At 40.4% G+C, this 72,089-nt stretch overlaps 1 protein-coding gene and 1 long non-coding RNA gene across 2 annotated transcripts in view; one reads left to right on the top strand and one right to left on the bottom strand.

Annotated features, from left to right (window-relative positions):
* Positions 1-4,334, top strand: part of LOC147631580 (uncharacterized) — a 19,636-nt gene extending 15,302 nt beyond the window's left edge. The window contains exons 2-4 of the mRNA XM_086808097.1: positions 3,452-3,574; positions 3,784-3,903; positions 4,051-4,334. Coding sequence (XP_086664223.1) covers positions 3,452-3,574; positions 3,784-3,903; positions 4,051-4,115 — 308 coding nt within the window. The 3' untranslated portion in view covers positions 4,116-4,334. The remainder of the gene's footprint in view (positions 1-3,451; positions 3,575-3,783; positions 3,904-4,050) is intronic.
* Positions 4,335-35,141: 30,807 nt separating this feature from the next.
* On the bottom strand, positions 35,142-35,808 carry LOC147631579 (uncharacterized). Its single transcript, XR_015267254.1, has 2 exons — positions 35,338-35,808; positions 35,142-35,237 (listed from the first exon to the last, which is right to left on the bottom strand). It is a non-coding gene; the product is annotated as an uncharacterized LOC147631579 (long non-coding RNA).
* Between the last annotated feature and the right edge of the window lie 36,281 nt (positions 35,809-72,089).

The raw sequence follows: 72,089 nt of genomic DNA, 5'->3' as shown, positions 1-72,089 counted from the left end.
TCTCCTTATCACGAATGGTAATCTCATAACGAGAGAAGATCACCTACGTACCCTGAGCTGTAAGAGCACTCACTGACAAAGGTTAAATGCCAAATTTGGAATGTATAGAATGTTAGAGAAGTACCTCTTGTCCTCGGAGAAGCGGAAGATGGGGATGGTGTCATGCCCATGCACTGGCACGGAAGAAGAATCACCCAAAGTGATCAGAAGAAGAACTCTTGGAGAACCACCTTGGGGAGAGCAAGAACCTTGTTATCATCTTTTCCTTCCCTCTACATCATCACTTGTGGAGAGCCATCTTGGAGAATTTTCCTTGTGGAGAATGAGGAGCTTCGTTGCCATTATCATCATCTTCCTCTCCACCTCTTTGTGCCACCCTGCTCCGCTTCATAGCCACCGCCACCGGCTGAGCTGCCTGCCGTTACCGCCACCGCCACCGCCACCGGCTGAGTCGCCTGCCGCCACCGCCACCTCCACTAGTTGAGCCACTAGCGGTGCCACCACCCCAGAGCCGCCTTTTGCCGGTGATTTGAGCCGCATGTTCGCCGGTGTTTTTCGCCCTGTTTGCTCCTCCATTGTCGCTTGTTGGCTCTCGCGCCTGCCACCTCTAGTAGCACCTTTTCAGCTGCCCTGTTTGGAGGGCTGTCACCCTATGAAGAAACACCACCTTCTTTCTTTTGGTGAAAGGAGCTTGGACTTGAAGCTTGGGCATGGAACTTGGATATGGAGCTTAGGCATGGAACTTGGATATGGAGCTTGGACTTGAAGCTTGGACATGAAAGCTTGAACTTGGACTTGGGCATGGAACTTGGACATGAACATAAACATGGAACTTGGACATGGATCTGGACTTGGACTTGATTTTGACCTGGTTTTGGTTCTGGACTTGGATTTGATTTGGATCTGGACTTGGATCTGGATTTGGACTTGGATTTTGACTTGGATATGGACTTGAACTTGGATTTGGATATTGGATATTGGATCTCATACTAGTCCGGTGAGAGATACTTGTGGGTCATCCCCGTGGTGTGCTTGACATAAAAAATCTCGTGTCTAGACATTGACATCGACATCGACATCGACATCGACATGGATATCCTACATCGTCATATCTGTTTGTTTTGTATTCATTGATTATATTGATCTTGGCCAGTGTGCCCGTGGATTGTTCCTGAATAAAGTCCTGAAAGGGGGCGGGACTTGTTCCCCGCTCAGTGTGGTGTACTATGCAAGATCCCCATTCCCTTTTCTCTCTCCCCTCTCTCTTTTTATATCTTTATCTCTTGGACATGTGGTTGAGTTTGTCACTGCACGCCCTGCTGGGCTCACAACATTGCTTGATCGTCCTGATGGCCTAGGTTGTGCTTGGATTTGGCTGCGCTACTGTGACTTCTCACGGGAGATTGATGAAATGTGACACGTAGGAGATTATTCCAGGTGCTTCCCATTCATCGAGTGAGAGTAGTTAGTTGCTCAAGGAAGCAGTAGAATATTGACCCTCCCCCTAATATATTGACCCATGGGTCTTGGTGGTTATGTTTGTATGGTGGATGTCCTATGAGATCTTCATTGGGATTTTGTGGGAATGGATTGATGCAGCCAATCTAGTGAAGAGTCAACCCTTTTTCAGCTACACTGTCTGTAATGTGAGGCTCCTCTTACTCGGGCAGATTGAGAGGACTCCTACAGTTAGGCCTCATTGGGATAGTTATGACGTTACATTGATTCAAAAGAGATTTTGGCACTCATACAGGAGGAGCTAGATCTCTCACTACTTTGGTTACTCTTACATGGTGGCCTCCCCATTAATTTGTAGAGGGCTATTTTTGGTGTAGACCCCTCTTGTCCTAGATGCCCGGTAGCTTGTGAGACAATGCAACAACATTGCATATGGGGGTGTAGAGTTGCTCGGAGGATTTGGGGCTCTGTATCTTTGCTTATGAGCAGATTGAGGCTATGCTACTCGGGGTGCTATTGCTTGTGGCTCACGCATTCTGGTCCACATATTTTTTGAGGGTAGGGATTTGGACACCACCATAATGATGCATGCTACTTGATATTCCTCATACATAGTATAGACCTCTGCAGAGGATTGATATCATTGCGTGTATCACAGCTTGGCAGATTTCAGATATACGACACTTAGTGCATTTGTACTATATGGGGAGATATTATTCACTCTTATGGCCACATGGGCTCGTGTACAGGGACCATCGAGATCTGCACAAGCAAAGCGCACTGTTTTCATGAGGGAGTGGGATCAAGGGATCTTTTTCTCATCGACCCCCACGCGACTCTCTTGGCACCTTTGTGCCCCAGATTGGTTTATATCACCATACATTTTTGGGATGAGGATTTTTTGTTCCAGCTTCTAGACATGACATTGTATGTTCTTTTCATACTTACGAGAAGTCTCTTTTTTGTAAAAAAAAAAGAAGTGCTGCCTGATACTCTGATGCCAATCTAACATGCTAACGATGTGGAAGTGTAATTAATGATGATTAATGATTAATGCTAAGCTATAAAGGTTAACGCTAAATCACATGTGCAATGATGACACAGAGAGGTAGAGAGAAGCATAAAAGAGAGATTCTTTACCTCACCGATGGACACTTGTTATGAAGATTTGATGGAGTGATTTATGAAGATTTGATGGAGATAATCATGGAGTGGAAAGTGGATCTAGAGATGCTCTTTGAAAGCTTTAAATTGATGTGTCATCAAGCTCATTTGTGAGTGAGATTTCATGAGGTTGCTGCTATATTAGATCCTTATTTTGAAGTTTTGAGAGGGTTTTGGGAGTAACACCAGTCAAGCTCGTGTTGACCAGCCTTTGGCTTGGTTTGACGGACTATGGAAGAGGGTTCTATCAATGGGTAACCATCAAGGTCGTAGACAGTCCACAATCACAAAAAAGCAGATGCGAACTCAGAAGATCTGTCTGTATGCCACATCAGGTTATTTTATGAACAGAAGTGGTATTCTCTGTCCACTGCATGTGGGTGAGTTGTTAAGTGATTGAATTCTTGAGCGGGTTCAATCACCACTTGCCAAAGCCAATGGACATTTGGTCATATTTTGCCTAAGGGCAGGGTCCGGACTCTCCCTGCTCATTGTGGGTCGAACTTGGAGAGGAGCAACATTGTTGCTGTGTGCTGGGGAATACCTTGATACCAAACTATGCCCCTCTTGGTCTTATTGAGGTGCTGCTCTATCATGCAGACAATTGTGTTGAGGTTTTTGTATCATAGACTTGCTTGGGCTATTTTCTTGTCGGAATTTTAGAGTATTTGACATTTTTTGCTGTTCTTTATTTGGGTGTTCTAGAACTTTGCATCAAAGTAGTTTTTTTTGGGTGTGTTGGGGGGGGGGGTGTGATTGTTTCAGCTTTTTTAGACAGAAAGGCTCACATTTGGTGATTTAATGGAGTGGAGTTAAAATCTTGTACTAGGTTCTGCAAAAACGTTGAAGAAACCAAAGCCGTGGAAACACACTGAGTCAATTACTCAAGCACAATTAAAGCAGATGCGGGATGAGTTTTGGGACACAGCTCCCCATTATGGAGGAAATAAAGGTAAGTGTATGGTGTCCACCTTTAATCCATCCTTTGGCAGCTGAGGACTTCATTGAAAACTCCTCCAGCAAATCACCTTTGCAATCTACCCCCTGGAACTTTTATGATGTTTGTTGGCTGAATCGAGGCTTTATTTTAAGGTGTCCTTATGATTTGTGGTGTAGTGCTAAAATGGTGGTGATGCTATTACCTTGTGTGCTTTGTTTTAGAAATCTGGGATGCGCTTCATGCAGCTGCGGAAGCAGAATTGAGTCTCGCTCAGGCTATTATAGATAGTGCAGGCATCATAGTCACCTCCGAAGACATGTCCATATGCTATGATGAAAGAGGTATAAATAGGAACTCACACGATCAGAAGCAGGAACTCACACACTCAGAAGCAATCCTGCTTCCTCTTTCACACCAAAAAAGTTTCATGTCCCTCTTCCTTAACTGGCTCTCTGAGTAAGCAATTAACCCTTACCTCATTTTTGCAGGCGCCAAGTATGATATACCGAAATATGTGTTCAGTGAGCCTGTCAATATCATCAAAGATGATTGATTGTTGGCATGGTAAAAGAGTTTATACACAATGGACTATTGAAATCAAACATGTCTGGTGCTTCTTGCAAGATCGAATGGTTTAGGTGGTGAATCTAATATTAGCAGAAAGATTCTACCATATTGTATCATTCTTTTCCATACAGATTACTTTAGCCCATTTTATATGGTTGAGCTGGAAGTTGAAAGCCAAAGTTGTAATATAGGGGGGTTTCTGTTCTGCAGCTTGCTGGTTTTTGGTTTAAGAATTGTTGCCTCCAAACGCATCAGTTAAAGAGTTGTTTTGATGCAGAAGCTGTAAGCACGTACCGTGTCATAAACCCGTATCTCACCGTTTGCTGAGTATTATCTCTGGCTATTTTGAGTGCTAATCTGAACTCAGTGCAACTTTCTTTATAGAAGGCAGTCCTGAGTTCATATCCTAGTACTGACGAGTTTGCTTTTAAAGGTTACTGGAGGTCCAGTAGGGGTCGTAGACCTTTATCCTAAAGTCTAGAGTCTGAATTAATCAAGCACTAATAGAACTATAGATGGAACCAGCAACACATCCCCACCCCTACCCCCTCCCTTCCTCCCCTTTCTTTTTTTGGTTCCTTGTAATGCAAGACAGTGTGAGGACTTGGGTTTAGGTTCAGTCAAAGCTTGGTTTGGACAGTAATCTTGGGATCTGAACGCGTTATTTGGTAGGTGGTTGAGTAAGAGTCGAAATTGTTAGAGCTCGAGTTGCTAACTCTAGTTAGAGTTTGTGTTGCTAATGAACCCTAGGTGTATTTCTCTTGTGCATGCGTAATTTTCTGTGGTGAAGCTTTTCTATTAATTATTAGTTTGGTTTATACTACCTTTCCGTCTTTTAAAAAAATAAAATAAAAAATTGTTGGATTCTTTTCAAATACAAGACATTGTGAGGAGTTGGTAATCAAAGCTTGGTTTGGTCAATAATATATTATTGGGATCTAACCGTGGGAAGTTTTTATGTTTTAATAATTTGTAAAATTTTGATTTTTTGTAAATATATATTTTGGAATACGCATTTATTAATGGTTGCAGTAGCATGATCGGTTCGTAAAAAAAGGAATGTAGAACTCGAGTTGCTATAGCCCTTAGCTAGGCGTATACGACGCCTGCATGTGTACTTTTTTGTTGTGAAGCTTTCTTGTTAATTATTAAAAAGCTCAACTATTGAATAGAGCAGCCCTCCTTTTTTTTGTTCCTTTCTAATGCAGGACATTATGAGGAGTTGGTTTTAGGTTCAATCAAAGCTCTATAATCGTGGGATCTACGTTGGGGAATTTTTTGTGTTTTAATATCTTGATTTTTTCAGAAACTTTTGAATACTCGTTATTAATGGTGGCAATAATAAATACTTTAAAATAGGAATTTACTAATGTTGGAAATAGCATAGTCGGTTCATAAAAAAAGAAGGTTGATGTTACGTGGAAAGTGGTTGAGTTAAGAGTTGTAATTGTTCTTATTAACATGGTTTCACTATAAGTCCTATAAGTCCGAGGTTGTTCTACCATAAGGCTTTTTGCCATCTTACTCGCTTGAACGGGCACCTTTTAATAGGTCACCAAGGACAGTCCCAAGGGTAACTTGAAGGCTAGCCTCCGCTAGTTCCTCAAGTTGGTGGACACCTACACTTACTTCTACAAAGAGACCTGGTTTGGATACCACGGAGAGACATGGTTTGGTGTGCAATTTGCCAGTGAAACCATACAAGCACGAGTATCCATTGCTAAGGCCTAGACAATAATAGTTTTGCGTTGATTACCAGTGCTTGCGCAAGAGCCATGACAACTCTTGTTGGTACCAAACGAAACCTAGTTGGGTGGAATCCAATATCTCGACAGATTCTCCCCGCATGCCAAGGCAAGCATTAGCCTTGCCAGCTCCACTAGCCACTCCTCAACCGGTAAAAGCTCCAATGTTTGCTTACCAAATCCCTTTATGGAGACATGTATACAACCACAATTGCTATATTCACCTCCTGTATTACCACCTCAATCAGTTCCTCCAAGAAGCGCACCAATATAACAAAACTTGGTGACTCTACTTGGAGAAACAAAAAGAGAGCTGAACAACAAGAGTTGCAATATGATCTCTATGGGTATCTTGATAGGCTCTAGTCATAGACTATGCCTCTTTGTTTGAATCCATGGTATAACAAAGTGCGAGGGACATCAACAATATGGTTCGTAGGATATCAATGCATTCGATGCTTAGCCATGGTGCAACAAAGTGCAAGGGACCTCAACAATGTGGTATATAGGCCATGGATGCAAAGACCCACATTGTATTGTAGAGTATTGTAGAGTGTCCTCACAAAGACCTGCACTAAATCCTCCGAGTGCTCCAAGCACTCGGTCAAACAATGCAACGAATGCCGCCATGGTCCAAGAGAAGGGTTCTACGTGCCTGGGTAACCGTTCTATCTTTACAACACTTGCATGTTTGGTAGCTGACACGACAGATATTCGCCAGTGATTCTATAGCTGGACTACACCTACTTAGTCCAACCGAGTTATGGCATACTTTATCTTGCCAGCTTACCTACTTAGCATGTTCACATTATGGAATGCTTGTACATAGTACTCTAGTACTTATGTTGGTTTTCACTTATCTTTTGTAGACCTCTTTTGAGAGTAACGAGTAGAAGAAGATTTCAGCCTTCCATCTCTGTGTGTGTCTTCTCCATTGTTGTGAATGTGTGTGTGCTGCAAGAGCTCAATCTCTAATTGAATTGCCACGGCCATTCCACTCATTCCATTTTGCCACGGTCGTTCCAAATTTTGTTCCAGATGCCATGGTCGTACTAACCCCCACATGAAGTGCCACGGCCGCTCCATCATCAGCTCCAACTACCACGCCCATTCCACCCTCAACACCAATTGGTACAGCCATTCCAAACCGATGCCATGTCCCTATCAAAGGAAGACCTATCTGGTACGCTCATTTCCTGGGAATGCCATGCTTGTACCATTCAGGATGCCACAGCTGTGTCGTTTGGGAAAACTATATATATGGGCTCCACCCCCTCATTTCCTCACTTTTCACTTTCAGCATGCCCAAACTATTTTGCAATTTTTTTTCTCAAGCCTTCACTTACTCACCACCCTCCCTCACAATGGCTGAATCATCCGACTCCTCACTCGAAACCCTCAAGCACCCCACTCTTAGGAAGAAGCGGCAGGGGGGCATTAGGAGCTATCTTGTGATTCTATCTATGGTGCAAGGCTTATTCTCAAGGGAAAAAACAGCTTGGTGGTCCACACAGAAAATGAATTTAGTCGCCAGAAGATAATGACAAAACTTTTTCAATGTATAGACCATGGCCAACCCTTCTCTTTCTGTGGTTGTGTAATTTTGTTCTGCTTTGTTTAATTGGTGAGACTCGCAGAGCTAATAGGAAAGTCCCTATTAGGTTCTCTGGGTGTTGAGACCTTACACAACTGATTGCAAAAGCTGCAGCATCTATGTGGACATGAAATATTATATCCCAATTGGGGGACCTCAAAATGGGAGCACTTGCTAGTGCTCTCTTGAGAGTATCATATGCTTGTTGGCATTCCTCTGTCCATTCAAAAATAGCCAAGAGTCTATAAAGAGGATGAGCTATGTCGACATATATGAAGATGAAACGTTGGTAGTAACCAACATGCCCTATGAATCGCTGGATTCCTTTGAAGTTGGTACTTGAGAATGAGTTGCATTTTGCTGTCATTTGTGGAAATGCCATGTTTTGATAGGGGGTGGTAACTCGAGAATGAGTTGCATTTTGCTGTCATCCTGTGAAATGCCATGTCAAACCCAAAACTGGCATTTCAAAGGATTAAGAGAGATTTTGTAGAGTTTGCATCTCTATAGCACTTTTGTCAAACACCATAGATGTGCTGTACATTTAGAGTTGACATATAGGTCGTCCAAAAAGACTTCAAGGAATTTTCGTAGATACTCCTTTTAGGCTGTGCACATCAAGCGCATTGGAAGGTTCCTCGGGCATTGGTAAACTAAACGGCATGAGGTGGTATGCATGTGTCCCATCCTGTGGCAAAATCCATTTTATGCTGATCCTTTGGGTCGATCAGTACTTGGTTGTAGCCTAAAAATCCATCAAGGAAGCTATAGGCCTCCTTTCTTGCTTGACACTCCAGCACATGCTCTGTGAAGGGTAATGGATAGTGATACCGTATTGTGGGGCTGCATTGAACTTTTTAAGGTCCACGCACACTCTAAATTTTTTGTTTTTCTTGGGTACTATCATGATGGGTGATACCCATTCGGTGTGCTCTATTTCATAGATAATTCGACATCTATAAGTCGATCAATCTCTTCATAGAGAACCATCTTGGAGTATTTAGGATTCATAGGATATGCTCTTTGCTTTATTGGCCTTGCCCCTTCCACCATGGGGATGGTATCTTTGAGCACTTGAGGAGGTACACCTTTCATATCAGTGTACTTCGAAGCAAAGCAGCCTTGGAATTTGGTGAGTAGGTCAGTGTAAGGTCTTGCTTTTCTTCTCTCGGGAGGTCTTTCTCTATAGAGATGGGTTTAGGATCTTCACCTGGACTTACACAGTAGGTTGATCTCCTTAACATCGGCCTGACTATCATAAGATGTTCCAAGCTTTCCATCATGGGATCTTTTAGCCTTTTCATAGTATACAAAGTAGTCGCCAATCTTGTAGCCTTTGAAGTGTTTGGAAACTTGTTTGGTCTCCTCGCCTTAAGTGCTTTCCTTGTCCATTCTTTTTTTGGCTTCTCGCTCAACTTGCGCCAGCTTTTTATTTCAAGTTCTACAAGCTAAGCGAGAGAGTTTTTGGGGTTCTAATTGTTGTGAGTTGGCAACTCGTCCCCTTTAGTGCTTGCCTTGCTAACCGAAATGGGGAACTCATCAAGCTCTTTTTGCCAGACTTGGTAGAAGTCTGAATGTACATAGCCTCTACATACCTTAGCCAGTGTTCTTCAAATTCTATTGGGAAGATGTAAGCCTCTTCTCCCTTAAAACCACTAGTTCTAGGGGTCTTATGGGTATATTTCCCTCGTAAAAGGCCTTACCTCTTCTATGCTCATGGGTTTGTTTCCCGTGGTTTCACGCATGTATGCGGCACTCATGTAGAGAGATGTAATCTCTTGCTTGTCCGTTTGTGGCAAATCTTGTTCCAGTTTGTTTTGGAAGTATATCCATGGTTGTAAGAATGTGCATCCAGTTCTCAGAGTCTCCCAAATCTAGGAGAGGTGTGAATTCTATACTATCCCTTTCATTTTCCAATGTCTTGTTACATGTGTGGCACAGGTGCACTGCCATAGATCTAGCAGTAGTCACTGAACCTATGCTAAGGGTCCACGACTCATTGGATAGATCTTCCAAGTGCGTAGGTTCACCTTTAGCATTCGATCCTTTTTTCAAATGTAAATGTGATCTGTATCCCAATCATGGATCATTTTGGTCTCTCTCATGAAGGGCCATCCTAGGATGCAATCGCACCATAGGAAACTGGTTCTTAGCCAAAGTTCATCACGATGAAGATGTGTCGTAAACTTGTTCTGAGAATTTAATTTTCAAATCCTACAGAAGACCCATTGGCTTCACGGTTGCTTCATCAGCAGAAGCTAGTTTCACAATCAATGTAGTGTCATCCATAAGAAGTTTATCCCATTTCTCCTAGAATTGCTTGTGATGATGCTCACTCCTGCAACACCATCTAGGATGGCAGTGACTTGAAGCTCATCGAAAGCTAGGGAAAGTGCTGCATTAAGTTCATCTCCTTCAAAATATTTCCCTAACTTATTCACCCATATCGTGGGTACACCTGTGTGGTTCCATTTGGTTCTATAAATCCTTCGCCATTTGACATGTATAGACTCCCTCGTTCCATCTGGTTCTATAAATCCTTCGCCATTTGACTTGTATAGACTCCCTCGTTCCATCTGGTTCTATAAATCCTTCGCCATTTGACTTGTATAGACTCCCTCGTTCCAATTTCTCCTCCATTCGAAATCCAAGTGTCCCCTCCATCCAATATTTCAAATCCTTCCATAGACTTGGGCTACCCTGAAGCAAGGTGCTAATGGGAATCTGGATCTGTGAGTGAAGGTAAAAAGGAAGAAACACTAGAAATGTCTCTTGGAAACAGGGGTGGACTCATGAATGCGCTGATGATCCTTGTTCGTGCTTAGGCTTCTCAGAGTGTATGGTATAGGGACGTGAACATCAGTGCCAAATTTCCTTGGGCGGTCATCCCTTAGATTTGTAATTGGATCCACCTGAGGCGGAACTGTTATTGGCTCTGATTCAACATCTTGAGGGAGATCCCCACCACAGAGTACATGATGATTAAGTGCTCTATTTGGGTCATGATTTCATCAATCGGTTTCATGTTAAACATCCAAGGACTTCCTACAATGTGAACTACCTTAGGTTCCTCCTCCATTTGAGCTTGGAATTCTTTGACTTAGGCTGCCTTAAGCCTACTCTTCTCCTCGATCGGGTTCATGTATTGAACCAGCTTTTTAGGCATATGATCAGAATCTTTCTACTCTCTTATCTGAGAGGGAAAGATGGTAACAAGGTCTTCTCCTCATCGGATGAGGAATATGACACATTCATAGATGTCCCTCATTAGTGGATCCACTTTGTATAGTGGCGCGGTTGTCTCCCTTGCCAATCTTTGTGGCCCTTTTCTTCCATGTGCATGTGGTCACTCGTGCTGGCTTGGAAACTCTCTAGAAGATAAGACCCTTGATTGTCCCTAGGTTCCTTGTTTTGGTGGAGCAAATGCTTCAGCGAGACAGCGACGGACAAGAGAAATAACTCTCCTCCTACTTTGCATTCGCGACTGGGTTGAGAGGCACTATGTGGATGAAGACATCCCGCACACTCAACAAGTTAATGTTGGTGCTTTGGTTTGACTTCATTCCCTTTTTTGAATGTACTAGTTCTCAATGGGAAATCCTTATACATGTGGTCTATTCCACAACTTGTGTATAAGGGAGTCAAGGCAAAGGTACTTGCCATCCCTTTCTTGAGCAGACACTTAACTATTCGATGAGGGTAGTGATAGGTGGTTGTTTAGACACACTATTTAAGTCCCACCCTCCGGTGTTTCTGGCTAGGTATACAGGGTACATGTTATCACCCCCCATCACATTAAGACTTAGGATTTATCGGGGGAGGCTACTTGGTTCAAGTGGCTCAAAAATAAATTTTTTAGTCGCCTCCTCCTCTTCACCTTCCTCGAAAATTTCTATTAGGGTCAACTGGTGAACTGGGGTCACTCGGAGGTTGTTGTTGGTGGAAGAACTGGTGGTGGCAAGGGTACCTTGGATACCCTAAGAATACCTTGTTGGGGTCCACTTCATGGCTACGTTGAGGTACATTGTGATGTGCGCTGGTAAGGCCAGTGGTGGTTTCCTCTAGGATTAGGCAATAAGGCTTGTGGTATAGGCTTGCTCTTTGGTGGTACCAGTTGGATGTTTTGTGGTTTCTCCATCTCTGGCAGCAAGCGTAGTAGAGAGTTGGTCTAGGTCTCAAATGAGGACATTCCATACTAGTGTGGTTTGCTCAGCAAATCAGGCACCACACTAGTTCTCTCTTTGGCTAAAGACGAGGTTAGCTAGCCTGGTCACAGCATTGACCTATTCTCCATTGTTGGGTCATTTTTTGCATCAACACAGCTGCTAACTACTCTACATGTTCCTTTAGGTTTTGTGCATGTGGTTTTAAAAGAATCTTCAAAGTACCTTTGTGCAATTCTCGAGACAACGAGTTTTCTTGAAATTGTCTTAAAGTCCATGGCACTTCTATAGCATTGCTCAAAGGAGATGTGTCCCAAAGCATATAGGGAGTTATGCAAGGCCACATCTTCAAGTACTTCTAGGAATCAACCGATTAGCCTTTTCAGACAACTTGTCCCTATCATTATAGTGAGAATGAAGATATCTTACGTGGTTGATGTAGTCCCAGATGGATTCTTCTTCCTTTTGCCTCACGTTATGCAACTATTCAATAGGACTCCATCGAGTCCCCCTTGTCTTGAATACCCTACTTTGAAGGCATCTTTCAAGGCATCAAAGGTAGCCTTGTCTTCTGCTTTCAGCGAAACCACTAGCCCGCTTTACCATCAAGTGTGAGGTAAAAGGCACTCACCTTAACATGATCTTCTACATGGACGAATGCTTCACAGATCTAGTTAAACATCTCCAAACGAGGAATCCAATCCCCTAATCCATAAAATTTGGTAATAAGCTTAGAGATATGGACTGATTTGTTCCTCTCCAATCTTGGCATTGGCGTCGGTGGCTACATGGGTGGTACAATCCCGAAAGCTACCCCTCTCCCTATTTCCATTACTAACCTCAACATTTCAGGGGTCAACCTTACCGCCGTGCAGTGTTGGATCTGGTACAGGTGGAGGTACGATAGGTGGGAAAGTAAAACCCAGAGGGTAATATCCCCTCTGTGGATCATGTCTCAGCCGTGGTGCCAGTGTGTGCTCCATGTAGGAATCCATATAGTATCTGGGATATACGCCTCAAGGTGCGTAATTACTATACATGGGTGTTGTGTGTTGGTTGGGGTGCTTTTGAGTGGAGTCTCTCTTCTTGGTATGAAGTTTTCGAGCCTGGGTTAGTCAGTTCTCGACCTAGTCCTGGTATTGGTTTAGGTTCTTGAAATAAATATGTTGACACGGTAGTTGGTGTAGCTCCCCAAACTATTAGATTAGGTTGGACTAGGTTATCTAGACCCAGCCCCACCTCCAATCTTGGGTCTATGAGGGGTGTGATGGTTCTCTATGGTTTTGGCAATCCATGCTTGTCTCCTAGGGATGAGGTTCTTTTGGTTACATAAAGTTCCTTAGTCTTGAGGCAAGGCTCCTTTGTGAATGTGTAGGGGGATCCTGGCGCTTGCTCTCAAGACAATGGTCTATCCATGCAGTGGTGGATGCTCAATCTACCAGCCTTGATGTCAGGGGTGGTTTGTCCCTGTGCGCAAGTGCTCTGCACTCGCACTAGTGCTATCAAACCAATGGGTCAAATCTAGCAAGAGATTACGTGTGTAGGAGGATTCAATATCGTCAAATAATGAATTTTTTGCACCAATATCCCTAAGCGTAGGTGCATGAATGTGTTGCATGAAGGTGTAGAATCACAATCTAGAATAGGGAGATTTTTTCCCTCTAGAAGTTAGAGTATGGAGTAGGACCGTTCGTTCTCAGAAGAACGGTGGTTTATCTGTGGAGGTACATGCGTGGCTTAGCAAGAGCAATGATTTTTTATCTTCATAAGTGCACAAGTATGGTCATGAACTTGGTTCAGGAATGGACGTTCACTCGGGGAGGAACGGATGTTCGTTAAGCAATTGGGTACGCACATAGGTTGATTGGGGAACACACGTTCCCTTGGGGAGGAACACGTATTTATGAGTCGGATAAGTTGAAGAACATATGTTCTCTCTAAGACGAACAAATGTTCAATTTTGAAAAGACTGTGACCGTGGGGGTAGTAGGGAAAATGGGCGTTCACTCATAGAGGAACGATCGAGGACTTAGTTCAGGAATCGTTCACTTGGGGAGGAATAGACGTTCATCTATGTGAAGGTATGGATGTTCACTTATAGACTGATATTCTAGTGTCTTAATAGCATCGAAACGACATATTTGTAACAACCGTCATCAAAGATTCTCCTGACATAATTAGCTGCACAATTGTCATGCCCTTTCAATGCCCATTACACCCATTTATGGAGTACATTTGAAAATATTCTAAATTAGGAAGTGAACAAGCATGGCTTAGAAGAGTACAACCATGCCTCTATGAAGGAAAGTGCATTCATTTCTCAAAAAAGCAACCCAAGAGTGATGTTGTTGGGGGAATATGATCACTTATTCCCTCAACAACCTACTAAGAATCAATGGTTATGCACACAGAGCATACACAAGATAAATACGGATCTAACACAGAGACAAACACAGCAAACAGATTGGTGAAAACTATTGGACTGACCGCTTAATAAATAGTGCAAGAGCACGATAACTTAATAGATAACTCTAACGACCATAACATATGAAGTGTAAATGAATTCACAAAGACTTAACAGGAAGACGAATGTACAAGAGAAAGAGAGAACAAAAAGAACAATCTTGCTTATATCAAACAAAAAAGGAAAATGATACAATCAACAGCCAGCCTTTACAATGCTCAGGATTCATCCTTTTACACTCCCTGCTTGCAGTCTTCGTCAGTACCGTGATAAGATGCATCGGCTGGGCATTAAGGAAGCGTCATTTCCTACAATAAAGTAGGCGGGCCGCCCTGAGAGTTAACAATGTTGACATGCGGTTGTCCAGCTGGTTGATAGCGCTGGCCCGCAGCTCCAGCTTTTAGCCTCTGGGTGAGTTTTAATCACAGCTAGTGGAGGCGTTATTGAAGTGCCCTCTAGTTTGGCGCTTTTAGTGGCCGGATCCTGAATGCTGTGGTAGTAGGCACATCTTGGTTCTTTATGTGGAAGAGTGGATTCGAAAGGCGAAGGATGACAAATGCCTTCCACAAGATGAATTCTGGGTATTGAGTCTCAAAAGAAAAATTCCGGTGTAGTACTCACTTCTTCCTAGCGTGCTTGCCTTTTCCTTGATGTGAGTGAGGATCTCAACGGTGCCATGCTTGTTGGTTTTCTACTACTCTTTGTAGGGAATTATCATGGTGATTAGCCAGTCATGTAGGTGATCATAGTTCTTTTGGAGAGCCATGGAATAATCCTTCAGCACCTCCAACAGTTGCAGCCTTTCTATGTTGATAGGTGTCTGCGAATTTAGTGTTACCAATTTCTGTCGATGTATCGCCTCTTTTGCTTCTTTTTCCACTTTCCTAACTTCACCACTTACTTTAGAGTGCAAAATGATGCTATAAGGTGAGGATGGCTCTGCCTCTTCTAGTGATATCCTAGCTACATCGGGTAGCAGCATAGAGATGGGAGGTACAGGAGTTGCCCATGATCCTTGAATACGAGCCCTTGTGTTTGGTCGTTCCTCCATGTTACTACTACTCTGAGTTACTTCGAAAAACCATGCTGTCTTCTTGCAACTGGTCTTCCTGCTGTCATTATTGTTGTATCTCCATCTTCCAGAATGATGGCTTCTTTGCCCTCTTCTTCCAAAGTAATTATCTTTGTCATCAGAGCTCTGACTGCCTTGCTGGATGTTGGCATATCCAGGAGTGAGCTTTTGGAACTCATTCTTTAATCTCCAGTCGTGCGAAGAAGGCAGTTCTCTTTTTGCGTGTGCTTGGATTTTGCCTTTATTTTGTAAGGGTCTTTGCTGCCACCACCAGATGACTGGCCTTCATTGTAGAAACTCCTAGGGTTGTCTAGGGTTAGGAGTTGGCCATTGGGCAGATATATAGTATTCTTCATGGTTGTGTGCAGAGCATGTGGAAGGCGAGAGGAGAGAATGTAGAAAGTCATTGTAGGCAAAGGGTTATGGCTTGGAGCGAGAAGGGGTGCTGCATGCAAACATACAGATACACCAAGATTAGTTGGATCTTGCGGTGATTTAAAAAGAGTTACAGTGTAGCACAACAGTTGAAAATTCTTGATGAGACTGCGTCATGTCGCTCTACACTTGAGGTGAATCTTTCATGATTATTTGGAGAGGGGCGATGTCATGATGATGGATGCTCAGGTAGTGGATTGGTGGTGTTGTCGCCTTAATGAAGGGATTCGGAAGCATCGGTGCATGGTAGGGTCACACAGGCGACCGTTGTGGCTGGCTTCTGAAAACTTTCACCGCCCTGTTGTTGAGTGTACTGAGAAGGAAGGTGCCGTCATAGAATTTTTTGACTATCCAAAATGGTCCTGTGTCCATCGGAGCTTTAGTTTTTCGGGATGTGGACCCATGCGAGACTGAAATAATAAGACTGGATCTTCTTCCTTGAACATGCGGAACTGGCGGTGGACCTATTTCTTCCTTCTTTTCCGGGGATGACTGTGGTGACAAAAAAACTCTTGAAGCGTGCTTCATCTAGCGCAAGAAGCTGACCCAGGCGATGGTGCAGAGACTCTTCCGGGCCTAACTTTTTTGCAATGGCAATGTAAAGACTTGGTACTAGGTATTCCATTGGGTACGACTACCTCTGTGCCATACACCAGTTTAAATGGGGTCATTTCGATCGAAATCTTGTAGGCTGTGCGGAATGCCCATAAAGCTGAATATAGCTTTTCATCCCAGTCATTGGCGATTTTGATTGACCAACTTTGTGAGGATTTGCTTGATGATTTTGCTGGTTGACTCAGCTTGACCATTGACTTGCAGATATCACATTGTGGAGCGTTTATGAATGATGAGATGTTGGGTGGCCAGCTCTTTGATGACATCATTAACTTAAGATAGTTAGAATGTTAGTAGCATCAGAAGGTAGATTTCTCCCCCTTGACTTGGTCAAGGTACAGTTCTATAATAATAAATTATTTGATGAATCTATTATAATATAAGTAAACATAGTCACAAAGAGTGTACAAAAGAAAGAGAGAGTCAATATCTTAATATTATCCTTCTCCTCTCTCTTATCTATGTGGAAAAGAGAGAAAGCTCTTAGATGGCCCTTTTTGGTAAAAAATTTACCTAATTGTATTAGTTCTAATCAAACTCATGTGTAATTAGCCATTTATTTAGATTAATCATCATTATTATCATTTACCCATGTTGCTAGTCGTGCACTCCATATCTTATGATCCACAATAGCCACTCCATTGTGCATCAACATTACTCCCACAATAGCCACTTCATTGTGCATCAATGCTACTCCCACAATAGCCATTTTGTCTGGAACATCTTCACCAGGTTTTGCCATGCAACTGCTGGAGTGTTGGCATCCTATATGAGAACCCTGTCATAGTGTCTCTCACACTGATTGAAAGCCAATACAAGAATTTCCTTGCACCTTGGTTCCAGTCTTTGAATGCCTTTATCTTTGTTGGAGTAGTGTTCTCTTTAGGAAATTCCAAAGGCTCCTCATTGTCTCTTTCAATATAGTCCTAAAATTCTTTTTCCATAAGGAAATTGGTCATTGTCAACTTCCACGCATGGAAGTTATTCTTGTCAAGTTCTCACTAACAATTTGGTTTTCTATTGTGTGACATCTTGCTTGCAACAGCTAGAAATCTATAAACATATAATTTTTGTGTGCAACCTGCAAACATAGCAATATCTATTGTAACTCCAGTAATAAACAATAATTTTACACAATATGTATGTCACAACATGTGCATTGCAATAACCAGAGTTCATCAGACAGAGATAGTTCTAAACTTGAACTTTCCAAAATTGCCTGAAAACACTTTGCAATGGCAAATTTGAGGCCGAAACGCAACCAAAACAAAAATCTGGTTGTAAAATTACAGTTTATAGTACTACGCACAATACAAGTACCCCTACACCTATGAAGATAGCTCCTCAATCATATCAGAGACATGTAGCTCCCAGAGCTACCCACGGGATGTTGTATCAAAATAAGAAGGGAAGATATGATGATGCTCTTAGTCGTGTATCGATTCATTTGCCTTCGTAGCTTCTTTTGCTTATCACTCAACTCCTTAGCCTGAACTAGGCTCTGGTATCGTGAAAGATTGGGGGAGGAGAGATAAGTGTCGGCGTGTATTGAGTTTGACATCTCAATATATAGTCTATTATTGTCCCAATCAGGTGACGTGGTCGATTTGATTCGATCTATTTGGACCAATCATAGGGCAATTGACAAAGGTGGAGCCTATAATATTTTCTTAGTCTGGTAATGTGGTTGATTTGATTCGATCCATCTAGACTAGTCATCGGGTGGCTAACTAGGGTTAACCTACAATATGACCAACATTGGGTGTAACTATGTATATATGGATTTGGTAGCCTCCTCTATCATATTGAGATCATAAAGTTGAGATATATTGTGTTGTGCACTCTTAGTAGTGCATGATATCCTCGGTTTTTGAGTCTACCTACATTGCTATATCAAATCTCCTTGGAGTGCACACATATGGCAAATGCCATCAATTTCTAATCTAGTTTGCAAATAGTAATTCAATGTTATTCTCCATCTTTCTTATTAAGATAAAAGGTTTTTTTTTGTTTGTGTGAGAGAATAAGTCATATTTTCTTACATGGTATTAGAGCATAGGCTTTAAACAAAGCTTTAAGGCAGATCACTCCAGAAAAAATGACTAGGAGTATAGGTCCAATGTTTGCATTGTAAGGTGACATATTGAGGAGAAGTGTTAAAAATCAATGTGCTAGAGTGTGCAAAAAACAACATTTGTGTGTAGTAAGGGGTAGCACGTACCTTAGTCATTTGATATAGTTGTGTAGCAAGGGGGGAGCATGTACCTTAGTCTTTTGATATAGTTGAGTAGCAAGGGGGGAGCATGTACCTTAGTCTTTTGATATAGTTGAGTTTCAAGGTTAAAATGGCAAGTAACAAGGTAGCAAGTAAGTGCAAGAAGCCTCTAAATTGTGCCTTGCCTACTTCAAGTGGGCAGGAGGGCACAAAAGCTCTCGCAAGAGAAAAATAAAGCTAGCAAGTCCAAACACAGGAGTGAGAGAGCAAGTTAGCTTTAAAAATCCTGCAAAAGTGCATGAAGGCATGCAAAGAATGAGAAAGAGAAAGAGCGAGCGTGGGAAAACAATGATCACAAAATTTCTTAAAACAACATAGGGTTGGGATACTCCTCAAGTTTCTTTAAAAGTTTTCATTAATGAATGGGCTTCTCTTCTTTGGGGGAAGAGAAGGTTTGAGCGGGAGATCACTCACTATTGCCACAAGGGAGGCAGATTTGGAGCTCTCATCTGAACAAAAATGCCATGGTCCAACTCTCCCGCATAAAGATAATGCGCTTTGCCTATGCGGAACTAGAGGACTCCTGAATACGAGCCCAAGTAGCCATGAGAGTATGGATGAAATCACCCCATATAGTACTAATGCACTGAGACACAAAGATCTACACCCTCAATAGTCTCCGTGCATCTAGCTCTCCAAATCTGCCATGCTGTAATACTAGCAACAATCTCCCAACAATCAGTGTCAATCCTCTGTCTGGGGGGTGTATAATCAGAGTGGAGACATCCTACAACAAACCATGCTCGGCAATACCTCTACGAATGAAAAAAGCAGAGTCTATACCATTGCCCTCATAAAAAAGCTGCGGACCAGAATGGGAGAGCCAAGCAACTACCCCCCAAGTCACATGCATGGCTCAGCCACTCAATTGTTGGGCTGCAGAACCCCAAATCTGCTATGCAGTGCTGCATCCCCATAAACAATGCTGTATAGTCTCAGAATCTACCACACATCTTGGGTAGGTAGGTGCTACACCAAAAATTGATCTCCACTGATTGGTGGGAAAACCACCATGTACAAATAACCAAAAGAAACGAGAGATCTGACTCCTTCTATATATGAATACCAAAGCCTATGCCAATATCGCAAAACCATGAAAAACTTGAACTGGCCTGCCATGAAAAACTTTCACATCAAAACGCTTTCATGGGCGTGAGAAACTCTAGTTAATCATGGCTATGAAAACTTGTACTTGATATGTATCGTGAAGAAAGAGATAAAGAGAGGTGAGTTATTTTACATGTGCACTTCTGGTTAAAAGTAGTTATCCATGTGCTTTCAAATAGTTGTCGATGTCCGATTGTAGTGTTCTCTGATGATCCACATCGACACCCATGTGTTGAGGCATGTTGCTGTTGATGCCACATTATGCTAGTACAAGTAGAATGCATGCAATTGTTGATGTCCAATTGTAGCAATCTCCCGAGTCACATCGACACCCGTGTGTTGAGACGTATTGTTGCCACATTCTGCATAGTAGAACTAAAATGCATGTAATGTTAGTAAAATACAAGAAAGCTTCGGACCACTTAGGGATTGATTATTTACAACAATGAGCATTAAAACTAAATGGGAAGCCCTTAACACCAAATCATATGAGCTATATGTCCCTATAACTAATCTAAAAAAAGTACAAATGCAGAGCTTGCTAGCTGCCTATAGTATGCATGGCTTGGCCTGATGCAAGATCATGCCAATGGTATTAAGGTAACTTTGTGATGATGCCACCCATTTAATTACAACAGTGGTTGTTAAAACCACTTCACATATTAACATGGTTTCACCAGCCTATCCTAATGTAAGGTGCCTATACCGTAAGGCGTTTTGCCATCTTACACACTTAAATCGACACCTATCTTTTGTAAGGTGGTGCTAGACTTTATAAAGCAGCCTTACCACCATAAGCTTAATTCCAAAGAGAAAAGTCACTAACTTTGTGTACATACTTGCCTTTGACTAGAACTAGTGGCCGGGAACTATTTTTAAGTTTTGTCTAGCCTAGTGTGAAATCTAGTCACGTGTATATGAGTCATTTTTTACGCTGAGTAATACACATTCGTTCACTTGTGAGCTCTCCTTCTCCTCCTAACCCTCTTTCTTGTGTTCTATTGTATCTTGTTTGCTTGCTAATGGATGTTTGCAAGATAAGTTTGTTTGTACACTTATGTAATGAAGGGGGCTTGGTTTTGAACACAAGGGAAGCCCATGGGCATGGATATGGCCGGGCAAGTATGGGGGCTCAATATTAATAAGTATGAAAAGGTGGACAAGTATATAAGTGAACAAATTGTAATTAGGGACATCTAATCATTTTGATTAATCAAATCGTACTTTCTTGGAGCTCCAAGCTTCCATGGCTATGGTGATACTCCCTTGAGTGCATGTGGTACTCCATTATGAGTGTATGTGGTACTCCATTATGAGTGCATTCTCATTGGTACTCCATTATGAGTGCATTCTTTTTCTCTCTCTCCCCATCATTATAGTAGCAAAGCTTTGTCTTTGATCCATTTCCATCTTAGATTCAAGAAAATTTGGGAGTTTCTTGGAATTCTTGATTTTCTTGAAATTTTTTTTGACTTTCTTGATTTGCTTGATTTCTTGATCAAGAAATGGAGATTGTGGGATGGTGGAAATTTCCTTCATTTATGATTTGTTCCAAGTTTTTGGGGGCTATTGGTCAGTGTGGACCAAAATTTGGGGTCGTCGCTCCAAAATTTGAATGGCATGACCAAATTTGGAGGAAATTTGTTGCTAATCATGATTAATTTTCTTAATCAAATTGTTATGCTTTTCCCTTCTCCTCCTCATGTTTGATCTTGGAGAGAATAGGGCTTCAATCCATAGTCATTGGGTAGAATTGGTTTAGGGCTTTGCACGAGCATCTCAAGATCGTCCCAGGGAACCCGCCACAATTAGTGCATCACGACCGTTTTCGCTCGAGAAATTCAGGTTCGATTCGCGCTGTTCTTTTCTTCATTTCACGCGGTTTCAGCTCAGCTTAGAACAGGGGAAAAGCTCAAGCATGGCTGAAATACTTCAATAACCTTGGCGATGGAAACGATTTACAGTAGCTTGCCAAAGGGCATTCTTTCATCGTTTGGCTGTGCGTTGTTGGTCGTCCTTGCAAATAATTTGACTGTGCGCGTTTTTGGAAGCCTAAGGTTGCATTTTAAACTCTTTTAATGCCATTTCTAAGAAGCGATTGACTGTGTGTGTGTGTTTGGCTGTGTTTAAGCTCTTTTAATGCCATTGCTAAGAGGCGCTTGACTGTATGCGGTGAGCTACGTTTAAGCTCCTTAACGCCATTGCTAAGAGGGGCTTGACTGTATGCGTTTTAAGCTCCTTTAATGCCATTGCTACGATAAGAAGCATTTTGGCTATGTGCGTTTGAATACCATTGACATACAATGATGATGGTATGCCCATGAAATTTGGAGGTCTTTGCATGGTCAGTTTGTCTACCATTGAAGGATTTGGAGATGCATGAGTGTGATCCCCATGACTATGGTACAATTGGGGGCTATAATTTTTAAAAATTTTCTTGGCTTTCTTATGTGCCTTTGTTTGGCATTAAGCAAGCATTGCATCTTATGTTGCCATTTATCCATTGAAGCTTCTATTTTCCATTTGGATGATTGTCTTGCTCATTAATGATGGCCATGGAGGAGTGAAGGCAAAGGGCTGAAGTGCTATCCATAAAAACAATGAGTTGTGGCTCCATATTAGTGCCAAAGCTTGGCCTAAAGCAAGCACATGCATGTGCCTACATGAGTCAATGATTGCATTGATCTTGAGAACCCTTACTTGAAGCTAATCCTTGCAAATCATATGCCTTGTGATTCACATGATGTTGGATGCTATTTGAATGTTGTTTTGATGTGATTTGGTGTATCGGAGCTACTTTGGATGATTGAAGGAAAGCATGAGTACATGCTCATTGTAATGGATAATATGAAAATAGCATGAGTCATGCTAAAGACATTGTAAGTGCTCCTACCTTGTCTTTTGAAGTTACATCCACATACACCTCACTTGTACTCTCACTTTAATTCCTAGCATCTAGTATGCTTGTGAGGGTACCTTGGGCATTGGAGGAGGGGCCCGGGGGGAGCATGGCATGAACTCTTCTTGTCGTGAGTGCTGTTGGAAAAGCGGCAAGGAGGGGGATTAGGTACATTGGATGTGAAGACTTGATTCCGACTAGGTACGAGGGTGGGAAGGCTTGGTCGGGAGATCGGCAAGCATAAAGCGCTCCTTCAACATACAACATAAGGCTATGGAAGCCAAATGTTACTTGATTGAGCATGCCATGGACCACTTGGTAATGATCAAAGCATAAGAGTTGCATGGACAAGTATATGTTTTTGGTGGTGACTACTTGGGACATTATGCCATGATTGGACATTGGGCAAATGCTAGTGGATTATGACTGAGATTTGGTCCGTATTGCGAAGATTATGGCCAAATTTTTGTGATTTTCCTACACTCTGCGCAGTGAATACAAAAGTGCAATTCAGTCCCAAACCACTCAAGATCTCTTAAGAGCATTGGAAAGCCTTAAAAGGATATCTTAAGGTAAATCTAACAAGCCGTCAAGTGGTTGATTTGGACACTATTTTAGGGTGCAAAGGGACTAGTTTGGTCATACTAAAAAACCCTAATTCAGTCAAAAACAGTGTGGACTTAATTCAAGGTGTTTACATAGCTTAAGAGCACTACCTAAGAGCTTCCAAATGAGCCACCCAAGCTTCCAATTCTGTTACCGTTTGGGTGGTCAACCTCACATAGTTGACTTTCAGAAAGTCAAAACAGAGAGATATAGGGGTGGTCAAAGTGGTGATTCAGGGTGATAGGAGTGTTCCTCTCATCAAAACGAACGCGGCAAACTAAAGAACTCCCAATTTGGTTGCTGTTTGCTATACTAACCACTTAGTAGCATGGAAAACCGTGGAAGGCCATTAAAAGCTTAAGTACAAGTGCCCGTGGAAGAGAACCAAGTTTAAGATGATGCCAATGAGGTGGTTCGTGGACATGGTACATGTGGGGGATACTCCATTGGGTGAGGATCCACATGGTCAAAATGTGGCACCACATTCCATTGTTGAACATGGGCAAAACTCAAGGGCAATGCAACAAGTAAGGGTACCTCTACATGACATTAGTGGGCTAATAGTGAATGAAGGAATACCGGTGCACACTAGTGGATATGATCAAATCTCATTAGGGAACATCACTTTGGATATGTTAAGGATTGCTCTCACTGATGCAATTAAGGATGCACAAAGAGATGCCTAAAAGTAGGTGCTCTACATTAGTAATGAGATTGTGTGTCAAGGCAATGAGAATGCCAAGTTGATGCATCAAATGGTGAACAAGATGGATGAAAGGTTTGCAACACTTGAAGACCAGATTAGGGGTAGGACATGTTTGACCATGTACCAAATCCACATGGAAATCTTGGTGGTATGCAAGGAAAGTCAAATATGCCTTCAAGAGACCATCAAAGTGGGCATGTTTCGGGCTCTAGGCTTGGAAAGCAGTCCATAGTTTTGGATCCCATGGAGGGCTCTTCAAGAGGTGTGTACAATGTGTGGGAGATGGGATATACCACACAAAACCCATGGACGTTCTACATTGGAGTCACCAAGGGTCAAATATGTGAAGGACAAGATTACACTTCCCAAGTTCAAAGGGGTGAACACAACCACTGAAGAATTGGAGGAATGGATTAGCAAGTGGAGATGTACTTTGCATTGTATCCCTGTGAAGAGGAAGACAAAGTATAATTTTTCGTGTTGCATTTGGAAGATTATGCCCATTCATGGTGTTGGTTTACTCAACATGAGGGTATGCATTTTGACACGGGAGGCATTCAAGGATGCCATGTTTCAAAACTTCACATCTCCATTGGAACGAGCTCAATTGGTGGGACAATAGTATGATTTGGAGCAAAAGGGAAGTTCCATCATGGAGTATAGTTACCAATTTAGGAAGCTTTCTATGTTTGTTAGGAGAATGAATGAGTACAACAAGATGGTGAAATACATACATGGATTGCAATCATCACTTGGAGCTGATATGAAGACTCAAATATCTCAAACTTTACAAGATGCCATGTATTATACGAAAGTCGTTGAATCTAAGTATAAGGTGGGTGTTGCAAATAGATGGAATGCGGGGTCAACTAAGCCATCTACTTGCAGCCCAAATGTAGTAAAATGGTCAACTTCTACCTCTTCAACACCTTATGTACCTCGTGCAAGCTTCACTCCAAGATGCCATGTATTATGCGGCTTTGAATCTAAGTATAAGGTGGGTGTTGCAAATGGATGGAATGCAGGGTCAACTAAGCCATCTACTTTCAGCCCAAATGCTATAAAATGGATGGGTGTTGCAAATGGATGGAATGCGGGGTCAACTAAGCCATCTACTTTCAGCCCAAATGCTATAAAATTGCCAACTTCTACCTCTTCAACACCTTATGTACCTCGTGCAAGCTTCACTCCAACTTTAACTCCCATACAACAATATCCTAGTGTGTATGGATAGCCAAGGAATATGAAATGGAGTGGTTCTATGGCCAAACCTCCTATCAAAAGTGATAGTAAATCCTCTTCCCTTTTCAAGGCAAAGTGATTATGTAATTGTCATAAGCGGAGATGGACTGAGAAGAGGAAGAAAGGGGTTTTCTTCCTTTGCAAATGAGAAATGGATTCCCGAGCACAAAAAGATTTGCAAGGCAAGGGAGATAAGGGCTAACATGATCTTTGAGGTGGTTGAAGATGAAGAGGCACCATTGGATTATATGGATGAGGCTAAATTTCAAGATTGTGCAAATGATGTGATAGAAGAGCCTACTTATAAATTCTTTGAAACTATGTCCAATGGAGATGATGAATGCTCTAAAAGTGGAGGTTGCAACAAGGATCTCTTTGTCTTTCGATTATGCCTATGATGCCTGTTTGATTGTGCTTGACATGGGGCCCATTGATGTGATGCTATGTTTGGATGGAATTTGCAGCCATGCTTTAACCTTGGTGTCTATGAAGCAAATGAAGAGAGAGTTGAAGAGTTTATGCCTTGTTTATATGCTACAACTCACTCGTTCAAGAAGAAGACAATGGGTTGCAAATACATGATGAAGGGATGGATGCCTTGTTGCAAGAGTACAAAGATGTGTTTGAAGCATCTAAATGCTTGTCACCTACTAGAGAAGTCGACCATGCCATAGAGCTTGATAAGGATGCAAAACCAGTCAATAAGCCTCCTTATAGGCTTTCAAAGGTTGAGCGGGAAGAGGTGGCAAAGCAAGTGGAAGAGCTTTTGGAAATGGGATTCATACAACTAAGCCAATCACCTTTCGCCTCACTTGTTTTGTTGGTGAAGAAGAAGAAGGATGGATCTTATAGAATGTGCATTGATTATAGGGATCTCAACAAGATTACTATAAAGAATCGATATCCCATTCCAAGGATTGATGATTTACTTGATGAATTGAAAGGAGAAAAATATTTCTCCAAGATAGATCTCAAGTTTGGGTATCATCAAATAAGGATGAAAGATGGTGATGAGTTTAAGATGGCATTCTGGAGGACCGAACGAGCTCTATTTTAATTCATGGTTATGCCTTTTGGATTATCAAATGCCCCGGCCACATTTCAGGCTCTCATGAACAAAGTTTTGAAGCCATTCCTCTACAAATCAGTTTTGGCCTTCTTTGATGACATACTTGTGTATAGCAAGTCAAGAGAAGAGCACTTGATGCATGTGGAGCAAGTGTTGAAGGTATTGAGAGAGCACAAGTTGTTCGCTAAACAAAGCAAGTGCACCTTTATGTCACAAGAAGTGGAATACTTGGGTCACATTGTGAGCAATGATGGTATTAAGATGGATCCCAAGAAGGTACAATGTGTGAAAGAGTGGCCTACACCCACCAACACTACTCAACTAAGGGGATTTTTGGGATTATCATCCTTTTATAGGAGGTTCATACGCCATTATGCTCACATGGCAGCCCCACTTACTGATAGGCTTAAGAAGGAAGCATCTTTTTGGGATGCCGTGGCCGATAAGAGCTTCCAAAAGCTCAAGCAAGCACTAATTTCATCTCCAATATTGGTTTGCCCTGATTTTTCTAAGTCTTTGACTATATGGGCTGATGCAAGTGGGAGAGGAATTAGTACAGTGCTATATCGCATGGGGTGATTGCTTATGAGAGTAGAAAGCTCACTGAGAAGGAGAGGAAGCTTCATGTTTATGATCAAGAAATGTTGGCCATTTTGCATACTGTAAAGAAGTGGCATCACTATTTTTATGGTGGGCATTTCAAAGTAAGGACCGATCACCAAGTACATCAAATTTTTCTCACCCAACAAAACCTTTCTCCAAAGCAAAAGAGATGGCTTGCTACATTGCAAAATTATGATTTCGAGATCTCCTACATGGCGGGAAAGGACAATATTGTGGCAGATGCACTTTTTAGGATGTGGGCTTGCACTATACATGCCATTTCGGAGGTGCATTATGATTGGATTCATGAGATACAAGAGGAATATTTGGTGGATGACATGGCTGGTCCAATGTTTCAGAAATTATAGGAAGGGTTATGTGATTTATATCCACATTTTGAGGTGCGTAATGGGTTGCTTTGGTACAAGGGAAAGGTCTATTTGGTCCCTCACTCATCCTTCAAGCTGAAAATCCTACAAGAGATGCACTCTTTACCAATGGCGGGTCATTTGGGAGTGTTCAAGACTTATGATAAGATACTGAAGAGTTTCTTTTGGAAAGGACTTTGGAAGGATGTGCTTGACTATGTGCAAAAGTGTTTGCCTTGCCAACAAAACAAGGATCCCAATCAATTGCCGGTAGGATTGTTGCAACCATTGCCTATTCCGGAAGGAAAGTGGACACACATAGCCATGGATTTCATTACCGGGCTGCCCACTACTAAGCAAGGGTGGAATAGCATCTATGTGGTAATGGATAGATTAACAAAAGTGACTCATTTCATACTCTCACAGGTGAAATATATAGCTGCTATGGTGGCTCAACAATTTATGGAGCATGTGTTTAGGTTGCATGGAATGCCTTAGCAAGTGGTGAGTGATAGGGATGTCAAGTTCATGAGCCATTTTTGGAAGAGTGTCTTTGATTCCATGGAGACTACACTCACTCCAAGTATGGCCTATCATCCACAAACGGATGGCCAAACCGAGAGGGTGAACAAGTGGCTCGAAATCTATTTGAGACACTATTGTTATGACACCCAAGCTTCATGGGATAAATGTCTGCACTTAGCTGAATTTTGCCATAACAACACCTATCACATGAGTATTGGCATGTCTCCATTTGAAGCCATGTATGGGTATAAGGTGCATGTATCTTCTATTGCATTCAATGAGAAAAAGGTGAATCCTCAAGCCAAAGAGGAGATTGAGAAGATGTGTGCAATATTACAAAGGTGCAAGGATAACATGGATAAGGCACAAAAATGAAGCAATATGCCGATGAGTCAAGGAAGCATGTGGAATTCAAGGGGATTATGTATTCTTAAGAGTCCCTAAGTCAAGGTATGATTCATTGAAGGGAGACACCAATACAAAGCTTGCTCATCGCTTTTATGGACCTTACAAGGTGTTGAGAGAAGAATTGGTGAGGTTGCCTACCAATGGTTATTACCTTCTTCCACAAGGATCCACAATGTGTTTCATGTGTCACATTTGAAGAAGTATGTTGGAACTCAATTGGAAGTGATTGATGAGTTGCCTCCTATGGATGAAGAGGGAATAATTCAATATGTGGCGGAGAAGGTGATAGGAATGAGGGAAAGACACCTTCGTAATAGGTCTATTGTTGAGTACCTTGTGAAGTGGAAAGGCTTGCCTAATGAGGAAGCTTATTGGTAGTGCGAAGGCTTTAGAAAGACCATCCGGAGCTTCTACAAGCAATAAATTATAGTGGATAAAGTGGGTACAGCTGTATGGTGTCTTTGGACAGCTATATGCATGGATTGGGATGATGATATGAAGGGTGTCACTGCTCTAAATTTACTGTATGGACAGCCATGACCATCAGTGTGCACTCGTCAATCAAAGCAAGGTGCAACAAGACTCCATAGACTTATGGCTATCATAAAGGGCAGTCCATATGTACATAAAATAAGTGGACAGCTCTATGTGGAGTAACTCTTTTGTGCGAGATGCCTCTTGGATTGCAAAGAATGTACTTCCGCACTCATGCTTGAAGACAAGAAGGTTTTCCATAGTCCATACATTGTTCCCTACATGGTTACGAGGATGAAACGTAATCAAGGGGGCTTGGTTTTGAACATAAGGGAAGCCCATGGGCATGGATATGACCGAGCAAGTATGGGGGCCCAACATTAATAAGTGTGAAAAGGTGGGCAAGTATATAAGTGAGCAAATTATAATTAGGGACATCTAATCATTTTGACTAATCAAATTGTACTTTCTTGGATCTCCAAGCTTCCATGGCTATGGTGGTACTCGAGTGCATATGGTACTCCATTATGAGTGCATTCTCTTTCACTCTCTCCCCATCATTACAACTTATCCCATTAGCCTTCTTCTCCATCCCCCTTTTGTGAGATAGAACCACCCTGTGAAGGCTATCTCTTTCTTGCCTCAATCTAGGAGAATAAAAGCTTGTTAGCAAAGGAGCATTTTGGTGTGACAATGGAGTGATGAGGACACACCGGGGACAAGATAGTGCACCCACACGAGAAGTTACATTTTCAACTCTTTAGGAAGCATAAAGACCGTTTAACTATGTGAACTCAATCCTAACTAATTGTTATGGAAATGACAATCTAGTCGATTATAGTACATTAAATCATACCTCAACAAGCCCACCCTCTTTGGTCTCAGAAATGGTCCAAGCAAACAATCAGCACAATGACTAGCACTTAATAGAGTGCTCCAATAGGGAGATTTGGGAGAAGGTTAGCAAATTAAACACAAATGTGAGTGTAGGAATAGTGGAACCCAGTCAACTATAGTGCATCAACTCATACCTCATTAAACATTTACCTAGCCTTTGCTCTTAGAAAATGGCTAGTACTCAAGTTCTCCTTATTAAAAAGATAAAACTCCTTTAGCCTACCTCAAGTGAGGAGCTTTGGTATGAGATGAGCGAGTTAAACGCAGATGTGAGTGAACGAACAATGGAACCTCTAGAAATAAGAGCTGCTATCATCCTTCGAGCCCCATATTTACAAATTGGCTCTATAAACAATGCTATAAACTTCATGAAAAGGGTAGTAATGTTGGAGACAATATATGTTCTCCCGTCATTTATCATTGTACGGGTTCCAAAGTCAAAGGGTAAGCATGTAGCTGGTGTGTAATTGGGTGTGAACACTCACTTATGTGTAAGTGTGCTTATGTGTGTGACCCACCCCTAGGTAGATAAGATATTATGTGTGTGTGAAGTAAGCAATGATGTTAATGGCTCACGTGGTGTGTTTGATTAATTCAAAAGATAAGCTTTGCAACCTATAAAAGAATGTATTTTGTGTACTTCTTTTACACATCGAAATAATCATCATTGAGTTCGTGCCTCTCTCTTGAGCTTTGTTCTCTCTAGCACTCTCTCTCTCTTTGTGGAGATTGTAGCTACCACTCAACAATGTGTGAAAGCCAACAATGCAAGAAGAAAAGTTCGCTTCACTCACAAGCAACTCATCACCGGCTTCCTAGTGTTGGCTTTGAGCCCATCAATTGCCCATCACAAGATCTTGCTCTATTGGCAGAGCGCTTCCATGCACACCATTCATATCTTCAGTTGGCTCCTTCCTTGCTATTGATCTGCCCTTCAGCACTACAGTTCTGTGGCAACCAATTTTGGACTCTCCTTTGTGCCATCTCCAGTGGCTTCCACGTAACCTCACTCTAGTGTGTGGAGGTCACATCGTTAACAAGGAGAGAGAAGGTATCTTTAAAAATCCAACTTTAAAGCTTTAAACCTTAATCATTAAGGGCTGGTTCATATGCCTTTGATAAGAATGATGTTTGGTACCTTAAAATCACCATATGCATTGACATCATGGGCATCACCAAGGCCTTCTCCATCAGCACATAAGATCACATCAACTCCCACGCATGAGACCCAAGTCTTGGAGTCATGGAAGCATCATGAGAAGAGAGTGTTCTTCATGCTCAATGGGGTTTATTAAACTTCCAAAATAAAACTTTATTTGTATGTTTTATGTGTGGGTCATCTACCCAAGAAATCCCCCCAAAAAATGAGATGTAATAACCCTTTGTGAGTTTTCCCATGTGATCATAATTGTGCTCCAATATCATGTTAGGCCCCTAGTGTGCGAGATTCTTTTTTAGGCTATTCTTGCTACCAAGGACCTCTTGGCCTAACATTTGATAGGTAACCGCCAACTAAGATTTGTATCAATCCATCTCTGATATATCTAGATATGTATCCCTTGTTAGAACAACTATGTATCTAGCATTGTATCTGTCACTAAGCATTCGAACATTTGTTGTAGGGGGATTTGATACGTTCTCCCACCATTTATCATTGTACGGGTTCCAAAGTCAAAGGGTAAGCATGTAGCCAAAGTGTGTAACTGGGTGTGAATGCTCACTTATGTGTAAGGGTGCTTATGTGTATGCTTATGTGTGTGAATCCACTCTTAGGTGGATAAGATATTATGTGTGTGAATTAAGCAGTGATCTCAATGGCCATGCCATGTGTCACTCACCTAGTGTATTTGATTGAGTCAAAAGATAAGGTTTACAACCTATAAAAGCATGTACTTGATGTACTTATTTTACACATCAAATAATCATCATTGAGTTTGTGCAATTTACTACCTCTCTCTTGAGCTTTGTTCTCTCTAGAACTCTCTCTCTACTGTACCACACACACCATGGATTTGTTCGATCCACCCTAACTCCATAGCTTCTCAGCCTACTATGTGTAGCTCTTCAATTACAAATAAGTGGCCTTATCTTTGGGAAAATCTCCAATGAGGACATTTTGGTCCCACTCCTCACTAGAGATTCACTAATTGGATCTATAAAGAGTGCCATCAATTTCATGAAAATGATAGTAAATGGCCTTATCTTTGGTCAAATCTCTAGTGAGGAGTGGAAGCAAGACAAGAAAAAGGTTTACTCTCTCAAAAAGTGTATAAACCATATTTGATGCCACAATGTTTCAAACATTTGGCATTTGATACAGTTTATACACTTCCTGAGGGAGCATGAAAAGAAAAAGGTTCACTCCCTTGGGAAACGTATAAACCATATCAGATGCCACAATGTTTCAAACATTTGGTGTCGATCTTGAGCTAGGTTTGTCCCAAGATGACCAAGGTGAAGTAGCTCACCAACCATATTTACTGAGGCATGTCTCTTTGTTGTGCCATCGAGGATGAACATTCCATTAACATTCAGCAAGCCCACATAATGCAAACAAGAGCTCCACCTTCTATAGGAGCCCATTACGTGCATGCAAGTGTGTTTTATGATTTTCACGTGTATTCTTAAATCTTTTATGATTGTGCAAGTGTGTTTTATGATTGTGCAAGTGTGTTTGGTGTGTGTGTTCTTAAATGTTTTATGATTGTGCACGTGTGTTTAGTGTGTGTGTTCTTAAATGTGTGCACGTGTGTGCAAACATTTGTGCATGTGCATGTGTGTGCGTGTGTGTAGTTGTTTTAGGTTTTTAACTATTCCCTGTAGATATGTCTATACTTTTGGTTAGAGGGTGCTACATTACATACGTACAACTAGGGTTAAAGGTTTTTAGCTTACCATATGGGCTCAATGAGCCTTTAGTGGGTGACAGGCCAAAGAATAGAGAGCTGGGGAAAATGGAGCAACAAGAGACCTTATGGTCTAATGTCACATGCGGCTCAAGACTCGCCAACCTGTGGGGCTGGCGGATCTGCTCGAAACACGAATTGTCACGTACATGATCACTCATGCATACAAGCAGTGGAGATGCGAGCATTTTGTCGAGTTATAGGGAGACTACAAGGAGATTCAATCGGAGGCTCATGGCCAGGTTTCCCTTGCCAACTTTGGTATCCAACCCACTTGGAGAATGCCATCCCTCGCCATCAAAGAGTATGCAGACATCTACATAACATCTCCACGACATTTGCATGTGGACCCCTGTATATGCCCATCCAAAGAAGATTCACACCTAGGGAGTTCCATGAAATGCGTGCTCGTGACTTGCATTTTGTTTACAACTTTCCCTACTTCGAGCATAACACATTTGAGTCCCTTAATCAGCAGTGCCAATATATACTCACCACAGTCCATGCGTGGCAAGTCATTTCTAACCCAGCAATTATGGCCACAGTCCAATTTTTTAAGATCATAATCCTTCTCATGAACATCCCACGACGATTACGTCCATAGCTATAATAGGGAAGGTATGTGCTTCCACCTCAACAAAGGGTCCTCCGATAGTGGCATAACGTATTTTTATCATCGCCTTCGTTGCCTTCCCTCTTATATGCACACAATATTTGAAGACATGATTGACATGAACTTTTGGTGGTCATTGTACTTCTTGCAACGTACACTATGTGTATTCCAGACACAAAAGAGCTGCTATAAAGAATACTTGGGATAGCAAGCCGTGTGGTAGTAGATTCCGAGGATGTAATCTGGATCAGGAAGGGTTGGATGTTAACTCCATTTTGGGATTACCTAGCATCTCTCTATTACACATGAGAGAGCATAATAAGTGTCATTTAACGACACTCTTAAGGTTGTATTTATAAGAATAGCTAGCTATACCGCAAAACCATGTACTTTGTAACCATTGAGTCCATCTTTTATTAAGTTTTGGGTGCCCAAGTGTGAATAAGGGCCAGATGTATAAATAACACTATTCTTATAATGAAAGACATAATCCCCCTTTGTGCTAATTGAGTTTAGTCATATCACCTTACTTTCTTGATTGTCTACGATGTTTGAGAGAGAGAGAGAGAGAGAGAGAGAGTTGAGAGTAAAGAGCAACATTCTTGGTACATGTTCCTTTCATGCTTGCATACTTGAGTGTGAGAGTTGAGAGTCGTGAGTGTCCTTGTCTGAAGAAGCATGGCAATCTCATGATGACAGCTTGAGGAGGAGGCAAGAGAGTGGTGCTAACTACCACTAGCAAAGCTTGGCGTCTATAGAGATACGAGCTTGGATATCAACAAAGTATCCCATGACAAGTTAAGGTGAGCATTGTCCATTGCATTAGGGAGGGATGGTGTAGCCTATAACATTGATATTGTCTCTTTCATCAATCTCTCTCTCTCTCTCTCTCTCCCTCTCTTAGAAAAGGAAGATATATTACCAAAAATTACTTTACAAATGGCCACATGGCCGCCATATGATGTACTAGCTTTCCCTCACTAATTACTCCAAACCACAGGTGTATCCTTATCCAATATATAGCCATGTCATTCTCCACCAAATGACCTGACCGCAAGGAAGAGACTTGCGACAATAGTAGCCTTTTTATACGACCTATGTGAGCTGTAATACCAACTTTTGCATCAAATATGAAAGCATTCCTAGTTAACTAGATATGCCACAAACTTGTCCACCCGAAAAAAATGAAAAAAAACTGAATGTTTTGGGTTATCCGGCCCATTTAAAATCTTGCCAAAAATCTAATCTTTAACCTTTATGGGTCTATCTGTCAACGGAATCCATACATGAGAAAGGAAATCCCACACCTTCTTTGCCACCAGACATGAAATGATGAAAAGATACGGGCATGTAGTACAAAACACACAATTACCAGAAGCAATCCGTCGCTTTCGCCGCCTGGTCTCCCAATGGTAGGCCTAGCATGTGCCATAGGAACACCTTCCCTTGATATGGAATCTTAGACCACCAATCCTATAAGATTACTTCCTTCCACCATGCCCTACTTTTCTTGATGTTCCATACCCTATTAGCCTTCTTAGTGATCCAACGCTTATCTTCCACCATCATATGGTACACTTGATTTGTTGTATGCTGGACAATGTTCCGAGGCTTTCGAAATGCCCAATCTAACCAAGGTTGTTGATCTCTCTCTCTCTCTGTTCCTCATCATGCATAAAAGTGCTCCTAGCAATGTCCTGTTCATGATTTTTTCAATTGGGCAACCTAATAGACTCTCAATTGCTACAATGTTTACAATGCTCTACAACCTATAATGGTCTAATTACAATGTTTACACTGCTCTAATTACAATGGTCCAATTATCCAATAATGTTTACAATAAGCCTCCCCCTTGCACACACGAAAATTACTCATTGCTTAAACTAACTAGATTGATTCTGGATAAGACACAATCAATCTAGATGATTTTGTTCTCGACTTAAGCTAACTTTGTGACATGCATTACTTGCATAATCAAGAACTCTATCTATAATATTATATATATATATATGAATAATTGATAATAGAGTTCTTGATATATATATATATATAACTTATAGGGATGAAAGGAGAGAGAGAGAGAGAGAGAGAGAGAGAGGGGGGAAGCTACATGGGGAAAAAATAGTTTTGAGAGTAAAATGACAATTTTAGGTTAATGGGCGAAGGTTATGGATTGATTTAATTTAAGCGAGTTTGAAACTAAGATTGTGGTGCTACAAATGGGAGTTCGCTAAAAACTATCACTAAATAAAAAGCAATAATAAACACAAGTTTGGCGCACCGAATCTCTAAGTAATGAAGCTGGACGTGCAGAAGCACATGCTGCAAAACAGCCGGGTAGTAAATAACTGAAAGTGAACCCTCTAAAACCATGAACATATATATAAAAGATGACGAGGATTGTTTATTGGCTGTGCATCACCTCTCGGCACTAGAACCGGGGTCCGGGACCACCCGGGCCTCCTCCACCAGGGCCGCCCGGGCCTCCAGGGCCACCTCCAAAGGGCAGGCAAAGGCAGCCCATGATGCCTCGCACGATCGACGACAGGCAGAAGCAGGGGCAGCAAAGGCAATCGACGAGGGGGTTGCCACCGGGCCCGCCGCCGCCCGGCCCTCCTGGTCCTCCTGGTCCTCCAGGCCCTCTCATGTCTGTCAGCTAATAGGGCGTTGCAGATCTCCGCTCAGCTTGCCTGCGCTTGGAATTCCTCTCAGTGCTCTCACCCACGGAGCATTTAGGACGATGAACACGCCATGATGAACACGCAACCTCCCCCAAAAGCCCATGGGTAATACAGTGACCCGCCCGCCCTTATTTTCAACCGTGCTTCATGCTTCACCTTTTGACCTAGAAAACGGTTCCCTTTCCCATTATTAGTTTTGGAATTCACTTGAGAGAGCTCAAAGAATGCCCATAGAAAATCTTGGGTCGGACGTTTTTTTTTTTTTTTTTTTGTAGAGAGCTGCTGTAAACTTCTAGATACCAATATATTAATATATTATTGTTCCAAAAAAAGAAAATCTTGGGTTGGAATTTTGAGTTTTCTAGGTCTCTTCTAATGTCGAGCCGTCTCTCAGTAGCTTACAAAAGGACCCTCTTTTTCTCCAGTCATCAACAAGACATTGCATGGTGTAATACAGGGCCAAATTTGAGTTGTGTTTGAGAAGACTTCTAAATCAAACACACAAATAAGCCGTAGTAAAAGTGGTGGTGGTTGCAAAGTGAACACATGATATTTGAAAATGGTTGCTAATTCTTGAGAAAGTGAAAATTGACTTGGACCATAAATTTCCTTTAGATACCTTTTTCTATAAGTATGGTATGCATCCAAATGGTGAAGGTAATACAAAGACTCTACATTGAATTATTGAAGTGTTGTTTGTAAAAAAGCATTGTAAGTAAAGCAAACTATTTCCCTCCTTTATTATTGACTGCATGCTCATAGGTGATAGTCTGCAATACAAGTTAGTCCTCAATTTAGTTCACACTATGCTTATTTTTAACCAAGTGTTGCTAGTTGTTCGTCGTGCATATACAATCCTACATGCTCAAATGGCTATACAATATCCTTAGAATCTAGAAGTAATATGAAAAGCATAAAACTTTTTTAATAGTATTCTTTGTAGTACACCCCCATTGTTAACTTGTATGATTCATTAGAAAAAAAAAATGATATTGTCTTTCTACTCTACTTCATGCTTCAACTTTTGACTTAGAAAGGGGTTCCCTTTACCCTTAGTTCTGGAATTCACTTGAGAGAGCTTCTTGGAATAGATCACAAAGAATGCCCGTAGAAAATCTTGGGTTCGAATTTGGAGTTTTCTAGGTCTCCAATGTCAAGGCATTTATCAATAGCTTACATAAGGATCCACTTTTTCTCTAATCTCATGGTGTAATATAGGGCCAATTTCCATGCTTCATTTGAGTTGTGTTTGAGAAGACATCTAAATAAATTCCACACTATGCTTATTTTTAATGAAGTGGTCATATGTTATCCTTAGAATATCTAGAAGTAATATGAAAAACATAAACAAATACATCCCTACATGCTGAAGTGGCCTACACATTATCCTTAGAATCCAAAAGTACTATGAAAAACATAAACATATTCTAATATTCCTACATGATGAAGTGGCCATACGTTATCCTTAGAATCTAGAAGTAATATGAAAAACATTGATATATTCTAATAGTATTCTCTGTGGTACACCCCCATTGTTGTTAACTTATATGAATCATTCGAAAAAGTTTTTTTCTTGTAGCAATAGGGTAAACATTTACACCCATCCAATAATTTTATAAAATAATCTATTTGGCAATAAGAAAACAATATCTAACTTTCAAAATCTTCTTAATGAGAGGTTTAATGGAAATCTATTTTTTTGATTCCAACACCTCTACTGGTGTAGCAACAAGCTTACAGTCTTCAGGATGAAACCATGTAAGTAGCCTCTATATGTACTTTGCAGCAACATCACAATATCACACCACATAAACTATATGCCCAAATAATAACACAATGAGCCCAAATATGCTATCTCAAATGATATATGTAATTGAGTCCTAGAACATCATAATAACATCATCACGTTGCATAAATTATATGCCCAAATAATGTTCTCTCAAATGACATATGTAATTTAGTCTTGAAGGCTGAAATCTTCTCCTCATTAGGGTCTATGAGCAGCATGTCATCAATGTATAAAAGGATGACCAAAAAACTATCTTTACTTCTCTTTACATAGAGGGTACTCTCAATTAGTAGGCTGTTTACAAAAACCATTTACATAGAGGGTACTCTCAATTATCTTTACATAGAGGGTACTCTCAATTAGTAGGCTGTTTACAAAAACCATTTACAACCAAGTAAATGTTCATCTTCTCATACCTATTGGCAATGTCACAATGTGGAATTGGTTACCCCTCGTAAGGCTGCATTATCCCATATGCACAAAATAGCATGTCATGAAAATGTACACACACACACACACACACACACACACACACACACACACACACACACACACACACACACACACACACACACACACATATGCTAAGGGGCCCGACTTGTTGTGGCTGCCTATGCATGTTGCGCCTGTGGTTCGATGGAAGGCTTTATAGGATGTTCAAAAGGTAGTTTTGAACATATATTCGAAAGTGAGCATACACCAGCCTTACATCCACTATACTCGCTTAAAATAGTCAAGTATTTGGCAAATTGTGGGACCCTTTGTTGATGTCAAAGGCCGTGCCCTATTGACCTTCATCAAATGCATGTTAGTCAAGAAATTACACCAAAAAGACAACGATGGGATTGAAAAAGCGGATGGTGGGCAACCATATCACGGCCAAGCACAACATCATAATCCTGGATGAACTTGCACATGGTGCAAAGCATCCATTATTAGTCTCGAGGAAGTAAAGGTGTTGCCACACAAGTTTCTCCCCCCATGAGATCATGCGTGATTGGGATTGCGCTGGCCTGTGGTCATTTATATCCCCACGATCCCTCTTATGATGAGATCTTTACCTGATTGAACTTCTGCTTTAGATAAAACTTGATAAGGCTTGTGTCGAGGCGATCAATGATCTTGTTCATGTTAAGGGTAGGGTCTGAGAATTTTTGTTGGTCTAATATTTTGAAGGATCTTTCAATATCTATCCCATTGAGAGGATCACACTAGTTGAATTGGCGCAGTCAGGGGGGTGCATCTATTGATGTTCTTTGATAGGGGGATACTTGAATCTCACCCTCTTCAAAGACCTATGGGTGGGAGAAAGGGGTGGTCGGGTTGGGAGATTGAGGCCTTGGTGAGTCCATTGAGGATGTCCCCAAGAGAGGTTAGTGGTGGGGGAAGCTTGGGAGATGAGGGGGGTGATAGCAAAGTTGGAGAGGTAGGTGGGGAAATCCATGGAGGAGTGGCAGGTGGTAAGGTGAAGGTGAAGAGAGGGGGAGTTGATGTAGAGGGTTGGTCCAGGGGAAAAGGTGTCAAATTTTTTTCCTTCTCTTTGCCTTTGGTGGAAGATCCTAAAGTAGATGTAGCTAAAGAGGGGCCTCCTGATGTTGAAGGGCCATGTAAAGCTTAGCTAGGACCACCTATTATTCCTTTTGGGGGGCCTTCTTGTTCGGACATGTCTTTGCTACTCGGACACATCATCCACATCTTTTTCCATGGTAGTGTCTGTTGTCATCTTCCTCATCCTTGAATTCAAGTGCTAGCTTCATGGACTGATAAAATTTGAGGGCCCCCCTATATTCTTTATCAAAGATGTCCTGGGGTAAGCCACGACATGGACCATGTCGAAGAGATGACACACTTGCTGGTGCACATCAATTGCAGTTGCTTCCATATTCATCGATAGTATAATACAAGGATGCCAATGGGGGTGTACACAGTGCTGGACTCTATGGTGAGATGGTGATAGGCTTCATCCATATGGCATGCCATGCATGTGTGTGCATCCATTGGATCGCCTTGCTGATGATGTCAGTGGGACGGGGTGTGGGCATAACTTAGTGGATGAAGATGTCAATGAGGTCCCCCTCGTCCACCACCAGGTGATCAAAGAAGGTGATGATTCTATAGTTAAGACTAGAGGTTGAGGTAGAGAACATGATCAGGGAATCGAAAGATGGTGGAGGGCTTAGTAAGAGAGATGGTATTTTGGAAGAAGAGCATGGTGAGGGTGGTGTAGGAGGTGTAAAGGACTTTGGAGAGGATGGTGGAAAAGCTGTTGGTGGGCATCTCATCAATGAAGATGTTATTTTGGAGGAGGTTGAGTTCGAGGGTGTGGTGCTATAACTTGAGGAGGCAAAAGGGTGGTTGGGGAGGGATAGCGAGGTTTGGTGTGGCCATGTCCATCAAGTTATCAACCTTTTTCTTGGTGTTGAGACAACCTTCTTTGGTTTGGGGTGTTCAGCCATTGTTGAGATCAGTGTTGTTTGAGATGAGTAATAGTGGTGTCCTTTGTATTAATGTCCCTCCAAAAGTCCCTATGATTCTCAGAAATTTGGTTGTTGTCGACCGCGTCCCCATACCATGAGCTATTGTTGGTTGCATGTCATTATCTCAACTCTAAGGAGTGCAGTGCGGTAGCTCGGGTGAGCTCCTCCTAGGTTTAAACTCTAGCCCCATCCAGCTTCGTGTGAAGGACCTCCAACTCATGTTATAGACAAGCAATCTTGGAGTCAATCTCAAGGGCTTGGATCTGTAACCAATTTATGAAGGGTGCTGGTAGCATTCTTTTGAGTCTCTAGCTAGGCGATGTTGGCATGTGTTAGGAAGAGAGCTTATTGCATAGCATCTGTCTACTCCTTTTGTTGGTGGTGAGCCATGTAGGTGGTCATGTTTTCAGCAAGGTTTTGGAGCAACGACGAAAAGGCAGCGGGAAGTGCAAAAGGAATCCCTGTGTGAGTGGAAGATGGCTTGCAAGAAGCTTTCTACCATGGAAGAGAGGTGGCCTTCTTGTATCTAGTAGCGATGGTGGGTCTCAGTAATGTTCTATGTCACATGAGAAGTAAAAAAGGCTCCACTATCACAATGGACCACCTTGTGTCACTTCTTGGTATGTCCTTGGTGAGAGGGACTAAGCTATGGAGGGGCCACTAAATGGAGCGGGCTCTACATGGTCGTGGACTGGCACTTAGGCCTTTGATTGGTGGGCCGTGTTGTGGTATCCATCAAGTTGGTTTCCAAAACATTGGCAAGAGTTTTGCTAGCAGTGGCCCCTTGGTCCAACCTTTGCTTCTTAGGGTTCAGAGAGTCGACTATAGGAGGGAGCTACTGGGGTTAGGTGTGGAGGAGGCCTACTTGAGGTGACGGTGCTTTGGTAGCTATGAGGTTTGGGGAGCTCTTACCAACCCATGACATAGTAGAGAATTTGATGAGGATCATGGCGGCAGCCTTGAACTTGCCAACTGGGTTTGCATAGATCTTGTGGAGCTCATGGTGGAAATGGTTGGCTGAGTTCACTAGTAGCAGACCTTGCTTGATGCAGGCAAGGAGGGAGAGGTTGTATCTACTATACTAGTATCTGTTGTACCGGTCCCTCCATTGAAGTTTGGTTAGCATGGAAAGGTATCTGCTATACCGATCCCTCCCATTGAAGATTGGTCAGCGTATGGAAAGGATGCAGGTAGGAGTGCACTAGTCTAGGCAAGTAATATCCTCCCATTTGACTTCATCCTTGTTAAATGGGCCCCTGATAATAACTTGGACCGTGCCATGTGCTCCACTCAGCTTCTGATAAGGTTCAAGAGCTTGGGGCAGGTGCAAAGTCTCACAGACCACATTGAGGGTGAGGGCCAGGGTCAAGTGGGCCCCTGTGGTGCATCACAGACAATGCAGCGCTGAGGAGGGTATCATAAGATGAGATGAATCAAAAAAATAGGTGGTGAGGTTGGGGTCCCACGTGGGAAGAGCGGACAACCCATCGAGTCCCATTCTATAGGTGCTCCATGCCTTTGGTTTCCTGATGATCTGGCACTCTTGGGTGTGGTAAGTGAGCTTGTGCTCCACCTTCTGTTAGATTAGATGAGGCTATGGATCACATGGCCCATTGCCGACTTCATATGGAGAAGCTCCACTCTAAGTGAGGAGAAGTCGGTGGTAGCTACCTAGTATTCCAAGATCTTGGCGACTTTGGTGGCCTTCCTCTTCTTGGTGGGAATAAGGAGTACAATATTGAAAGATATCTTAGAGGTCCTAATTATCACCACCATGATGATAGTAGTGAAGGATGTAGAGGGCTAGAAGAAGGCAAGGATGACTCTAGATAAAATTGAAAATAGTTTGGCTAGACACAAAGGGAATAGTGGAAAATGAGAGGGGGACCCTCTATTTTTATAGTATTTTACTTGAGAATGCATGTATGCAGTGGGTACATACATTTACATAGCATACTTGGAAATGTGTGTACAAAAAGAATATGTGCATTTAGAACTCCGAACGTGCATGTTCAGATGGAAACGTGCGTATGAAGATGGAAACATGTGTGTGCAAACATGCGTGCACATCTTGCACAAGGATTTTTTTTTGACAGTGCATTAGTGGTATTCTGATCACTAGCACTCACATCGATGGGCAAGGTTTAGCCCCCCATGTTGAGATATACCTAGAAGGCCAGTGATTAGAGAACCATTTTACGTAAATATTGTTGGCATTCTTGTGGACTTCACAAGTCCCCTTTCCACTGTTTTCTTCTATTTTTGCTTTCTTCCTTGCTACTTCTCATTGCTTTCCTCGTGACTAGACTTTTTTTTTTCTACTTTCTTTGACATTTTTCATGAGTTTTTCTGATTGGTATCCCTCTTCATCTAGCATGGATGAGGTACCTATTTTTGGCCCACTTAGCAAGGCATGGGAGGGAGGCCAATTGCGGTAGGGTGAGTGGGTGGTGTAGAGCCTTCAACTACATCATAAGTTATGAAGTTTGAGGTGTAAGGACTATCTTGGGTATGTTTGGAGATGGTTTTATGAGACTCCATGAATTAGTAAATTTTTCATTATCCTTTGTGAGGTTTATATCGAGGGTTTTCTGTGTTGTTATGGGAACCTTGGGTTGCCATTGCCATCACTCCTTGGTGCTTTTTTGTTGTGACTACTAAAAAGGTTGGGGGAATCAATGGTGTGGCCTTAGGGACCCAAATTTCTTGTTACCTTCATAATACCCTTGGTCCACTAGAAGTGTGTCACGCAATCACCCTCTTTGGGTAGCACATTTTTTGTGGAGGTCTTCTTGCTCAACGGGGCAGGGTGGGCTGCGCTACTTTAGGTATCCAAAGTTGTTTCTACCTGGCGTAGTAGCATTGGGCCTCCCACAACTACATGTTTGTTGAAAAACCATGTTTTTGGTCTAAGGTTAGAGTTTGGTGTTCTTCTATGTCGTGGCATGGCTTTGACTTGTGTATGCTGGAAATTCATCTTAGGCACCTAGATTTTCTACTGCCCTTCATAGTAACCTTGTTCTCAAAGCGTTACTTTTGGTACCCACCATTTGTTGCTCTTATGATGGAAACATTGGTGTTGCTAGGGACTAATGGGTGGCATTGGTAGTCTTAATTCAACAAGGTTAGACATGTTAGTAGTACGTGTTAGTTGGGTTAGTTTTTAGAGAGGCCACTTATGTCGGGACACCCGGGGGGGGGGGTACTCGGACAACAAAGGTTGATCTTACTTAGGCGAGGTTTCCAATGGAGCTTGGTCACTCACCCTTTGCGATAAAGTATAGGATATGCCTCTTTGTAGGTGGCATGGCTAGAGTGTAGGAGGGTACCTTTGGATGTTCGATGGGTTGGAGCACTCTTATGGTTTTTAGTGTGTTGAAGATTGACAAGAAGTGAGCTCCTCATCTATTACATGTCTGACTACTAGTTGCAAGGTAGCAATTCACGAGTCCCAATCTATTAGATTATGCCCCCATCCATCCTCGTTTGGGAAGAACTTCACACATGGTACCTATAGGCATAACATAGAAGTTTCCTCCCAAGGGGTTATTATCAATGTAAAACATAGTAGTGAATGATCTTGCATGAGGTTTTGATGAACATGTCTACTCCTTTCAATGAGGCTATCTGTATGTTCTGATGAAATAAGAATAAAGTTGGATCCAAAGGCAGATAAATGTATCTTTGCTAGTTATACTTTGGAGCAAAAAGATTATAGATGTTATAACTCTGCCACTCGTGATATGTGAGCAAGCAGAGACATTTTTTTGATGAGATGAGTAGCTAGTATGCAGTGGATCTAGTGTTAATAGGCAGGTTGAGGACAGATGCAGGTACATGTATCACGTAAAAGTAGATCAACCTTTTGTGCCTGATTTGTCGAGTGGGTCACTCATATGTGGATGGTGATTCTAGTGGCTCTACGAAAAGCCTTGTGATGAGGAGCTTGGCATTCCATCAGTGAGGTTACTCCTTGTGTAAGGACAATGAGGACACCTGATAGTGATCTAGGTATACGTAGGTCTACAAGGGTCAGATGCCCAGGTTGAGATATGATGAATATACAGCTTATTATGCTTACATGGTTAAAGCAATACATGAATTGCAACCCACTTGTTTTGAGTAGGCACTTAGAAATAGAAAATGAGAAGATGCCATAAATAAAGAGATGCCAACATTGGATGCAAATGCAACATGGGAGTTAGTGCCTTTGCCTAAGTTTTATCTAGATCCAACAGTCAATCCCCACATCGCTTCACCACCGCTCCTTGACATGTGGTAGGATAAGATCACTCGACTTAGTGATGATCGCTCACTTATGAAATCGATTGAATCTACAATGGCTTGCACTTATCACCCGATTTCTATTTAGATTGATGATTCCTAGTTTTGTAATTGCCACAATTTGTGGTTCAATCATCAATTTTGGAAGTCTGAATGCAATTCCAAAAGTTCGATCTCGTCAATGATTGTAGGAGCTTGATCACAATGTCCAAAGTTTGGTTATGCCAAGCGATTGCAAAAATTTCAATTGGCGATCAACTCTCCAATCAAGCCATCCCAGTGATCCAACTTTGGTGATCTAGGTGATTTATTTTTGGCAAGCAATTACGGGCGAGCATAAACCTAAAAATGGCAGCAATTTTTTAATAATGGGGGGCTCTCAGTCTATCGCTCTCTCTCTCTATCTTTCTCTCTCTCTCTCTCTCTCTCTCTCTTTCTCTTTCTCTTTCTCTTCTCTCTCTCTCTCTCTCTCTCTCTCTCTCTCTCTTTTCTATATATATATATATATATATCTATTTTTGTCTCTCTCATCTCTCTCTCTCTCAATAGCAAAAGAAAATTACTCCAATAAAATGATACAAGCTCAAATAAAAGTACTCCATGGAAATTGTTCCAATAAAATGATACTTAGAACATTTTTGCACATCCCATACATCTTTGAAGTTAAATTAGGAAAATGAGTTATCCCCACTAAACCAATTCAGGGTAGGCTCATTCTCTGTGTAGACATTTGGTTACTTCCATTTTTGTCAAAATTGGTTGGTGAATAAACATATTTTCATTTTAACACAATCCCATGACTCTCATGTACACAAAGTACAAGTGCTTGCATGCTGAGTAGGTTTTTTGTTGGTTGACCCTTCCTAAAAAATCTAGACATGAGCATGATGGATGCATTTTGATATGAAGATCATAACTTCCCTCATGAGAACTCTTCTCCAAATGTGTCAATGGTGAAAGTCTCATGTTTGGAGGATTGAAACAGTTGCACTTGTGTAACTTGTGCATTTATATCTAGTGCTTTCTTGATCCTTTTTGTAGCTTCTTCTGAAATGCTTGTTATGTATCTTGTGCGACGACCATCTTGTGACATCATTTTTGATTGTGTTTGTTTCTCCTCTAGGAACTTTTGGTTGACTTGAGCTCAATGAAGCTTGTTGATCCCTTCCCAATGGCTTACTTTGTAAGTTATAGCTTGCAAGCACCAATGCGTTTACCTCCTCAACTATCAAATTTGTGCCTTCAGCCCCCAACTGGCCATACAGTAGGCACATTGTGTGGGGGATGGTCAATGTTCTTGTCCACAACCCATGTATGCATATGTCATTATTGCAAAACCACATCATTTGACGAGTCTTCCCAGTAGCATGGGACCTTATTGAAAAAAATGATGGTGTAGGTACTCCTTTTGCACATCCTACAATCATGCGACCACACTTACTACTACCTATATAACACAAACACCTTACTTTGTTGCCCTTTGGAGTTCTCCTAATTGCCCAAAATGTCTTGTGTATGGGTGCTTCCATTATGATGTTGTCACTCGATTCATTTCTTATGTCCACATCTTCATCCATGAATTGTATTTCCCTATGATGTCCAATAGACTTCCTATCTCTCACATGCATGTTGTACTCAGGTCTATGACTAGCATCATCATCCACATCAATTACTCAGGTCTATGACTAACATCATCATCCACGTTATACTCAGGTCTATGACTAGCATCATCAATTACATTACATTGTTGTCTCTCTTGTTGTCGGGCTGATTCTCGATCACTTGCCAAAGGAGTTGAGGCCTTGTACATGGGTGTACCTGAAGTGGTACTTTTTATTATCCTTACAACTTGTGCTGGGCTTGAAGTATGCACATTTTCCCTCTCAATTAGCTTTCCAAGGGTTGGACCTACTTTGATATGCTTGCCGATCATGTATGAATTTTTCTTTGCACTCTGTAATAATAAAGCATTAACCAAGTCTGATACACATGCATTGTAGAGTGTTATTTTTTGTTTGAAAGCCTTCCCGGCTACCAGCTTCCATGTTTAGACTCTGACAAGTTTGTTCATGGTGTACATGACTGATCACTGCTCTTCTCTGTTGAAATTTGAGCATAATGATGAGCTATGGTGGATCACACACTAGAATCAACATCATTAACAAAGTGATTAGCAAATGATTAAGATGTAATTAGTGAATAATTAGCAAATAGATTAATGTAGGCATGGATACTCAAAAACCAGCAAATTCTCATTAGGGCTATACCTCAATTTATAGAGTTTACATCAAGCATCAAATCCCATTGATTTCTCCATGATTCACTCCTAGAATATCTCCACCTTTTGCCTGATTCTCTCCACCTCTTCTCTTTTCCCTGAATATCTCCCAGAATATCTCCACACTCCTAAATTCTCTCATGCTACCCTTTATTCTCTCCCAGTAGATTCTTCTTACCTTTTCACAGGTTCTTTCACAATTACATCTTCTCTTTTACAGCCTCTATCCAAGAGCTTGTTCCCCCACACACCCTATTCACTTGTATATTTCAACACCTCCCCTCAAGTGAATAATCCTAGTACACCTAGACCCTATACCAAGTTTGCCTCCCTTTACTTGATAGTCCGCGACTAGTGTCTACTCCTCCCCTCAAGTTATCTCAGCACACCTGGACCCTGTATCAAGTTTCTCTCTTACTTGACAGTCCGCGACCAGTGCCTCAAGTCCCTAAACTCATAGTCCTTGACACTCTCTCTATGTGTCCAAGGCTTACTATAGTTGCCCGCGACCTTGGCGGTGGCTCAGAGGTGGTTTTACTTTGTTGGGGCAGGTTACATTGGGTTGTGGGGTCTCTCTCTCTCTCTCTCTCTCTCTCTCTCAGAGATTTTCACATGGCTCCTCACTCTTTGGAGCCTCACATCTTCTTTTGTCTTCAGTCTTCTTGTCGTGGCAGCTTCTCACAACGCGTCCGTCTCTTCTTTCAGTCTTCTCGGGGCAGCTTCTCTTCTTGTGGCAGCTTCTCTTCTCGTGTCCATGTCTTCCTTTAGATCTTCTTGGTGTGGATCCTCTTCTTGGGAAGAGATATTCTTCTTCTTTCATGGCTGGGGCCATGAGCTCGTCCGTCAGGTCATTTTGCTCCATGTGAGCAACATGTTTCAATGTTTTGCTGACAGTTCCTTTGGGCTTTTTATGTTTATTTTGTATCATTATGCAATGCAAACCCAAATTTATGCGGGAGGTCTTACCTCTTGCCTTATTCTGGACAAGGGCAGTGTCTGTTCCCATTTTTACACTGATGCAATGTGCCCAATACATAATGCGTATAGCATTCATTCTCATGCACATTCCAAATGCAACTCTAGCTGTGAATAATCTTGAATTTGAGTGAGATTTACAGGCGTTAACCAAGGGTTAAATGCAAAATGATGATTTTCACAATTTTATCAGCACAATTTTACCAGAAATTACACTAAATCAAGGGTAACCAATTTGTAGGGTTGGAGTATCAAACCAACTCCGATTTGAAATCTGAAGTTATAGGGATCTGTATCAGATACCTAATGGTTAATTTGAACTTTCAATTGCACCAAAGTATAGTGATTAGCACTGATTAATCACTGATTAGCAAATTAATGCTCTGTTTTATGTGCAAAAAAATAGAGTATGCGGGGAGTCCAGATCTGGTGCCTTCCACTTCAAATGAGCTCAAATGCTTTCAAAGGCATCAATAGCAATGAGTCTAGTAGAGGATTAAGCCAAGAAACACAAGATTTGACCAAATAATGAAAGCTTAATCTCTGTTTTACCAAAGTCACCTGCAGATTTGATGAAGAGCTTTGATCTCAATGTAGACTTGATGAAATTGAATTCTGTCTTCACCAGCTTGTAGAGCATGCTTGATTACCCCTTGGGCTAAGAGGAATTAGAGACATTTGAACTGAGCAAGTAGAAATCTCAATTCTCCTCCAAAAAAAATGCGCCGGTCAAATCACTGATTTCTGCTTCGTTTCTACGCGGTTTGATGTTCTGTCTTGCTGAGCGTGAAGCTAAAGGTGTTAGCTACCTTGTGTTAAAAGCTCAAGACCTAATGTTGACTGTGCAAGAAGAATGGAGTCCTCCACTGGCTGGGGGTGAAGGGGAAGGTGAAAAACTCACTAAAAATTGATTTTTTTGCTAATTATCTACTAATCCTAATTAATTAACTAATGGGCTCATAAACCTAATTGATTCTAGGCATGGCTCTGATACCATGTTAAAATTTGAGCATAATGATGAGCTATGGTGGATCATACACTGGAATCAACATCATTAACAAAGTGATTAGCAAATGATTAAGACGTAATTAGTGAATAATTAGCAAATAGATTAATGTAGGCATGGATACTCAAAAACCAGCAAATTCTCATTAGGGCTATGCCTCAATTTATAGAGTTTACATCAAGCATCAAATCCTATTGATTTCTCCATGATTCACTCCCAGAATATCTCCACCTTTTGCCTGATTCTCTCCACCTCTTCTCTTTTCCCTGAATATCTCCCAGAATATCTCCACACTCCTAAATTCTCTCATGCTACCCTTTATTCTCTCCCAGTAGATTCTTCTCACCTTTTCACAGGTTCTTTCACAATTACATCTTCTCTTTTATAGCCTCTATCCAAGAGCTTGTTCCCACACACACCCTATTCACTTGTATATTTCAACATTCTCCACCTATGCAATAGTTAGAGACATATTATAAACACCATTAAAGATATTATTTTTAAAGAAAATGGTTCTTATACATACCAAAATCATTACATTGCCCCAATGTGCAATGCACACTTCCCACTAGCTCAGGTAGGTATATCTGAATCTCTTACATTTCAACTACGCCACCATTGTCGGATAAGTCACCCTTGAGCTACTACTGCAGCCTTTTTTGTTGGTCTGCCACTTATCGCACATGCTCTTATGCAAGGCCTTTACAACATACTTTGCGGTATGTATATTTAGGTGTTGTGACCAATGAAACAAACACGAGCGTTTCGACCTTTCATTTCTTGTCCTTCATTGTAGACTTCTCTAATGGCATTTCAATTTTCTTGGGCTTCATCTACCATGAAGCCAAAGAAGTCTTCCTTTTCAAATCCATGTGTCACCATGACATTATTTATGCACTCCCAAAACAATACTTGGGAAGTCTTGTCCTCCTCTTTCATCTCGCAAGTTGCAATAGTTAGAAGCTCCTGCAGGGTTGCAACTAAAAGTCAATATGCTAAAAGAGCTAATAACAAAGAACTAGTTTTTTTCAAAAGCCATTATTATTAGCAACAAGCCATTGTTACTACCTTGGATCATAAACATGACAAGCCATTATTACCTAATCCATGATGCATCTAGTGTGGTCAAATTGGAGCCAAGCTCTTCTTAGATCACCATTCCTTGAATGCCTTATTCTATTGATGAGTTCACACTTGAAAACAAAACAATTTTCAATTTCATTGCCTTGACCTGGAAATCGACTTCCATGGAAGAAGTCATGATTGCAATCCCTCTTTAAACGTAGCAAGTCATTATAGCCGAAAGATGACTTAGGTGGTTCTTGGCATGCATGAGCTATTGACCTTCAAAACCTACAAGAAAGGAAATTTTAATCACTTTGTATATATGGCCTTAATTAATGCTTCTCTAATTTAACTCACCACTTGTTCCCAACTAGCGGGCCAATATCTTCTAGCACATTATTGAATTCTTTATCTCCAAGCTCATGTCCTTGATCTCCTTCTCGGACTAATGAAGTAAGCACCAACTCCTTGGTAACACAAGTTTGCACCTTCCTTGGACCAGCACCTGCATCAACTTTGATTACTCTTTGAACCATTGCTTTAGTCTTATTAAGCAATGCCTTTGATGTTCCGGCCTGGACACCATGTGAATCAATTCTGGTGTGTATTAGAAGCTGTGTTAGTCTTTCATCACTAGGCTTGACATAATACACATAATTCTTAAAGGTACCCTCATCTCACATGTTTCATAAGCTTGGTCTCCATAATAGAGATAGAGAGAGAGATAGAGAGAGATGCGTGCATGTATCAGAGAGAGAAAGAGAGAGAGAGAGAGAGAATCACTTGTTTTAGGAGGTCCTAAATAAATGATTACCAAATATCATTTATGTTACTGTTTTTGTTTTAGGGTTGGGGTTAGTGTTAATAACCACTTTACCTTTAGTGTTAAAAAAAGTAAAAATTTTAAAATTGTATTTTTTACCCGAAAATGTTTTTTTCTTATTTTTTTAATTCTTTTAATTTTTCTTTGCAATGTTCTTGTGATTAATCATTTTATGATCATGTCGTTTCTCCTCTCTATCCACACACACACACACACACACACACACACACACACACACACACACACACACACACACACACAAACCTCAATCTCTCAAGCACACACACACACACACACATTGCAACTCTCCCTCCTCTCTCTCTCTCTCTCAATATCACACACACACACACACACACACACACAAACCTCAATCTCTCAAACACACACACACACACACACACACACACACACACACACACACACACCCCATTCTAATACCTTTTATGTGGTCAATGAAAATTGACCTTTGAAAATAAGTCTTCAAGGGTTTCCACACACAACAATCTTTTAAATGGAAGAGGGGACAATCATCTAGCTTTCTTATATTAAATTCTCTAGGTCTAGCAAATGATGGACATGCTTCTTAATCATCATGGCCTACCTTGAAGGGTCTTCGTTATTGGGAAACCATGGCTTCTCCTCTTACCTAAGAGTCTTGCAATATGAGCTATCTAGAATATATTTGATCCTTTTTTATTCTACCAATTAAGTAGTTGAAGAAGGTGATAAAATAGTAAGAGGGAACCTACTTAAAAAAAGATCCATACCATGTATGAAAGTGACCCATCCTATGTACAAAAGCATTGAGGTAGACTGGCATGCCATCAGTAGGATATACAAACATGGTGTTTACCCTCATAAACTATGACCTACCTATTCCCTCAGGGCCATGTTAAGGGGAGTTTAAGGACTACCTATATACCCTCACAGACATTTTAAAGGAATTTAAAGGCCTAAAGTAAGCTTGAAGAAAGCCCAATATTCAAAACACCCATGCCTATTTTAGCATAAAAATTAAGCATATGAAAGATTTATACCAAGTAAACAAGGTAAAGATGCTGCAAAGTGGTAGACCACATCATAGTGCTATATGAGAAGACACGTTGATGATGTAAATGTTGTGTTGGCACAACACTTATATGTGCTTTCTTTTGTCTAATTAAATTGATAAATAGAAGTGTGATTATGGTATAAATTGTATAGATAAAACATACCATATTATGTCATTTTAGTTAAGCAAAGTGTGAACCTTATTCATGGTCTTAATAAAATATGAGTAAAGTGGATCTTATTAAGATAAATTAATCTATATAGTGTAGCCTTGCACTGATGAAGCTAAAAAGTACAAAAGAGTGTGCATATAATCAACATATTTTTCCAAATTGTAGAATACAAACAATCTTTGTCACCTACTTGGAATTGAATATCACTATGAAATGCTAATTGAGAATGGAAAAAGGTCTATGAAATGGGAATCTATGTCACCTAGTTGGAATTCAATATCACTATGAAATGCTAATTGAGAATGAAAAAAGGTCTATGAAATGGGGATTGAGAATGAAAAAAGTTGTTTAGAACTTTGAAAAAATTGGCACGAGAGGTTTTGAACACCCTATACCAAGCCTAATGTCAAGCCTGAATTGATAGTGTGGCCTTTACAAGAATTAAAAAGTTTATCACCATAGCATTGTCTTTTTAGTGTTTTGGGTTATATACTACTCTAGATTATGTGCCATAAAGGTACCATGGAATCAAGAATAGTACCGATACAAGGGACAAATCTTGCTTCTTACCAATAAGCTAAAGCTTTTGGTAGCCATAACTTCCAATTTCCTTCATGAAATCATGGGCTTCCAATGATTGTGTGGTTGTAACCCAACCATTGACTCCTCTAGTGCTTCCAATTGTGGAAAGAATCCACACTAAGGAATTTGTTGATTTGTGAGGTACATGGGATGTAATTGCTTTAGAGAGCCATTTTATCTTTGGTTGCATAAGTTGTGATGGCTGATTCTTCACTAGTTCGCTTGCTTTATCCTCAGCTATCTTTGCAGTAGCAAAGTTGCTTTCTTCAAGATTGGAGATGAATGATTTAGGGATTGACAATTCTTTTGCAAGGGTCACCTTTAGAGTTTGGTCGGATATTTTCAAGGAGACTTGTAGACCAATCTACAGAACAAGTGATTCTCTTCATCCAACCCCTTCCTAGTATTATGTCTTCGCGCTGATTTCATGATTGTAATTTATTGATTTCATGATTGCAATTTTCAAACTTCATGGAATAGGATAGGGTTCCCCATGTCCTGCATTGTGATAAACATGGAATAGGATAGGGTTCCCCATGTCCCTTGGTCCTGCATTGTGATAAACATTGTATATCATTTTAACAACATTTAAAACTTGCAAACTAGAGGTAGAATAAGCATTAAGTAAATGTGATTTCAAAGGATATGTTCTTGTCTATGTGGACCACGTATATTTTAGGTCCAAAGTAAATATTGATATACTTTCAAAGGATATGGACCATTTGTATTTTAGGTTCTTGTCTATGTGATCCAGTTGCATATGATCTAGCTGTATAACTCGAGTGGTTAGGTTAAGGTTTGGGTTGGGTTAGATTTAACCATGGTTAGTTTGTTTGTGTACAAAAGTGCATCTTTTTTTTTTTGGTTGGTATTGACCACAGTCAGGAGCAAGGATATGATGTTTGTTTTTGATTGACGACAGTCAGGAGCAAGGAGACGATGTTCTCTCTCTAGCTTTTTTCATTTTTGAACACTCACATCTTGCATGCATCTCTCCCCCCAACAAATGCACACATGTTCTCTCTCTATCTTTATTCATTTTTGAACACTCACGTCTTGCATGCATCTCTCCCCTCCCAAAAAATGCACTCACAAAGAGTAACACACCAATGGATAATCACTCTCTATCTTTTATAAACATTGTAAAGGAGTTTCTCTCTCTCTCTCTCTCTCTCTATCTCTCTCTCGCTCTCTCTCTCTCTCTCTCTCTCTCTCTCTCTCTCTCTCTCTCTCTCTCTCTCTCTCTCTCTCTCTCTCCCCATACACTCAGGTATATGCACACCTACTAAAACACACTCATGTACAAATACACTCATGTCTTGCATGCATATAATCGCTATCTCTCTATATTTTACACACATTGTCAAAGAGAATCTCTCTCTCTCTCTCTCTCTCTCTCTCTCTCTCTCTCCCCCATACACTCATGTATACACACACAAGCTAAAACACGCTCATGTGAACATACACTCTTAATACACACATGGCACCTCTATCCTTGACTCATTTGCAATGTTGTATATTGTAGAATCACTTCATCAACAACCCGATCTCAAAATGCTTGTCAATAATCGGACGTCATTAACATTTCTTAACTGACATTGTCCACGAGCAGTGAAAATGCATGGCCAAGTGATATTGTGTCAAATGTGGTCCAAGGAAAAATTGTAGCAGGCTCTTGTACCCCTGAGAGCTCTCGAAAAAGGGTTGTCAAGTAATCGGTGGAAGAGGAGAACGAGAACTTGCCCTCCTCCCTACCATAAAATTTTGGGAGGTTGGTGCTACAAACTGAGATGTTGCAGGAATGGTTGTCTTCATAGTTTGTTGATGATGTGGGACTTCTACCTGTACCATTGAATAGGCTTTGTGTGAATCCAGTCATTCAAACTACAGATGACCATCTTTTGGAACTTGAAGAGAGCTTCAATAGGCACGATTATGTGCCATTAATGGGAGAGTTCATTGTTTCTGAGACTTTTCCTAGGGAAACCCCCCAAGAACATAACCCTAAGGACCAGAGATGGAAAAATGGGTTTTGGTGGCAAAAATCAAATATGTTTGAAAAGCTCAAAGAAACACAGAAGTGGGCTCACCTTGCTAGGAAAAAATTAGTTTTGGTTGGGGTGGAAACCATAGACTTGTGTCATGGCTTCAATGCATGCAAACAAGTAAGTTAAATTCACACTTATTTCTTTGAAATGTTTTCTAATTTGCTTGAAAGATCCAACATAATTTTCTTCATTTTTTTGGATACATCTAGAATGTTTACATTTGAAGGATATGTATCCTCAAGTTCGATATCTCGTCATTTCCTTCACAAAGTAAGAGGAGGCAAAGTTATTAATGAACCTTGCAAACCTCAACATGTATATAAATATTTCATAAGCTAGACAAGAGCTTCAATGTCTTGTATGTAAGTATTCTCTCTGAAGCTATTAATTAGTTTTTTTTCATTAGGGTGACTCGTGTGCATGTTTCACACACACCAAGGCATGATATTTTTCTTATAAAATGTTTTGGTCTTATAAATCCAAATTCTCTACTATAGAAGCTAACAAAGGATGAACGGAAGTGGGCAACCACAATAATTTCTTGCAATAAAAAAGTGAGAAAACCAAGTTGGTACAATGTCCCAATGGCACTGTTGTCCCAATTTGTTTTTCAGTTAATATTTGTATGTATGTATAATATTTGTGTCAAAGATGTTACTTCTTTACCTCCAATTTTTTAAAAATTTTCCATCTTGATTTGTAATTATAGGATAACTTCAAGAAGATGATTCAAACAAAAATAAGAGGATTAGGAATACACAGAAGATGAGGAGGAAGTGTACCAGAATTACTTGAAGGAAACAGAGCAAATTTTCACGAAAAAGGGTACATAGTCGCAGCCATCGCAAATCCTCCAAATGGAAATGATTTCTTTGATGCTGTATTAAAGTACTAGGCTTGGCATGAGAAGCAATAAAAATTCACAATAGAGAAGCTACAACTCATTGCCCGCTCCAGCTTGCCTCCAAATGAGTAAGTCTAGTCTGTTGTGTAAAAAACGTAAGTTGGTTCAAATAAAGTCTAAGAGTGTAATGTATGGCTGCTCTATTTGTGTAGAAAGGGCAAGTTGGTTCAAATAATTTCTAAAGGAGAGATTGCCATGAAGTTTGCACGTGTACAATGTTGAGGAATTGCATTCTACACATTCTTCAACAAGCACATGTATTGGCATCACTTAATAACCACATCACTTGATATGAAGTGCAAAATGGAAGAAGAGAAGACAATCTTTGTAGGAGGTTCACTAGGGAGGAGAATTAAAGGGAATAATGTCTTGGAAAGATTATCTAAGCACATGCAAAAGCAAAACAGTTCGACATCGCATTTGTGTCTTGGCAAAAAGCGATGTGGTCTTGTAGGCATGGATAATCAAAAACCAGCAAATTCTCATTAGGCCAATGCCTCAATTTATAGAGTTTACATCTAAGCATCTAATCCCACTGATTTCTCCTTGATTCACTCCACCTCTTTTGCTTAATTCTCTCCACCTCTTCCTAGAATATCTCCACAGCTCTAAATCTCCTCATGCTATCCTTTATTCTCTCCCAGTAGATACTTTTCACCTTTTCACAGCTGCTCTCATATTTATAGATTCTCTTTTACAGCCTCTTGCTAAGGGCTTGTTCCCGCACACACCCTATTCACTTGTATATTTCAACAAGAATAACTTACCGGAGAAGAGGTTTGGAGTTTGTGCCTATGGTGGCTAGATTATGCTAATGGGACATACTCCTCCTAATGAGGAGGCCTTGTGGAAAGGTTTAGTTCCTGGGACATACTCCTCCTAATGAGGAGGCCTTGTGGAAAGGTATAGTTCCTTGCTCCATGTGATATATTGCATACCTTGCTCCATGTGATATATTGCATACCTTGCTCCATGTTATCCATTTGTTTGACGTAATTTTATGAAGCATATCTACATCAACCTAAGCGGTATGGAGCTGAGGGATCCAAGCAACCTATAGGCCATGGCAAGAAAGTGTAACTAGGGTAGACAGTGGGAAAGCATTTCCTACAAATGTCGCAAAAGATGCAAGTGTGCAAGACAAAGGTGAAACTAATCTTGGTACAAAAAAAGGTGGCAAGTCAAATGTGGAGAGAATTGGTGTCCAAAAAAGGAATAAAGTCACCAAAAAAATAAAGGTTGTAAGGGAAGATAAGGAGGATGATGATGAGGCAGAGGAGGATGATCACAACAAGGAAGATAAGGAGGTGGAGGAGGATGAAGATAATGACATAGCTAGTTCAGAAATTCCTCCAAGTAGTAATGGTCACTGACGTTCTTTATGGCTGTTGTAATCGTTTCCTTTAAAGCACGTGTTTAATTGTGTAACCATGTTTTTTTTATATAACCATGTTTTGTTTTTGTATACGCCAAAAATAGGTAGAAACAAGATCTTTTATATATCTGAAGAGGGATTTGATTACAGGGGAAGATACTGGATATCTTGAGAGGCTGGGGAGGAATCTTACATTCTCTCCCACTTGAAAAACACGAGATGTCCTCATCTTGCAAACTGGGGGTAATCCCGCAATAGTTCGGCTTCTTTCTCCCAGGTGGCATCTTCACATCACGTGAGATAACCACTTGCCTAGTTTGTAGATTGTAACATTTATATGCCTTGCATACCCAACAAAAACACACTTTTTTGCCTTAGGATCCAACTTTCTCCTTCTCTCATATGGTACATGCACATAAGCTATGCTACCAAACACTTTGAGGTGTCCAATGTTTGGCCTAAAACCTGTAAGATGCATCTCTGGCGTACTTCCATGTATGGCTGCTGTGGGTGTCTTATTAAGTACATACACCGCTGTGGCACACGCTTCTGCCCAATAATAGTATGGCATGCTCTTTTCATTGAGCATTACCCTGGCCACATCACAAATGACTATTTTTCCTCTCAACAACACCATTTTGCTGAGGTGTGTACTTGCAAGTTAACTGCCTTCTTATGCCATGCTTTCTCAAGAAATTCTCAAAAGCATGTGAGGTGTATTCACCACCTCCATCTGTCCTCAAACATTTTATCCAAGAGCCATATTGCTTCTTTGCAAAAAGCTTTGAAGTCCATAAACTTTCCCAATACTTTACTTTTCTCTTTGAGAAAGTAAATCCAAGTCACTCTGCTGAAATCATCAATGAATGTCAAGCTACCTTTAATGGATGGGTTTTGTGCAGAACCCCATACATCACTATGAACTATCTCAAGTGGCCTGCTACTCATGTTGCCTTCTTTAGGAAATAGCAACCTTGCTTGCTTTCCAAACTGGCAAGCATCATAGACATGCATATTCCCATCATACTTGAATCTAGGCAGCCCACTAACAATGCCTCTTGCTTGCATGTTCTTTAACCTTTGTTATGTTCACATGTCCAATCCTTTTATGCCACATGTCAATGTCTTGTAGTACCACATTTCGGCTTTTAGAGAACATGGCTGATTTCAATTGAGGAATCCTAGCATCCAACTTAAATAACCTGCCTTCTTTCTTGCCTTTGGCAATGACTCTAAATCCATTTTTGAAATCCTCAACAAAGAAACCATGATCATTGAAAACGAACCTGTAAACCTTGTTCAACCATTTGACCAACTGAGGCCAAACTTTTTGTGATAGAAGGCACATACAAGACATCTGCCCATAGACTTTGTTTCACCATTGTGCATCACCAATGGTACACTTCCAACATGAGTGATAGAATGTTGGGAATCATCACCTGTTTACTCATAGCCTTTCACATCCATTGGCTTCATATGTTCAAACCATTCGCCATGATAAGTCATATGGTTTGATGCTCCAGAGTCCATATACCAAGTGTCATCACTGTCACCATTTGTCATCATAGATCCCATGACATGTTTCATTGCAAACAAGTGATTTACACTGCCATCATTACTGCTTGATGCAAAATTTCTACCATTTGCATAATTTCCACCATGTTGTGCATAATATCAACCATGTTGTGCTCTACCCCCTCTCAAATCATTTTGTTTGTAGTAACAATCACGTGCCATTTGACCAAACTGTTGAGATATTGAGCTCATCTGGTGAGGCGGTGGACACTGATGACCCGCTTGGGGGATAGGTCCTACACTTACACCACTGGCATGGTTGGTGAGATTATGGGTGATATGCGGCTAGTGGGATGATAGGCTGTGTGATAGCCATTCTCGACTGGCATAGTTATAGCGCCAGCTCATTTAGTTGGGTTCACACTATAGAGAATCCTCGTATGTATTTGGTTGAGTACCTTTCATATGTAGTGTACTCTTATCTTTGTATATGGTGTGTTGAGTGTTGAGTGAAGAAGAATATTTTCAGCCTCTCACCTTGTGTGTTTTCTTTTAGGGTTTTGTGAGTGTGTGTGTGCTTGCAAGAGCTCAAGCTCTCTTCTCCCCTGCATCTTTTCATGGTATCAGAGCAGCCTGGTTCATGCTAAGGGCTGAGCTGCAAGCAAGAGAAGCACAGGAAGCGGTACGAGGGTAAGAGCTTCAACTACTCTTCCCTATTTGTGTTGGCGACTACACCCTTGCCGTCGGGAGCTCTACGGCAACGATCTCTGATTGAGGAGCTTTCTTCACGGGAGTAAAGCTATCGGACAACATTTTTCAGGTCGAAAACGTGTTTCGAGCACGTTACGACCTCCGTTTTTCAGAAAGCAGGCGATTTCAAGCACTGCGGGTAAGTCATCGATTCTTTGTAGAGCTCTGTTTTAAGAACCGCAGGAAGATAGATTGGTTGTGTAGACATTGTGTGTGCTGCAAGGAGGTCAACAATTGACATTTGGGTGTATGTATGCACATTGAGGTCACTGGTTGTGACATTTGAGTGTACTACAGTACCGCTCTGCAGAAAATACAGCAATTTGTGTAGGACAAACTAGAGTGCTGTTTCTGGTAAATTTGTGTGTCTGGCAAGATGTCAAATGATGGCATAAACCAGATTGTTGCTGAGAAGCTTGATAAGAATAAATTCCATTCTTGGAGGTTCAGGCTGACAAATTTCCTGATGGGAAAGGGTTACTGCTGGGACTATATAGAAGGTGAGCATGAAGAGGCATACCGGAGATCAATCCGACTGCTGTTGCAGATGTGAAAGAGTTCAAGGATTGGAACCAAGGAGCTAGAAAAGTTATGTATTAGCTCTCTATCAGTATACAGGACACCATGATTGGGGACATACAGGATGCCAAGTCCCCTAAGGAGGCATGGGACACCTTGGTAAAACTCTATGAAACGAATACCAAGGCGCGAAAGATACAGTTGAAGAATGAACTTCATATTGTGGAGAAAAAGAGTATGTCTGTGAATGACTATGCATTGAAGATCAAGGGTATTGTGGAATCCCTTGCATCTATTGGCATTTCAGTAGATGATGATAATAAGGTGGAAGTCTGTCTATGTGGTCTCGGGCCACAACACAAGGCGTTCAAGACATCTATTCAGACTCGGAAAAACATTCCCAATTTCACAGATTTGGTGTCTATGTTGATTATAGAAGAGAAGAGCTTGAGTGAAGACCAACAGTCTTAACAAAACAAAAACAGTTTCAGAGCAATAGGCCTTCTACACAAGTTCAGGAAAAGGACAAGGTAGATCATGAACAGGGAAATATGTAAACTGCCTAAGGTCAGATGGAGGGGGAGAGTACTTCTCCAATGAGTTCTCTGAATTTTTGAAGAAGAATGGTATTCGGAGATAGTTTACATGCAAATACACTCCGCACCAAAATGGAGTTGCTAAGCGGAAAAACAGGCACATTGCTGAGATTGCGCGAGCATTGATGGAAGAGAAAAATATGCCGCGTAGCTATTGGGCTGAGGATGTTTCTATAGCAGTTTACATCATGAACAGGAATCCAACTACAGCCATACATGATGTAACTCCAGAGGAGAGGTTTACTGGCAGAAAACTTGATTTGTCTCATCTGAAAGTCTTTGGATGCATTGCATAAGTGCATGTGTCATATGAGCTGAGAACTAAGCTGGATCCAAAAGCTAAAAATGTGTGTTTATTGGATATTCCCTTGAGCAAAAGGGATACAGGTGTTATAACCCTGCTACACGTGAGTTGAGGGTAAGCATGGATGTTGTTTTTGATGAGATGAGTAGCTGGTATGCTGCTGGAAAAGAAGTTGTTGGGGCTGATGTGAGTGGAAATGTGGTTGCACAGAATGCAAGTCAGCAATCACAGTCTTTGAGTGGACCAGGAGAGTCCTCATCTAGTGGTTCAATTGATAGACCATGGAGTGGCAGGCTGTGTCATAATACCAGTCCTGCAAATGTGATTAGTACATCACATAAAGGCAAAGAGAAAGTGGTTGAGCCCCTTAGTATGCCTGACATTTTTGCAGGGCATTCTCCTGTTGAAGAGTCTAGTGGCTCAAAGGTGAGCCTTGATGAGGAACTTGGGATACCAGCTATGAGAACACCTGGTGTAAAGAAGGCTATGGAAGCCATGAATGCAAAGCTGCGAAGATCTGGGAGAGTGAAGAATCCTGTGTAGAGGTTTACCTATGATGGTTATGTGGCACATCACTATTATGCATACATGGCAAAGGTTGTGCAGGTTGTAGAGCTCACATGCATTGATGAGGCTGTTAACAGTGATGGAAGCATAAGTAGGTACAAGGCTAGATTGGTAGCCAAAGGATATGCGCAGACATATGGCATTGATTATGAGAAAACTTTCAGCCCAGTTGCCAAGATGGCAACAGTGAGAGTTGTGATAGCAGTGGCTGTGTCAAAGCAATGGTCATTACATCAGATGGATGTAAAGAATGCATTCTTGCATGGGGATTTACAGGAAGAGGTGTATATGTTACAGCCACCTTGTTTATGAGGATGTGAGTCAACCCGCGCATGTTTGCAGGTTGAAGAAAGCCTGTATGGCTTAAAACAAGCACCAAGAGCATGGTATGACAAGATTTCTGAATATCTTGTCACTATTGGCTTTCATGTAGCCAATGCAGATTGCTCGCTGTATGTGAGACACAGTGATAGAGGGGTTGTGCTTGTTGTCATCTATGTACGGGGACCATGATGCAGAGATCTTTGATGTAAAGATCTTGCTTAGACAGAAGTTTGAGATGAAGGATCTGGGGGAGCTCAGATATTTCTTGGGCATTGAGGTGATTAGTAGGTCACCACACATGGTATTGGATTACTACAGAGACAGTATGACTTGGACATGTTGTCCAAGTATGGTATGACAGGCTGTAAGCCTATCACAGTGCCATTGGATCAGAATAGCAAGTTGAGTGCAGATTGAGGAGAGATTTTGGAGAATCCTACTATATATAGGCACATAGTAGGAAGCTTGATCTACATGATGATCACCAGGCTAGAAATTGAGAAAGCTACTTGCAGATTTGGGTCTATCAATGGATAGACAATTTGTCATTTTTTGTGACAACATTATCAATATACACTTGGCTAGGAACCCAGTTTTTCATGCTCGTACGAAGGTCCACTACCATTTTGTTAGAGAGAGAGAAGGTTTTGGCAGGAGACATTGACCTTGTTTATGTCATCTTCACAGGATCAAGTCGCTAACATCTTCACCAAAGCATTGGGTACAGAGAACCTACGCAGATTCAGGGCTTTGCTTGGTGTACATGAGATGGAGTTGAGCTCGAGGGGGAGTGTTGAGATATTGAGCTCGAGGGGGAGTGTTGAGATATTGAGCTCATCTAATGAGGCGGTGGGACACTATGACCCGCCTGGGGGGGATAGGTCCCACACTTACACCACTGGCATGGTTGGTGAGATTATAGGTGATATGCGGCCAGTGGGATGACAGGCTATGTGATAGCCATTCTAAAGACTGGCATAGTTATAGCACCAGCTCATTTAGTTGGGTTCACACTATAGAGAACCCTAGTATGTATTTGGTTGAGTACCTTTCATATGTAGTGTACTCTTATCTTTGTATATGGTGTGTTGAGTGTTGAGTGAAGAAGAAGAAGATTTTCAGCCTCTCACCTTTTGTGTTCTCTTTTAGGGTTTTGTGAGTGTGTGTGTGCTTGTAAGAGCTCAAGCTCTCTTCTCCCCTGCATCTTTTCACAAACTTCCCATAGTAATGGCATTTCACATTTTGCATACATGCTTGTTGGCCTTGCCAACATCCTCTTCCATGAGGATTACCTCTGCCTCTTTGAGGTGTATATCCATGACCACCTCTGGCACCATATGTAGGTTGAAAATTCTGTTGTTGCAGTGACCTATCCTACTATCCATGACCATTACCACGACCTGGTGATGCAAATCTCCCCCTGCCTCTAAATCCCCTTTGTGAATAGAAAGTTTGATTTCTTCCATTAGCATCATGGCCAGTGGATGCATCATGAAAAGAGTCACTGAGTTTGATTTCCTCAACAAGCAAGAGTGAAACCAACTCATCAAAATCTGGTAAACCTGTACTTCGAACAGAAATAGATGTATCAAAAGTCTTGTACTCCTTGCCAAGACCACGCAAGGCAATGTCTACTACCAGATCATCATCAGGCATGGGGGCATTGATAGTTGCCAATGCATCTGCATACTTCTTTATCTCTTGTACATAATCATGAATACTCCTTCCTTTCCGCTTCACATTATGAATCTGTTGTCTCAACTGAGACTTATGAGCACTAGTATCTATATCAAACAACTTTACCAATGTATCCCATGCATCCTTGGGATTCTCAGCATCATGTATATGTATGAGTATAGCATCCGAGATACATATAGACAAGTAATGCAAAACTTTGTATGCTCTATCTGCTCTGACCATTGCTTTATGAGCTACAACCTGTTGCTGTGTAGGTTGTCGGGGTAGTTTCGGCTCTGGCTCCGTACCTATAACAAGGTTCCAGAATCCTTTTCCCTTCAGAAAGCTTTTAATCCTGTACTTCTATCCAACTTCTCACCCACAATCTATACTGGGTTGTCTGACATATGCAAATGCACCTTCCGCACATGTCCAATTCTGTAAATGAGCCTTCCTCAGCTCAACCACACTCTAAGTGTTCTAGATACTCCAAAGTACTCAATGAACTTCACTGTTGATGTACAAATTCACTCTGATTGCATTCAAATTGAACTGGCATACACAGTCCAAAGTACCCTATTTTGTCGCACTTTCCAAGGCTTCAAATTACAATCTAGTGGTCCAATCAAGTGTGGATAACTTGCATTGACACCTAAACAAGCTCAATGTTGCATATCAACACCAACCAAGGTGTGTACATACCAAAAATATCAAATCCCCTTCTCTGTTGTGAGAAAAACTAGTAAAACTAGTAAAAACCAGTAGTAAAAGTGCTCTAATTCCTTTGATTCTTGTCCAAATTGAGAGACCAAGCATTCATTAGCTTAGCAATGATGTCTACTAACTCCATGTAAAAGAATTAGACCAATTGTTTAAGTTGAGAGAGTAATTAGCCGATTAATGACCCTTTGTTTTACTAATCACTATAGATAGCCTGTTTAATCAGCTCATAATCAGCTCCATAATGCATAATTGTTCCAACCAACCACATAGCAACCTTCTCAAGTGTGTTTACCACAAAATTGCTAAGGAGATTTTGGAAGTAATCAATCACAAGACCTGAATTTGGCCTCCACCTAGCATAGTATTGAAAATTCTACACTGTTTCTTCCCTACAGTCTGCACCGCCTACTGTAGGGGAGGATTGAGAGGTTTGTTATGATAATTGATGATAGATGTGAGTTCCCAACACTCCTAGGTATGTACCCAATCCATCAATGTAGTGATTTTTACAAAAAACCAGCTCCAATTTCATCCACAATGAGCATCTCTTCTCTGTTTTTGTGAGGGCTTCAAAACAGTGAATTTCCACTCACTTAAATGTATCAACTTTGCTCCAAATTTTATTTAGGGCTTGCACATGAGTTGCCAATACATTCCTATTTTCCAGATACATGATTCTTTGTCAGATTTGCAACCATTTGCCTCATACATTCACCACACTCAAGCTTCAAGAGAGCTTGCAAAACAGAAATTCTTCTTTGCTTTGGGCAACTCAAATCTGGTGTTGTTTGTGTTTTTGCACCTGCAATCCGCTCAAGGATGTTTAGTAGTCCTTACCCGGTAGGCCAAGCTCTCAGATTTGGCCTAGAGAGAGAAAATATTCTAGAGAGAGATAATTCAGTTTCTAGATATCTTTGGATGGAAAAATATCCCTTCTTATTAAAATGAAACAGAAATTCAAAAAGAACTTTCCAGTGTGCAATTGGAGTAAATTGAAAATAGGTAAAAAGAACCTTAGCCTGAGGGTCCAGATTTTTTGAAAATTTTGGATTAAGATTCCTATGGACCAATAAGATTAATCCAAATGTAGGGAGAAGATAAATTGAAGAATAAAAGAAAAATCCCCCAAAAATGAGTAAATACTCACATAAGATGAAGAGTTGACTAAGGACAAGGTTTATTAGTTAGAAAAGAAGAGATACTTAGAGGAAATGATGCATTTTTGACACCTCAGTGTGGGGAATTCCCCTCATGAAGGAGGCGCCTATTTCACATGTGTGGATGAGTTTTAAACTCACAAATAATGAGATATTTTCATCTCTCCTCTCGCCTGTTTCAACTAGATCCAAAAAGTGAGCAAAAATTGACCAAACTGATCTGAAAAATTCTAGAATCAGTTTGCTTGGTTAGAGGCTCATTTTTTCCTATAAATAGAAGCCTCTCCCTTTATAAAAGGTTAATAGTGTTTATGCACTGTTACTCTACTCCTCCCCAGAGTCAAATACATTGAATTCAATTGTTTTTTACTAAATCCTCTCCAAAAGAACTGGTGGCCACCCTTGTTGTTGTAAACAAGAGTAGAACCCTCAATCCCTCAAGCCAAAGGAAAGCTTACAAGTTCCATGTAAGCTTAATTCTTACTTATTGTGAATTTTAAATCTATGGTTTTCTTAAATTTTATGCTTTGTAAATGTTTGAATTAAAATCTGATGCTATGCCTTGATGGAAAGGTCACCCCTTCTCTTCTTTACAATTCAGCCCTTCTTAATCCTAGAAAGTTTAATTAAAAGATTGATTAAACTCTTTTCATTGTTTACTCTCTTGATTTTTGAAAAATGGAGTAGATTAGAGATATTAGAATTCAAATTAGATTATTTCAAGTCATAAATTGAATGTTAAAATTGAGAAATGGTCAGCCATACAAAGGAGGTTATGGTAAAATTTTCTTAAATTTTGTGGAACTAAAGTTTATCATTAGGTTATTCTAAAAGAGTAATTTCTTCCGTTTGTGCATTCTAAAAGATTTGTTTTTATTTCAAAAGTGTCATTCCCATTAAAATTGAATTTATGCATAGAAAGATGCATAAAGGAATTTATTCTTATTTCAAAGAGTTATTCTCATTAATTTTGATTTTATGCATAAGGAAATTTATTTTTATTTCAAAAGAGTTATTCTCATTAATTTTGATTTTATGCATAGAAAGATGCATAAAGGAATTTATTTTTATTTCAAAAGAGTTATTCTCATTAATTTTGATTTTATGCATAGAAAGATGCATAAAGGAATTTATTTTTATTTCAAAAGAGTTATTCTCATTAATTTTGATTTTATGCATAGAAAGATGCATAAGGAAATTTATTTTTATTTCAAAAGAGTTATTCTCATTAATTTTGATTTTATGCATAGAAAGATGCATAAGGGAATTTATTTTTATTTCAAAAGAGTAATTCTCATTAATTTTGATTTTATGCATAGAAAGATGCATAAGGGAATTTATTTTTATTTCAAAAGAGTTATGGTCATTAATTTTGATTTTATGCATAGAAAGATGCATAAGGAAATTTATTTTTATTTCAAAAGAGTTATTCTCATTAATTTTGACTTTATGCATAGAAAGATGCATAAGAAAATTTATTTTTATTTTAAAAGATTTATTCTCATTAATTTTGATTTTATGCATAGAAAGATGCATAAGGAAATTTATTTTTATTCCAAAAGTGTTAATTTCATTAAAATTGATTTTATGCGTAGAAAGATGCATAAAGGTTTTATTTTTATTTTAAAAGGGTTATTTTTCTTAAAATTAGATTTATGCATAAATAGATGCATAAAAGGATTTTGTTAAAAGTGTTATTCCCACTGAAGTTGATTTTATGCATAAATAGATACGTAAGAATCTTTATATTAAAAATTAGAAATTCTCTTAAATTCTATGTTTAAACGAATGTGATGAGAATAGATGTGATGAGAATCAGATAGATGTGAATAGAATCAGATAAATGTGAATGAATGGATGGATGGATGTGATATGAATAGAAGTGATGAGAATGTGATGTGGATAGATACGATGAGATGCGATGTGAATCATATAAATGTGAATGAATGGATGAGATGTGATGTCATGTGAATTAGAATGTAAATGAATGATATGGGATATGAGTGAATGTATGTGATGATAATGGACGTGAATGTGTATGAGAAGAATGGATGTGAATAAGTATGTGAAAGAATGGATAAGGATGTGCATGAGAAGAATGGATGTGAATGTGTATGTGAAGAATAGATGTGAAAGAATGGATGTGGATGTATGTGAAAGAACGGATATAGATGTGTATGTGAAAGAATATATGTGGATGTGAATGTGATGGATATGAATTGAATGTGATGTGATGGATGTGAATGGATGGAGGTGATGTGATGTAAAATGGATAGATGTGAATGGATGTGATGTCATGTGAATCGGGATGTGAATGAATGATATGGGATGTGAATGGAAGTGATGTCATGTGAATCAGGATGTGAATGAATGATATGAGATGTGAATGGATGTGATGTCATGTGAATCGGGATGTGAATGAATGATATGGGATGTGAATGAAAGTGATGTCATGTGAATCGAGATGTGAATGAATGATATGAGATGTGAATGGATGTGATGTCATGTGAATCCGGATGTGAATGAATGATATGGGATGTGAATGGATGAGATATGTGAATCGGGATGTGAATGAATGATATGAAATGATAATGGATGTGATGTCATGTGAATCGAGATGTGATGAATGTGATGTGATGTGATGCAAATCGGGTAAATATGAATGGATGAGATGTGAATGATGGGTAAATATGAATGGATGAGATGTGAATGAATACGATGTGATGAGATGTGGATATGGGTAAATACGAGTAGATGAGATTTGATGAGGATATTTGAGGAAAGAAGTGATGAGATGGAAAATGATGCGATTGAATGAGAATGGGAATTTATATGAAATGAATGTGGATTAAGTAATGTTGATTATTGTGGAAAGACGAGAGTTTGTTATTAAAGAAACCGTATTTATGGCTTGTTTTTAAATGACTGTTTTATGTCAAGAATTCTAGGAAAGCGTTTTGACCGTCTTGTGATTAAGGTCGTGGAGACCTTAATCACAAGGTTGCAACAGCTGACGCACAGTCAATGGAGGACGTCTTACGTAGCAAGGTCGGCCAAGGTCTTGATGAGCCTCGGTTCAATTAAAATGGTGAGCTTCCGGTACGGTGGATGAGGGACCAAGGAAGCGTCCTATGAGTGAAGCGCTAGGTCACCTTTGCGAAGGATCCTAGAGGGTGCTGGCCATACGGTGCTTTGGCTCTGGGTCACCGACGATACCCACACGTGCATCGTGGAAGATATTGGAACAAGGAGTAAGAGTTGTTTTCTAAATTCAGGAATGGATTTGGTTGATTGACCTTGCTGGTCCTCAACGGATGAGTCCGTGGCCCTTTTATATGGATCCGTTGGTTGATCTTGCTGATCTTCAATGGAGTTTCCATTTTGATATGTGAATATATTGCCGATTACTATGAGCTAGAAACTATCGAAAAAGCCCCTGAGTGGTCAGGTGGTGAGCGTTCTTGTTGCCAATGATGCCATAGATACACCGATGAAGGAATGATTGGAAATAAGGATTCAATCGGAGATTTTGAGGATTATGATCAGTGAGACAATGGTTTCATTAAATGATTTTTTTAAAGATAGATGATGCTGAGAAAAAGGCAATTTCATATTGGGTGTGTAAGTGGTGTGACTAGTTTTAAGTTTGCATGAATATCTAGCTAGGGAGCCTAGGAACTCTTTTCCCTGGTACCCGGGACAAAACCTAACCAAATTCTTAATTGGATCCCATCACTACAGTGGTTGGGCGGTTGGCTAGGCTGGAGTGATGGATCCCTAATTTGAGACTCAATTTTGTTATGGTACGATAGATGAAGTAAATCCGGGACAAAAATTGTTCTATGGAAAAGTGTGCCTCTCAATCAGGAAAAAAGCATTGGTCTCTATGATCCAAGTGCAATCTTTTCTCCCTGATCTGACTACGGGACTTACGAGTTCGGTCAGATCAGTTCTGTTAGATAAGGCTTTTGACTACGTTAGAGAAAAGTTATCCTGGAGGAATCGCCCGTGCTTTCCAGGCAAGGGAAGTTTTTCCGGGTTCGGTGAACCGATAGATTAGTCTCTTGTCCCGATATCCATGGGCGAGGCTCCGAGTGTGGGACCTGCCCTACGCAAGAAGTGCTACTTTCGCTGGTAGCACCCCTGAATTCGTTGCACGGTGGGGATAGGGATCTCACAATTTACATTGAATTTCTTGATTATTCAATTGTTTTTGTCTTAATCCTCTCCAAAGTAAATTGGTGGCCACTCTTGCTTCAAACAAGAGTAGAACCCTCAATCCCTCAAGCCAAAGGAAAGCTTACAAGCTCCATGTAAGCTAAATTTTCTAACTTGTTTGATTTTTAAATCAATGGTTTTCTTGACTTTCACGTTTTAATGTTGATTGAATTAAATTCAAATGCTATGCCTTTGAGGAAAAGGCCACCCCCTTCTCTTCTTTACATTCCAGCCTTTCTTAATCCTAGAAAGATTTAACTACAGATTAATTAAACTTTTCTTATTGTTTACTCTCTTGAATTTTAAAAATTGTGTAGATTAGAGTCCTATACATCTAATTTGGGTTAATTTAAATCAATTAAAGAATGTTAAAAATGAGAAATGGTCAGCCATACAAAGGAGGTTATGGCAAAATTTTCCAGAATTTTGTGGAAAAGAAAGTTTGTTTTTATGTTATTCCAAAAGAGTAATTCCTACCATTTTTGCATCTAAAAGAAATATTCTAATTACTCCATGTACATATTCAACTATGAATATGCATGGATATCACTGACATTAATTATTAAAATTGATTTTTATGCATAGAAATATGCATAAAAGAATTATTTTTATTTCAAAAGTGTTATTCTCATTAAAATTGATCTTTATGCATAGAAAGATGCATAAAGGAATTATTTTTATTTCAAAAGTGTTATTCTCATTAAAATTGATTTTTATGCATAGAAAGATGCATAAAGGAATTATTTTTATTTCAAAAGTGTTATTCTCATTAAAATTGATTTGTATGCATAGAAAGATGCATAAAGGAATTATTTTTATTTCAAAAGTGTTATTCTCATTAAAGATTGATTTTTATGCATAGAAAGATGCATAAAGAAATTATTTTTATTTCAAAAGTGTTTTTCTCATCATTAAAGATTGATTTTTATGCATAGAAAGATGCATAAAGGAATTATTTTTATTTCAAAAGTGTTATTCCCATTAAAATTATTTTTTATGCATAAATAGATGCATAAAGAATTTTTATATCAAAATTAGAATTCTCTTAAATTCTATGAATAGATGTGATGAGATGTGATGTGAATCAGATAGATGTGAATGAATGGATGGATGGATGTGATGTGAATAGAGGTGATGAGATGTGAGGTGAACAGATGTAATGAGATGTGATGTGAATCAGATAGATGTGAATGAATGGATGGATGGATGTGATGTGAATAGAGGTGATGAGATGTGAGGTGAATAGATGTAATAAGATGTGATGTGAATCAGATGGATGTGAATGAATGGATGGATGGATGTGATGTGAATAGAAGCGATGAGATGTGAGGTGAATAGATGTGATGAGATGTGATGTGAATCAGATGGATGTGAATGAATGGATGGATGGATGTGATGTGAATAGAGGTGATGAGATGTGAGGTGAATAGATGTGATGAGATGTGATGTGAATCAGATGGATGTGAATGAATGGATGGATGGATGTGATGTGAATAGAGGCAATGAGATGTGAGGTGAATAGATGTGATGAGATGTGATGTGAATGAATGGATGGATGGATGTGATGTGAATAGAGGCGATGAGATATGAGGTGAATAGATGTGATGAGATGTGATGTGAATCAGATACATGTGAATGAATGGATGGATGGATGTGATGTGAATAGAGGCAATGAGATGTGTTGTGAATAGAGGCGATGAGATGTGAGGTGAATAGATGTGATGAGATGTGATGTGAATCAGATAGATGTGAATGAATGGATGGATGGATGTGATGTGAATAGAGGTGATGAGATGTGAGGTGAATAGATGTGATGAGATGTGATGTGAATCAGATGGATGTGAATGAATGGATGGATGGATGTGATGTGAGGTGAATAGATGTGATGAGATGTGATGTGAATTAGATAGATGTGAATGAATGGATGAGATGTGATGTCATGTGAATCAAGATGTAAATGAATGATATGGGATGCGAGTGGATGTATGTGAAAGAATGGATGAGATGTGATGTCATGTGAATCAAGATGTAAATGAATGATATGGGATGTGAGTGGATGTATGTGAAAGAATGGATGTGAATGTGTATGTGAAGAATGGATGTGAATGAGTATGTAAAAGAATGGATGTGACTGTATGTGATGGGATGGTTATGAGAATGTATGTGGTGGATATGAATGAATGAATGTGATGGATATGAATGAATGTGATGTGATGGATGTAAATGGATGTGATGTAAATGAATGTGATGGATGTGAATAGATGTGATGTGATGTGAATCAGGATGTGAATGAATGAGATGTGATGTCATGTGAATCGAGATGTGAGTGAATGAGATGTGATGTAAATTGGGATAGATGTGATATGTGATGTGAATGAATATGATGTGATGAGATGTGATATGTGATGTGAATGAATATGATGTGATGAGATGTGGATATGGGTAGATGCGAGTGATGAGAACTGATGCGGATAAATGAGAAAAGATGTGATGAGATGGAAAATGATGTGATGAGAATGGGAATACATATGAATTAAATGAGAATTGATGTGGAACAATATGGAAAGACGAGAGTTCGTTATAGAAACTGTATTTATGACATGTTTTTAAATGACTGTTTTATGTCAAGAATGCTAGGGAAGCATTTTGACCATCTTGTGAATGAGGTCGTGGAGACCTAATCTGATAAAGTTGCAATAGCTGACGGAGAGTCAATGGAGGACATCTCGCGTAGCAAGGTCAGCCGAGGTCTTGACTAGCCTCGGTTCGATTTAAATGGTGAGCTTTTGGTACAGTGGATGAGGGACTAAGGAAGCGGCCTATGAGTGAAGCGCTATGTGGCCTGCGACGAAGGATCCTAGAGGGTGCTGACCATACGGTGCTCGGGCTCTGGGTTGCCGAAGATACCCACACGTGCATCAGGGAAGATATTGGAACAAGGAGTAAGAGTTGTTTTCTGAATTCGGGCATGGATCTGGTTGATTGACCTTGCTAGTCCTCCTCAACGGATGAGTCCATGGCTCTTTTATATGGATATGTTGGTTGATCTTGCTGATCTTCAACGAGATTCCATTTTGATTTTTATAAGTGAAAATATTATCGGTTACTATGAGCTAGGAACTATTGAAAAGGCCCCTGAGTGGACAAGTGGTGAGCATTCTGGTTTTGCCAATGATGCCATAGGTACACCGATGAAGGAAAAATTAGAAATTAGGATTCAATCGGATATTTTGGAGGATTATGATCAGTGACACTATGGTTTCATTAAATGATTGTTTTAAAGACAACTCATTATGTGAAAAAGGCAATTTCAT

The sequence above is a fragment of the Cibotium barometz genome, chromosome 14 (genome assembly GCF_041138505.1).
Source record: "Cibotium barometz isolate CiBa-2024 chromosome 14, ASM4113850v1, whole genome shotgun sequence".
Lineage (NCBI taxonomy): Eukaryota > Viridiplantae > Streptophyta > Polypodiopsida > Cyatheales > Cibotiaceae > Cibotium > Cibotium barometz.
This window is presented reverse-complemented; position numbering and strand designations above follow the sequence as displayed.